The sequence below is a fragment of the Nannobrachium achirus genome, assembly GCF_963921795.1.
Source record: "Nannobrachium achirus genome assembly, chromosome: 5".
NCBI classification, from domain to species: Eukaryota; Metazoa; Chordata; class Actinopteri; order Myctophiformes; family Myctophidae; genus Nannobrachium; species Nannobrachium achirus.
This window is the reverse complement of record NC_137814.1, coordinates 68,852,549-68,916,343: the sequence shown is the minus strand read 5'-3', so window position 1 is coordinate 68,916,343 and position 63,795 is coordinate 68,852,549. Positions and strand designations below refer to the sequence as shown.

Here is a 63,795-nt window from a genome sequence, read left to right as displayed (position 1 = left end):
TGTACAGTGTAATTTTTGAATAATATTTTAGGTTTTTCAGAAACCTTACGTCAGGTGTAAATGGGTTAAAGGTTACAGTTGAAATGTTATATAGATCTGTGAGCTTGTAGATCTGTTATTTTCACTTTTACAAAGTATACTGTAAGGTTTAAGTGTGTATGGAACCCTGCTTTATGTGTTTTAGATTATTATTGTTGCTACTCGCTATTGTCATCTCTAGTGGATGACAATCGTACAGTGTCAGGTCCTCTAAAACAGTGGACCTACATATAGTACAGTATACAGTATAAGTGCATTGCACATTTCTAAAATGACAATATAATGACTTTTGTTATAGATCTTTAAATGTCAATTTGGTTTCAACAAATTGACATTTTAGTTGAGGACCCCAAGGAACCCTTTCAAGGACCCCACTCTACCCCACTCTTTCAAGGAACACCACTCTAAAAGCTAAAAAAAAAAAGAAAAGAAAAAAAGTCCTGGAGTAAAAGTATACTTAAAGTTATACCATGTAACTTTTTTTATAAAACAAATCTTAAAATGGTCCTAGCTGTTAAATCGCTAAAGTTTTAGAACCCCCACTCCGTTATTTTCAGCTTCTAAAGCCTTCTCTTTATATGTTTTCTATGATCCCTGCCCGGGACCGGTTTTCGCGGAAAAATTGCGTCATCACACTACCGGCCAATCACAGCGAGGGTTATACACTGCCGGCCAATCACAGCGCAGAACATACACTGCCGGGCTCTCTGGTGGGTTTAGGAAACACGCCTTCAGGAAGTACACTGCAGTGTTTACACTGGAGGAGTCTAGCATGTAACTCCCCAACCGCTGCTCGTAGAAGGACACGGGAGACCTCATTGAAAGCGTCTCGGCGAGGCGAGGCGGACGCTTTGGTCTGACGGCCCGATCCGCGAGCGAAAAACGGACGAAAAAAGCAAACGCGACCGCGGTTTGCTATACAGACCACCAGTTGAGCAACTTACACAGTATAGCTTTAATACTTGCAGCATCCTGGGCTGTTAGAGGATGGAGTAGATTTACTTTTTCCATATACTGTATATAACTGTTTTTATTTTTTACTTTTATTTTACACATCTAACCATTAAAGGAGCAAACTCACACTCTAACACTCTAACTCACTCACTCACTCACGCTCTAACGCTCACGCTTATCTACGTTTATCTATTCACCCCAAAGTTCACATGGTATTGGCCATTAGCATTATACCAACGGTGACGGAGCCCGAATTTCATTTCTCCCAAATTAAAGCTGTTTATTAGCGTTTTCTTAGCCTGTTGTCAGGGTTACGGTCCGCTCCTCCAGGCCATGGGATCTGTAGCCCCACACACACACCCCTCTCTCTCACAGTTAGGAATGTGCATCTCTCTCTCTCTCTCTCTCTCTCTCTCTCTCTCTCTCTCTCTCTCTCTCTCTCTCTCTCTCTCACCAGGTGAGTTTGATGTGTGTCTCATCTTCCAACGGGTATGAAAAAACGACGTGGAGCAAGCACATTCATCCCCATATACTTCTATTCACCTAAATTTGCTGTTAAATTATTTGTATCCATCATAAATATTAGGGGTGTAACGATATAGTAAATGTATCGAAATATCGTTTTTAACTTAAAAAATCGAAGTAGATCGAAATGAAAACAGCTAAAATCGAATCGTATCGTTTTATTTTGTATCGTATCGAATCGGCAGTGCAAAGAATCGATTGTATCGATACTGCCTACTTGTGCATTGTATTTAGCATTTTTAAGAAGAGAAAATGAAAAGGAGGGGTTTAATTACTTTTCCATTCCATATAGCTACACTGGTCTATCGATAAATGTGTGTAATCTCTGGGTTCATGTCAAGGTGCAGGTTTGTCAATATACAATGTCCATGTATTTGGCAGATAATCACTGTGTTTACTTATTTATATCCATAATAATACATGTTTCCCGTAAAAACCTGCACTATCCACACCTTTCACACAGATTTAATTTATTTGCTAAATAGTTACTATATCGATTTTAAATAATTAAATCGAATCGTATCGTATCACCATGAATGAACTAATATCGTCCATGTATCGTATCGTCAGCCATGTATCGTGATATGTATCGAATCGCTATTAAAATGTATCGTTACACCCCTAATAAATATACACTCCTCCATAAGCTGCTCCTTACATTATGATGCTCCCACATATTCTCACGCACGTACCAGTTACAGTAACTTTCCCCACAGCCCACACTCTGCACATATTTTGGAGCACATATCTTCGAACGGGTAAGGTCTAGTTTGATTATATTTTTATGTACTCTCATTGTGTTAATGCCCTCTGCAACCCTTGATGTTGTACACACACGCGCACGCACGCACGCACGCACGCACGCACGCACGCACGCACGCACGCACGCACGCACGCACACACACACACACACACACACACACACACACACACACACACACACACACACACACACACACACCGATTGCATTTTGAGGATTAATGTGTATCATTTATCTATTCATTTATACTTATGAGTTTGTATTCATTGTAACCCATGTATTGTAGGGGTTCTGACTTGGTGTGAATGTGTGTTCATTTTTGGGGGCCAAAATAAATGTGATTTCTTCTAAAGTGGTTGTCATGGTGATTCTTTGAATCATGAACAGATCATTACAATATATGAACTGACAGCTACAATAACACATGGCATTACTAGAGGAGTCATGGTTAACCCTCCAAGACCCGAATTAATTTCTACTGGCCAAAAAAAATTAAAATCAGAAGGTGTTGTAGCAGTCCTAATCACAGGAAAATGTAATGTTAAAAAAGTAATGTTTTTGTAAGGTTTTATAGCCATAAATCATAAATCATGCTCTAATTTGAATTCTGGGGATATTTTTCACAATAGTAACATATGCACGTGTTCTAGACATTCTAATGATCACAAAAAAATATTACAGGCATTTTACTTAAGTTTTAGTGAGGAATAGCTTCAGTAAAAAAGTGAGTTAAAAAATGTTGCCAAAAAGCAACGCTGGGCCTTGCAGGGTTAAGTTATGTCACAGTGAGGTGTAATTAATGATGTCATTAATAGAGGAGTCATTGTTAAGTGATGTCACTATGAAGTCGACCTGTGGACGTGGATCTACAACAAACTGCTAAACAACAACCACTGTTCACTGGTCTGTAATGAACTCACACTACTACTATAGATCTACTAACACTGTTCACTGGTCTGTAATGAACTACCACGACTACTATATATCTAAACACTGTTCACTGGTCTGTAATGAACTACCACTACTACTATAGATCTACTAAAAACTGTTCACTGGTCTGTAATGAACTACCACTACTACTATATATCTAAACACTGTTCACTGGTCTGTAATGAACTACCACTACTATATAGATCTACTAACACTGTTCACTGGTCTGTAATGAACTACCACTACTACTATAGATCTACTAAACACTGTTCACTGGTCTGTAATGAACTCACACTACTACTATAGATCTACTAAACACTGTTCACTGGTCTGTAATGAACTACCACTACTACTATAGATCTACTAAACACTGTTCACTGGTCTGTAATGAACTACCACTACTACTATAGATCTACTAAACACTGTTCACTGGTCTGTAATGAACTACCACTACTACTATAGATCTACTAAACACTGTTCACTGGTCTGTAATGAACTACCACTACTACTATAGATCTACTAAACACTGTTCACTGGTCTGTAATGAACTACCACTACTACTATAGATCTACTAAACACTGTTCACTGATCTGTAATGAACTACCACTACTACTATAGATCTACTAAACACTGTTCACTGGTCTGTAATGAACTATACCACTACTACTATAGATCTACTAAACACTGTTCACTGGTCTGTAATGAACTCACACTACTATAGATCTACTAAACACTGTTCACTGGTCTGTAATGAACTACCACTACTACTATAGATCTACTAAACACTGTTCACTGGTCTGTAATGAACTATACCACTACTACTATAGATCTACTAAACACTGTTCACTGGTCTGTAATGAACTCACACTACTACTATAGATCTACTAAACACTGTTCACTGGTCTGTAATGAACTACACTACTATAGATCTACTAAACACTGTTCACTGGTCTGTAATGAACTACCACTACTACTATAGATCTACTAACCACTGTTCACTGGTCTGTAATGAACTACCACTACTACTATAGATCTACTAAACACTGTTCACTGGTCTGTAATGAACTCACACTACTACTATAGATCTAAACACTGTTCACTGGTCTGTAATGAACTACCACTAATACTATATATCTAAACACTGTTCACTGGTCTGTAATGAACTACCACTACTACTATAGATCTACTAAACACTGTTCACTGGTCTGTAATGAACTACCACTACTACTATAGATCTACTAAACACTGTTCTCTGGTCTGTAATGAACTACCACTACTACTATAGATCTACTAACACTGTTCACTGGTCTGTAATGAACTACCACTACTACTATATATCTACTAAACACTGTTCACTGGTCTGTAATGAACTACCACTACTACTATAGATCTACTAAACACTGTTCACTGGTCTGTAATGAACTCACACTACTACTAGCCTATATACTGTATCTGCTAAACAACACTATTCACTGGTGGGTAATGAATGGTCACATTATGTATCATCAGTGTCTAAAACTTCAAATGGTCATAACTGGCCCAGAATTTCATCATTTTAGGGGCGTCGCCACTTGACCTTTGAGGTTGTCCATTTTTTTTTAGGGCACAAAGGCCAAATGCCAGGGCAGGAAGGCCATCAAATAAAACATGATTTTAGTCCATTGAAATAATTAATTTAATGTATGGGTTAAAATGTAGAATAGCTGCTGTGGAATAAATACATGGGTATTTACAATCTGATGCTCAGCCTTTCACAAATCAAAGATACTGGATTGGGTTAAAAATGGGGACTCAACAAAAGACACTGGTGTCTACATGACAAGAAAGACACGTGTCTACATGACAAGACAAGAAAGACACTGGTGTCTACATATTGACAAGACAGCAGAAAGTGGTACAGTCAGCTGGGCTTGGGCATTAAGGCCACTGTGGCCTCAGGGATTGCCATTTATTGGAGGGGCACAAGGCCAAACTGAGGGGCAACGACGGCCATGGCCTTCATGGCCTCCCTGAAATTCCTGCCCTGTCGGACCATTGCTTTGAACAGTGAAATATAGATGTTCAGGTCACTGTTGCCTGAAATTAGTTAACCCTAAAATCCATGTGATCAGTGCTGTGCAGCTAACCCAAGGTTCAAGCTATCTTCATTGTATGTATGTATAGTATGCATGTATTGTTTGCATTAACAGACTGTATTAAATGTGACGTATGATTCTTTTCAAACTAGAACAAATCAAACAACATGTAACAAAAATGCGTAAAACTTTATTTGGCCAATAATGACACATCTCAAAGTAAAGCAAAATGTTAGCTTGTACCACATTAAACATTTATGTATCAAAGAGTAAAAAGCACAGATGTTTTTTAAAATAAAATTCCAAACGCTTATTTAAAAAAAAAATATATCTTCTCCCGTATTAAAGTACCATTGATCAAATAAATGTCCAGTGGTCTGACGTCAAACATTAAAACAAGAAAACAAAGTGACATTTGATTACTGGTGCCATCGGTTTCAAACTAGCAACCTCCACTCACTCGTTAGCATCATAATGACCTGAGACTTGTGTCAATAAAACTAAATATCAATTAATACCATGCTGTCACATACATACAGTAATTAGAGAAATGAAAAGATGAGTGTTAAAATGTTTTCAATTGCTGTCTACCGTTTTAGCGATTTTAATGTTTTTGGTTTCAGTGGTTGGGGGCAAGCGGCTATATGTCTTTTTAGACACAATAAGCCCATTCCCAAGATGCACCGCAATCTTTCATGGGCAGAAGTGACTTATGGGGGCTGGTAGTCCCATATTGTGTCTAAACATACATATTGAGCCACTTGTACGCATGCCCATGCAGACATCTTTGTCAATATTTAAGAAACGTATGAAACAATATCTTATTTCTTTACTGTAATTCCATATGATTTCATCTACTGATGTGTTGTATTACCAAATGTGTGTTTTGTTTTTGTCTTTTTCTGTTTTTTGTGGAGTTTCTGTGTTTTTACTTCTTTATTGCACAGCTGCTCTGACATAACTTGTATATTCAATTGTATTTGTTCCTAGTGAACTTGTATTTGTTAAATGAATGACCTTTTTCATTAAGGAAAGGATTCTAAATAAGCCTTTTGGCTTCTTCCTCTCCTTGCGCAGTATTTTGTATACTCAATATGTATTGTTCTATTTTTTTATAATGTGCTAATAAACTAAACTAAACTAAACTAAAATCTAAATCTAATCTAAATCTAACTAAAGTCTCCCGGAACTTCCGGGAGTCTCCCGGAAATCAGCGTATCCTCCCGGGCTCCCGCGAGTGGCTGACGCAAAACCCCGACTTCTTTTTACGCACGGGCACACACATGGGTACTGACCTCCTGGAAATGAAAATCTCCAGATTGGGATGTCTGCATGCCCCCAACCACTGAAATCAAAATCGTTAAAATTGCTAAAACGATAGAAAGCAGTAAATACAAATATTTGAACACCCATCTTTTATTTTCTTTAATTACATAAAATATGAACCCTTGTTGTAAAAAAGTCCATTTATTGTCCTTTATTAGCAGGTGTAAATGTGATGTGGATTCATATTAAAGAAGCTCTTCACAGAAACTACTCTCTTGCTGGAAGGGTTAGCATGCTGAACTGGAAGCCATCATGTAGTAATAAATAGTTTGGAAATGTTGTTTGCAATGACTAAACCTGCCTAGCGATGACATCACAGGTTTCTGAACTGCCCACAGCCCTCCAATGAGAGACAGAGTAGACAGAAATGTTGAGGACAGATTATACGAAGCAGGGACGTGCAGAGAATGTTAGAGAGGCAGGGGCTGGTATTTCTAAAAGGGCCTTTTGGTGAAAATATCGAAAATAGCCGACCTCCAAGCTCACATTGTGAGCTTGGAGGTCTGCTACTTTTGGTGCTTGATACCACACTGAACTAAACATAATCAAGTGAATACTGTAGAATTGTGGGATTTCTACACAGAGAGGGCAATTCTTTCAACATAAGACGCTGCATTCAAGTTCAGGAGAGTTTGGACAAGGAAATTCTCTTGAATGCTGCCTTCAGGTATGGCATGGAAAGAGGGCATTTGCATTTCTTTCACCATAGTGAAAGAATGATGATGTGTGCACATGCCTGATACGAAGATAAGATATAATATAATAGTATAATGAACATGAGTGAGTATCAGTTTATGAACATAAGGTGCTCCTGCTACATTATAATGTCAGGAATAAAGACAGTGTCAGAAAAACTTTTATGACGATGAGAAACTGCTTTGAAGACAGAGATCTGTTCATGTTATCACCAGTGTTGGACAACAACAATATAAGTAATATATTACTCATTACTCCTTTCAAAAGTATTGTTATTACTTTACTACTTATTATTAGTTTTTTACTCCCTGAAAACATTACTCGTTATACTGATTTTACATTAAACCCCATGACATTTGTAATTACATTTTTGGTAATTGTTACTTTTGGAGGAAGGCTAACTGTAACTGAGGAGACTAACAGCTGAATGTGTGGAGAGGCAGTCTGGGAAACAGAAGGTCACAGTTTTGATTCCCAGCCCTGGAAATGTCCCTGAGCAAGTTTTTGTAAGAATTATGTTTGTATGTTCTCCCTGTGCCTCCCCCTGGCCAGCCGGAGCTCCTGATGGAGGGGAAAGGAACTGGTTGGAATAACGTGTTCCTTCCACGCGCTACGTCCAACCAGGGAAACTCCCCCCCTGTCAGGTGATAAGAAGCGAATAGACCATATTCACCTGGCAGCCAGGTTTGAAATTTGTATTGAAACCGGGTGGCAACTGGGGTGGCAACTGGGGTGGCAACTGGGGTGGCATTGCATTAACATTAATGGTAAGATGGCTGCTGTGTGAATATGGTCAATTGGATTATAGCAAGGAAGATAAGGCCTTGAAGATAAGACCACCAGGCATGCGCCATGTCTGGCTATGAGTGCAACGGTGGGGGCCGATGGGCAATAGGCTTCCCACACTCCCGCGCCCCCACCGTTGCGCTCAGGGTCGTTGGGAAAACCGCGGTCGCGTCAGTGAATGGAGCTGGCTTGATCAGCTCATGAACAAACCTGGAACAAAAACTATTTATGAACGACTGAGACCTTTGTCATATAATCTGTTCAGGAATATAAAAGACATATCAAAGGTATTTTTACACTCACTTGCTTTTCGATGTGCACAGTACATAATGAAATAATAATAATAACAGTAAATAATAATCGTTTCTGTCTCTGAAGTATCGCGAGATTTGGTTCCCAGACAGGAAACGGATACTTGGCAGGTTTAGAAACATACTTTTTGCTCTTTAGATACTGCTATAAAATTACACAGTGAACACATCGAAAATCAACACAGCAGAAGAAAGGGTGTGACATGCCTTCTTTTATTTTCCTGAGCTGAGTATGTTATAAAGGTCTCACTTTTTCATAAATAGTGTTTGTTCATGAACTTCATGAGCTGCTGAGAGGCTGCTCCACAGTCTTCCACCGAACTTCCGGCTGCAGTTTGGCACCCATGGTGCGACCAATCTGACTGTTGGAATTGCGAGATAGCGAAAGGGGCGTGGATGTCTTTACCTCCTATTTACCTTGGATTATAGAAGGAAGCATGAGGTCAGTCTGTTGCTCTCCCCAGGTTGGCAGAGGGTGTGTAGCCCCCGGGATTAAATTAGACAAATGACACTGGGTGAAAATTGGGTTGCAAAATCGTGGGATAAAAATATACTGTGTATACAGTATTTTTGGGGGGCTTTTAAGCCATTATTGATAGGACAGTAGACTGACAGGAAACGGGGGGAGAGATGGGGAGAGTGACACGCAGTAAAGGTTGTCGGGATCTGGATTCGAACCCGCGACACTTGAACCCTATAAGCTCCTCCCACGTCCTCAGCTGGATGAAGCTAGAAAACCCATGGGACCAAAATAGGTCTGATTATTATCAACTGTAACATCATTACTGTTACAGTAATTAGTTATGCTGCTCATTACTGGGAATTAAGTAATGTCATTATAGTAATGCCTTTCTAGCAATGCTACCAACTAGCAAGGCCTCACTGCCCAACACTGCTGGTTATCACAAACAAAAAACGGACAAAAAAAAAATCACATCCAAGTTTATGTTTCGCTGTTGTTGCAAAATTCATACCAAAATATTAAAGCCCCTCCCCTCCCTTCCCCCGCAGACGAACACATGTACATAATATAGTACCAGTTACACTGCTACACTCATACATACTGGGTGTACAGTATTGATGTATTACCTGCTTATTGTAAGTCGCTTTGGATTAAAAGCGTCTGCTAAATGCCTAAATTGTAAATTGTACAGTAATACCAGTTACACAGCTCCAGTGGTTCGTTAATTCAACAACAGGTTCTTGATCTGTTTGGAGGTAGACTCGTCGTTTAGATGTTTGGTCGTGTACCTGAGGAGAAAACACACGTTGTTCATACAATCTACATTCGATTTGTATATCATTTGAAATGTTTTTTCTAGAATAGCCAATTCTTTTTTAGCTCATTTAGCCGTTATATGCCAATGAATTCCTCCCCACACACGTTTCTGTGTTGTCACTGGACGTAGAGCCTTTGTCCTACTGCTCCCGCCCAACACTCCCTGCTGACAGGTGCCCCCTCAGCCCGTAGGAATACATGCAATGACAAATATCACCTTCCTCCCCGCCTGGCTCCCCTCCCCCGAACACAGGCCAGTTGTGTTCGCATAGACGCCCGACAAAACCACGGTGGATTTGAACCCACAACCTTTACCTTTTTTTACTGACTATATCTACTGCATAGTACTGTGTTCTATTCGTCTGTCATTCAATGTTATATGAGATACTTCCAATTTCTGTGGAAATAAGCGTAGTCTTTTCTAGGATCTCCTTTTAGTAGACCTTGTACCAGTGAACTGTACCGTCATGAAACTGTACCTTTTCCTATGCAAACTGACAATAAAGACTTCAATCAATCAATCAAACCTACCATTGTGCTCGAAATTATTTAAAAAATAATAATAAATAAATAAAATGGTTTATTAGTGTAGTGTAGCCACTGTTTCTTTAACTTAGAACTTGTGAACTATGCTCAAAACCGTACTTTTGGGAACATCCATTGCCTTTGCAATTGTTTTCCTTTTTTGTACAAAGCAATAATATCTGAACTTTTCTGACCATTCCTTAGACTTAGCCATGTTTCTAACTGCTCTAATCACAGTCAACAAACTTCTAGTCAGGTCAGGTTGCACATCTGATGCAACTATTTAAGCCCTTGATTAGTCAATTGCAGTTGATTACAAATTATTTCAGGTGTGCTTAAGAGTTGAATAATTGGAAGTGAAAATGGCAGTGAAAGCATTTAGCATTGAATTTGAAGGGGAGAAAACACTACAAATATTACTTTTGTTGAGCTGTTTACATTGTTCTTGTAGGATTTCTTCATGTCATTCAGTTGACAGTTTGAATTTAGCACCCTGAGGTGTCTTACTAGTAATAATTACTCTCTATTCCACCATAATCATAACAAGACTTTGCATATTGAGCCTTGAAATGTCTAATGTTAATGAAGATTAATTCAAGAATCTTCATGAAGGGAAAATAAATGTTTTCAAATGAAAATATGATTGATTATCAATCAATAACTGATCCCACTGACGTTATATTAGAGTTAACTCAATATTAGTAATATATTAAGTTAAGATACTGAATGTAAAACTTGATGTTTGAAGACCTTTCTGTAGTGATTTGATGAGGATACAGTGTACTGAGTCATCATTATCATTATAACAGCCTATAATAATAATAATATAGATGTGTGTTTGAACCTGAGAGCGTTGAGCAGTCCTTCCACACTGTTTGGAGGTTGTTCCTTCAGGACCTTGATGCACCCTTTCATCTGAAACAAACACATCACATGTCACATCACAACACACATCATCACAACACACATCACATCTCACATCACAACACACATCACAACACACATCACATCACATCACACATCACATCTCACATCACAACACACATCACATCACATCTCACATCACAACACACATCACAACACACATCACATCACATCACACATCACATCTCACATCACAACACACATCACATCACATCTCACATCACAACACACATCACATCTCTCATCAAAATACACATCACATCTCACATCACAACACACATCACATCTCACATCAAAATACACATCACACCAGGTGGACGCACCTGGCACAATCTAATGAACTATTTTCTTCACCCTAAGCAATGAGATCGTTTTAAAATCAATGAAATACTTGTTGTTGTTTCATTTTTGGGCCTAATGTCTTATTTATTTATTAAGTAGAGGTGTAATAAGCAGGATAATAAACAGTGATAAAGGCCTGTCAAGGTTTATTTCTCAACAACAATGATCTGATCACTGTTCATTACCTTGCATATTCACTGAACAGTTACTCATCTCTGGTTTTCATACATACAAAAAAAAGACAATTTCTAGACTTCATCCAGGATTGTGTTGTAACTGTAATTCTGTCAACCTCCACAGGGGAACTTTGGCAAAGTTCAGACTGGAGGTTGGTAACTGGCACCCCCTAGTGTTCACATTCAACCTGATATTCAGTTATTTTATTGTCCCCAACTATGACTGGTTTTAGCAGATTAAACTGATGTATGTCTATCAGCATAGATAATCCTTTTATTGTTTAATGCAACACTAATTTATTAACCACTTTTAACGTGCCATCCCTGTTTTGGGAATGTTATTATAGGAGAACACTTTCCAACATTCTATCTCTTCAACCCGAAACAAAAATATGAAAACCTCAGTTTTTCATACTTGGAAACAGGGCAGGAAACCGCCATTGCCCCTCAGTTTGACCTTGTGCCCCTCAAACCAATGGCATGACCTGAGGCCACAGTGGCCTTAAAGCCCCAGATGACTGTGCTCTGTCTCTTTCTGGTCAATATGTAGACAGTAGAAACCAGTGTCTCTTTCTGGTCATGTAGACACCAGTGTCTTTTGTTGAGATTCTGAAATCTTCCCCAGAGTCCCCATCTTTAAACCAATCCAGTGACTTTGATTGGTGCAGGGCTGAGCATGGATCAGATTGTAAATACCATAATTTATCTATTTCACTGCAGATTAGGTTATCATCCCTAACCCTTAAATTCAACACATTCTTTCAATGGACTAAAATTTTGTTTTATTTGATGTCATTCCTGCCCTGCCCTCAAGAAATGGACACCCCCAAAGGCCAAGTGGCCTTGCCCCTAAAATTATGATATTCCAGGCCTAGACAATTTGCCCTCCTGGCCCCCAAACTATAGAATAAACTCCCTGTCGCACTTAGAACTACAGAATCACTCCCTGGCTTCCACTGTGGACTGAAGACTCACCTCTTCAGACTCCACCTAAACCCATAGCACTACTGTAACACTCCCCTTCCCTCAATGACCATACATGAAGCTAGATAGCATTTTTAGATTTTAGAAGTTTTTTACTGATTAGGCGTGTGGTCTACCCATGTTATTGTTTTTTTCTAGATTGATATTCCTTTGCATTTGTTATATTGTTATATTGTACCACTGACATATTATCTTGCTTGTTATAGTGATGTGCATTACCTGCTTATTGTAAGTCACTTTGGATTAAAAGCATCTGCTAAATGCATAAATTGTAAACTGTAGAATTATGAAAAAACTGAGGTGAAGTTCATGGTGGTCCATACAGTAAGGTCAAGGTCAGAGGTGAAAGGTTATACTGTAAGGTCAGAGGTCATACGTACATCTATGTTGGAGGTCTTGACGAAGGCTCCAGCAGGATGGACATAGTCATAGAGGATGATGACCCCCACCATCACCCTGAGACACAACAACACTGTCTCTTCACTGGTGAAACGACTCTTATACTCCCTGTAAAAACATCATCATCATCATCATCACCATCATCATCATCATCATCATCATCATCATCATCACCACCATCATTAACACTTAGGGCCGACTGCACAGAGAGATATTAAATAAATCTTAGTTTAGGGTTAATCAAGGGTTTGTTGATCTAGGATTTATTTTAAATCGAGGTGCGCTGCACCACTTAAATTTAAGCATTGCAACAAATCTGTGATTAAAGCCTTAACCTGTGATTAAAACTATAACCTGGGATTAATTCATGGATTAAATGTCCTCCATCTTGGATTTGCGATGTAAACATGCACTGGAATAAACTATTCTCTTGAGCCTAATATAATTAGCTTTACTTTTATAAGAGCGCCTGCAGCCAAAACATATTTAATTTTAGGCTTATAAGCGCTCCGTCATACGACGGTGATGCTCCATATTGGTTGGGAAGTCCACTTCCATGACAACTGACTGTATAATATCCCTGTAAATATTTAAATGTTTGCTATTTTAAAATAGCCGATGTACAAGGATGTATTGAAGACAACAATATGATGAGATGTTTGCTTTCAGCTGTGAAACGCTGTCCGCAGCTTACAGTTGCAAGCCTGCAGGGCTTGCTGTGAGGGTTCCCTCACAGGAGGGGGACCCCCATTCATGTCAATGGCATGTTTGCATTTAAACCACCTCTACAGCAGGTTTAAAATTAATCCCTTACTGATGTTTAGATCAAAGTTTAAAGTAGTGGTGCAACAGGATTAACAGTAATCCAGGTTTAGAATGAAAAGTAAAACCAAGATTAAAAGGATGGTTTAAAACTAAACCTGATTAATGAAAACTAGGTTTAAAGTTTGGTGCAACTGGATTAAAAGATAAACCTTGATTTAAACCAGGTTAAGGCTTAATCCGTGTTGGTGCAAGCCGCCCTTTAGACTGCCATAGTTTTGCCATAACTAATATAGGTTAACTGCCAAGGCTTTTTACTATTGTATTTAACAGAATTTTGGGGGCTCCGTGCACTCGACGTGTGTCCATCGTGCGTGCGGGGGTTCCGGTTCACGGACGGCGAACGTCTATTCTTTCACGCGGAGAAGAAAACATACATCCAGGAAACAAAATAGTTTGAGAATTTGTGTTTTTTGGGGAAAACAGTTATTTTTTTTATTAGCGTTTGAGTTGGAATTGGAATCATTCAAACTTGTGTGACAACACAAACAATGCCTCTTCCCTGTCATAAGAATGTAACACAATATGACCGGACCAGCCTACCACGTGCCTCAAGTCTACAGCCCTGATTGGCCCATTCAAAGCGCCCGCTCCTCAGGCGCGCTTATAATAAAATAAAATATCTCCGGGTTCAGTCCACACTACACACCACCCACCAGCAGGGGGTGGTGATGTGCGGACTGAAGTATCAGGCTAGTTTTGACATGCCATCGCATGTCCAAAAATGAGAACACATTTGAAATGCACATACACTACTCCTGTTGCGTGCAACCTGTACATGTATGAAAGGACAACACCACTCTGGGGGGGCGGCTCCGAGCCGTACGGTGCAAGCTGCAAAGGACTAAGACATCTTTTGTGCCCCATGCCATCACCCTCCTAAATAAGCAGGGGGTAGATAGGCAGAATGAACTTTTAGAATTTTAGAATTGGAAAAAATCCAGGTGGACTTGTTTTATTGCTGGTCTTCCTTAGTGTTTATCGTGGGCTGGCACTTGTTGCACATTACAACACATTTCTGTGTAAAATGCAGACAATAAACTGACTTGAACTCTCTTGCGTGTGTGTGTGTGTGTGTGTGTGTGTGTGTGTGTGTGTGTGTGTGTGTGTGTGTGTGTGTGTGTGTGTGTGTGTGTGTGTGTGTGTGTGTGTGTGTGTGTGTGAGAGTGCGTGTGAGTGTGTGTGTACATGCAGGAAGTGAGACAGCAGCAGAAGGTATTGAACTCACGGTGTCTCCAGCATCACCTTACACACACAGGCCATGGTGCTCAAACAGTCTGTGGTGTTTTCTACCGGGACGTCTGGGTTCTGGAACACACAGGTAGTGGTACAACCACAGGGTGTTACTGATGCACTGACCAGTACATCCACAGTGTGTTACTGTTTTACTGACCAGTACATCCACAGTGTGTTACTGTTGTACTGACCAGTACATCCACAGTGTGTTACTGTTTTACTGACCAGTACATCCACAGTGTGTTACTGTTGTACTGACCAGTACATCCACAGGGTGTTACTGGTGTAGGCTACTGGGAGCTGACCAGTACAACCAGTCCGATACTGTTGTACTGGGAGCTGACCAGTACAACCACAGGCATTCAGTTAGTCAGTCAAACGCACGCACGCACGCACGCACGCACGCACGCACGCACGCACCAATACGGAGAGAAGTAGGGGTGCTGGGGGGGGCGGTCGCACCCTCTCCCCCAGGTTAATTTCTCTTGGTTCACGGGCTAAAACATTTGGGAACCATCATGCTTGGTGTAGCAGACAGTGGTGTAAAGTAACTAAGTAGATTAACTGAAAAGCTTTGGGAACTGCATGAATACTGTATATGAAACTGGCACGTGTTGTCTGTCTGTTGGTACCAAGAAATCCATCAACTATAGACTATATCTTGCTGGCTGGTGCATGTGGAGAGGCAAAGGGTAAGTGTAGTGTGCCATTCCCGATTGTGTTACATTTAGCTAAAAAATAAACTGCGGAAACCCGAATAAAACACGATCAAAACCGAATTAAAACCGATAATTTTCGGTGCGCGCTGTGTGCGCGTGCATGAGGAGGGCGTGACAGCCCCTCCTACTCTAAATTAATTCCCACGGCTATGGCGCACGCGCACATGCACGGGCGCACACGCACACGCACACGCACACGCACACACACACACAAACATCTTACTTCAGAAACAAACTTGGTGGTGGCGTCGCTCAGTGTCTTCAACATGGGCATGGCACTGGCGTAGAATAGAGACATCCGATTGGCCAGCTTGTTGTTGACGTCAAAATCATCCTCTGACTGAAAAACAACAACAACAACAACAACATGGCTGTCATGAAACCTTTAATGACAATGTGTGTGTGTGTGTGTGTGTGTGTGTGTGTGTGTGTGTGTGTGTGTGTGTGTGTGTGTGTGTGTGTGTGCGCGCGTGCGTGCGTGTGTGTAAACCTCTGCCACCAAACCGGAGTCCAGTTAAAAAAGGCCAACAAAAACATTATCTCTATCATCCTGGTGTGGCTGTAGATGCTACTTTCCCCCAGCAGGGGGTGGTGTTAGACCACAGAAAGACACAGCTAGAAGGTTCCTGCACAGTATGACACAGAATGAGGACAAACAACACCGGTGCTTTTGCTGAAAGACAGAATGCCTGCTTCTGAATGAAGACTCTGATCATTCAACCATCCGCGCCATTGACGGCAGTGACATCAAAGAAACGGAGGAATTCAAATACCTTGGATCATACGTAGTCAGTAGCAAAAAGGACTTCCTGACTAGGAAAGGACAGGCCTGAAACATCAAAGAAACAGAGGATTTCAAATACCTTGGATCATACGTAGTCAGTAGCAAAAAGGACTTCCTGACAAGGAAAGGACAGGCCTGGAGTGCTTGCAATAAGCTACATCTCATATGGCAGTCAGACATCTGAAGAGCTACCAAGATCAACCTGTTCAAAGCCTGTGTGGAAAGCATCCTGCTGTATAGTGCTGAAACATGGACAATGAATAAGGAGTTCCGGCATGGTCTTGACGGAACAGACACAAGACTCCTCATGCGTGTCCAGAACCTTTCATGGAGGAACCATCCAACTAAAGCTCAGATTTATGGAGGCATCATCCCTCCCATCTCAGTTGTGGTGGCACAAAGAAGACTCCGCTTTGCAGGACACTGTCACAGAGCAAAGGACCAGGTCATCTCGGATATTCTTCTGTGGAGACTCCCCTGCCCATCAAGGGGAACTAGACCACTCACATTCCCAGATGTTCTAAGTAGGGACACAGGACTGACTGTGAATGAACTTGGTGAGCAACAGAGACCAGTGGAAGCAGCTTGTGTCGCAGATCTCGAGGGCACTCCAATGATGATGAACACTGGTGCAGTGTTCTGTTCATTTCATCCACTAAAACCATGATGACAAATGTTCGTCGACTACTGTTTTTCACTGATGGAAACAAAATAAAATGTAAATAACAACTAAGCTATGCTGACCAGAACTAAGACTAAATGTATTGACAAATTAAAACTAGACTAAAATGTCAGGGAGGGACTAGTAGAGAAGAGATCCAGTAGAACTAAAGTCGTTTCATGTTTGGTTGAGCTGGGGTGTTGTGCCAAACAGAGTCCAGCGGCCAAACAACACTGCTTGGTGTGGACTTCAATTACAGGGAAACGTGGCCTGTGTTGACTGGCTTTAGATCATACATGGACAACTGGCGGCCCGGGGGCCACACGTAGCCCCCACCTTTACTTAATGCAGCCTGCAGGTTAATATTGGAATACTGATATATTATTGATTTCAGCTGTTACCATTCCAAACATACAAACATGACCCGCTTTAATTACTTTTTTATGTCCAATGTATTTGTATTTAAGTTCATAAAGTTAACAAAAGTACAACTAAACGCATTTGATATTAAACAAAATATGTTACATTTCAATATCCCAATTCAAAAAATAACAAAAGATAATTCGGGATTCCAATTAAAAAGTAGCAAAAATAGCAGATCTACAAGCTCAAAACCCGTCACGCTGCGATGGGTTTTGAGCTTGTAGATCGGCTAATTTTAGCTACTCTTACTGGAGAGGTATTCGCTCAACAGTAGCAACATGCATTGTCGCCCTCTGGAGTGAAGGTGGAAATATAGTGGCCCTCTCTGGAGTGAGTGTGGAAATATAGTGGCCCTCTGGAGTGAGTGTGGAAATATAGTGGCCCTCTCTGGAGTGAGTGTGGAAATATAGTGGCCCTCTGGAGTGAGTGTGGAAATATAGTGGCCCTCTGGAGTGAGTGTGGAAATATAGTGGCCCTCTGGAGTGAGTGTGGAAATATAGTGGCCCTCTGGAGTGAGTGTGGAAATATAGTGGCCCTCTGGAGTGAGTGTGGAAATATAGTGGCCCTCTGGAGTGAGTGTGGAAATATAGTGGCCCTCTGGAGTGAAGGTGGAAATATAGTGGCCCTCTGGAGTGAAGGTGGAAATATAGTGGCCCTCTGCATCATCGAAGTTGCCCACCCCTGCTTTAGAGGGTATGTGCATGCATAGTGAATGGCAAACTGCGTGGCAAAGTGAGTTTAATGTTGTTTAATGCAGTCAGATAGGACTTCTCTGTTTGGATGTATGGGCTGTCAAGGCCAGAAATTATTTTTCTGCCACTCAGTAGGCGTTCCCGTATAACTTCCTGGTATGCTGATGATGATGTAGTCGACTATGTTAAAACCACTATGAGACACATCTACAGTCCATGGAACACATTACAAATGGATGTAGTGCGTATAAAAACGTGTACCACAATGGTTTAATTATACTTGAAGTATGTTGTGTGTGTGTGTGTGTGTGTGTGTGTGTGTGTGTGTGTGTGTGTGTGTGTGTGTGTGTGTGTGTGTGTGTGTGTGTGTGTGTGTGTGTGTGTGTGTTTGTGTGTGTGTGTGTGTGTTCATCCTTACATTGATATTATTGATCCTCATTCGGCTGATGGTTCGTCTGTAGTAACTGAAGTCATTCTGGATGGCTGGGTTGGTCATCTGACACACAAACAAACACGCACACACACGCACACACACAAAACAAAAGTATAAAATCTGTTTTAATGACAAATATATCACTGCAGAAACATATCTCCATATTTCAAGGTATGCTTTTTTGCAGTGGCTCAGGGGTAGAGTTGCCATCTTAGAATACGAAGGGTTCCCAGTTCGATCCCGGGCTCCCCCAGAGTTAATGTGGAAGAGTCCTTGAGCAAGACTCTGAACCCCTAACTGCTCCTGATGAGCAGGTTGGTGTATGAATGTGTGTGTGAATGGGTGAATGTAATGAATGTGTGTGTGAATGGGTGAATGTAATGAATGTGTGTGTGAATGGGTGAATGTAATGCACAGACGATTAAAGCGCCTTGGATAAAGACGCTGTAGAAATGCATTGTGATGCGCTATTCTTGCTATTTATGAAACATTTAGAAAGTGAAACTGAAAACTCCATGGAATATAAATAAAAGTTGGAAGTTTGGTTATCACTCATTGGGGACTCGGGGAGGAGGAGAGCAGTACCTTGAGCTCGTCGAACCTCAGGGTGAAATGGAGGATCTCAGCAAACTGTCTGGCCAGAGCCTGCTCCTGCTCCAGATGCTGAGTGGGAGAACTGGGAGAACTGGTGAGAGCGGTCAGCAGGGCTCGAAGAGTGCACTCTGGAGGAAGATAATTATAATACATTAATTTACATCATAAAATAGTCATTTAACATCGTTATACACCAGGGACGTGCACAGAATGTTAGAGAGGCAGGGGCTGAAATCTCTAAAAGGGCCTTTTGGTTGAGAAAAATAGCCGACCTCCAAGCTCACAACGAGTCGGAGCTTGGCTATTTGGGGGCTGCCCATACGTCCTACATCTCATTAGTCCTAGATCTCATTAGTCCTAATTTGGTTAGGTTAGGTTTTAGGATTAGGTTTAGGCATAGTTTTACTGAGGTTAGGGTTAGGGTTTGGGTTAGATTCTGACTAATGGGATGAAGGAACAATGAGATGTCGGACCAATGCCATGGCACCGGCTATTTCCGGTGCTTGATACCACACTGAACTAAGCATAATCAAGTCAATACTAAAGATGTGGCGTAACGGCATGGATTTCTACACAGAGAGGGCAATTCTTTCAACATAAGTTTGGACAAGGCAATTCTCTTGAATGCTGCTTTCAGGTATGGCATTTGCATTGGAGTTTAGAATTGCTAGTTGCAAATCACTCAACAGTCCTGCATACCATTTGTTTCTAAATGTCACATAATGCAGGAGGCAGCAGGATGTTGTGTTGTTGAAAACGAGTGCTTCCAAACTCTGACACTTGGAAAAATAAATACCTGCACAGAATGTCTTGACAGAAAGTATCTCATGGTGGATTTTTATGAAACAAAAAACTTTGCAGATAGAAAGAGGACAATTCAAGCTTTCAGTACAGCCACAATGTTGGTGAGCTTAATGCAGATAGGACTTTTCTGTGTGGATGTTTGGGCTGTCGATGGCAGAAATGTGTTTTTTGCCACTCAGTAGGCGAGTCCCACATTTGCCTGACTGCTAGCGTCCGACTCAATCACACACTTCGTTCACCCACCAACAGGGGGTGGTGATGTGCGGACTGAAGTGTCAGGCTAGTCCCACATAACTTCCAGAAACAGTGATGGCACACGCATACCCTCTATAAATGCAGTAAATTTGCCTTTTAGGAATATTGAGCAGAAGCTTCTAATAGTTTGTGTAGAAAAGAGTGGTCCTAGTGAGAAACCGCAACACTCCCCCTGGCCTCCTACTGCCATGGATGGGACCGCCCCCTCTCTCAGCTGCTCTCACTCACTCTCAATCCTTAGCACACCTGACCAGTGCCACCACTAGGCCTACGCACAGCACGCAGTGTGTGTATGGCACCAGGGTGCCGAAGGGCACCAAATGAGTCCCAACAAATAAAATAATAATAATAAGTTGAGGACACATGCGTGATCAACTTGCGTGCCCTGCTCAGAGCTGAAGCCTGGCAAAGTGGAGTCCCCGACGGCCTTTGTGGCGTTTCGTTCCCTAACCCCATTAGGGTTGTAACGATATAGTAACTGGATCGAAAAATCGGTTTTCATTTTCAATGATCTACTATATCGTTTGCAAAAGCAAAATATCGTACCGTTTTGGCTTTGTATCGTATCGTTCGGGGAAAAGAAAAAGAGGGGTGTACCTTTCCATTCCATATAGATACTCTTGGTCTATCGAAAAATAACCAGTGGGGAAAAACACTGTTAAAAAAAGGAAGGAGATCCGAGCGCTCATAAGTCAGGAGGAGAGGAGCTTAAAGTTAAAACAACGTTTATTTTATAAAACTGACATATTTCAACCTTACGGTCTTCATCAGGGCAAGAACTGTGAACCAAACTTAGAACTCTACAGCTTGTTTTAGTGTTAGGTTGTTTCAGTGTGTTCTCACCCAGGTTCTGCTGAACTCTAAGTTACAGTTAGTATTATGTTGTTTCAGTGTAAGGCAGGGCTCCAGACTAACTTTTTTCACCTACGTCCCGGGACCGTCCCAAAATACAAATTGAACCGTCCCCAAATGAATGTAATCCGTAATAAATATAATAATAATCATAGTCGTGTACACTGTAGGGAGCTACAATGGAAAAAACTATGGCTCGTGGACCAACCGGTGACTTTGTACACGACTTCGTACATTTCCCATAGATTCTATGGGACTTGACCACTTGCTCCTGCCCTTCGTGTACACGGTCTGTGCCGTCTATAGTTTCTTAATGGGGGGCAGCAGAGAGCCATATGTACACAGGCCCTAGGTGGTGTCCACGACCAGTAGTTTTACATGAACCCTCAGAGGGACACTGTGGGCTTATCAAGTGGTCCGTGGTGGTTCTCAAAGTGAGGTCGGGGGACCCTCAGAGGGACACTGTGGGCTTATCCATACCTTGGCTACAGGGGGGAAATAATTAAATGTACTTTTCATCGTGCCTGTTGCTAAGGTATGGCAACATGATTGGTGTCTTGCAAGACACCAGTCATGTTGCCATACCTTAGCCTTTCCTGAACTGACGCCGCTGTGAACATGTGTACACAGCCAGCATATTACTCAATGCCAAACTTTGCACACACACTCCTTGCCTGCCAATCCACAACCTCCACCCCTCCAGGGACCCCCAGGGCTTATCTCCCGATTAGGACACTTTCCAGCATAGTGACATGCAGAACAAACTGTCCATATAGTATGGTTTACATAAAAGTCAGTTGTCTTTCACACACACACACACACACACACACACACGGACAGTCAAGTTCACTGGGAGAGAATGTTTCAGATCAGTGCAAGTGTATTTGTTTTCCATTTGGACTTACTGTGTTTTGTTGGTACAGTATGCGTGCGACTAACTAATATTTCTGATAATTCCAATTTGTTTGTTGTTTAATTAGCCGGATTGTGAATGCCCTGCATTTTTCTTTCATCTTTAGAACCACACGTGTGTAACAAAACAGAGTGGTGATCATTTGGTGTGGGTGAAGAGAAGAAAAACATTTCATTAAAGGAGTAGTTCACCCCCAAAGTGACTTTTTTTCTATTGAACTCAAGTCTCCATGGCGTGAGTAATACATTGAAAAAATAAGTCATTTTGGGGGTGAACTACTCCTTGAATGTCAGTTTTGTGGTGTTTTGACTGGACACCCTGAGGATATTGCCAGATAGACAGACAGACAGACAGACAGACAGACAGACAGACAGACAGACAGACAGAGAATTGTAGGCCTTGCATTTATTTGACTTGGTTCCAACAGATGGTGAAAATAGCTAATCTTCAAGCTCACAATGCCTCACTGTTTGGACAAAGAGTTGAGGCGTTACATTTTGTAAAACACGGCCTTGTGAAAATAGCAGATCTACATGCTCACAACACCTCACAACGCAGGGCGGCGTGAGCATGTAGATCTGATATTTTCACAATTTCTGCCCCTAATATTTAATTTATCATTTTAAAAGTATTAAAAAGTCCTTAAATTGTCTCTTTAGAAATGTGCAGATAGCCTCTGTATACTGTTGAGTGGAAAAACAATGTTTCACATTAAGCTAAACATTTGGGACCACCCAAGATCATTTGGAGACCCCTCTAGGGGTCCCATAGTTGAACCACTGACTTATAAGGGGAGTATGGAGACCCCTCTAGGGGTCCCATAGTTGAACCACTGACTTATAAGGGGAGTATATGAGGCTGGATCCGTCTGGAACACTGCACTAGGCTCTCGCCAGCTCTGTAGCTCTCCACACTTGAACAGTTGTGTCCTTAAATTCAATTATAATAATTAACCCCTGTATATACGGGCAATAGTTTTACATGACTTTGTGTACACAGCCAATAGTTTTACATGAACATGTTCAGGCTTTAGTACTGTAATGTCTCGTGTAGCCCAACAGAGCCCATCACAGCACAACACGGCCCACCAGAGCCCAATACAGCCTACCAGAGCCCAATAGACTCCAGCAAACCTAAGTCCAGCCCAGTCCTGCCCAATAGGAGTATAGACCAGGGAAGGGGGGTAGTTAGATGACTGCACCAGACTCCACCAGGCTGCTCCATGCTCCAGCCAGCTTGTAGATCCTGTGTACACGGCACTCCTAACTCGAAAGGTCAAGGAAAAGGGTAGTTTTAGGCGTCAAAACAGGCCCTTTGTCCTTAAAATGAATAAAAAAATCAAAAAAATATGTTTTGTTTCAGGCAGGACACACGTTTCATATTTGAAGCATGCCCGATCTGATGGAATGGGTTTCGTGTCTCTCCGACACTTTGAACCCTTTACGATTGCGAAAAAGACACCGAAACCCGGATTTTTGTCCTTAAAATCAATAAAAAAATCTAAAAAAATCTGTTTGTTTTACGCAGGAAACACTTTTCATATTTGAAGGATGCCTGATCCGATGGAATGGGTTTCGTGTCTCTCCGACACTTTGAACCCTTTATGATTGCGAAAAAGACACGAAATTTGCACGCCACCAACACGATTACACATTCTTTCGGATAAAAGACACTTATTCTGACTTACTTTTTGACGCTGAATCCAACAAACCCGGTCTCGTGTCTCTACGACACTCCTAACTCGAAAGGTCAAGGAAAAAGCCACTGTGTACACAGGCAATAGTTTTACATGACTTTGTGTACACGGCCAATAGTTTTACATGAACATGTCTAGGCTTTAGTACTGTACTGCCTCGTATAGCCCAACAGAGCCCAGCACAGAACAGCACAGCCCACCAGAGCCCAATACAGCCCCCCAGAGCCCAACAGAGTCCAGCAAACCTAAGTCCAGCCCAGTCCTGCCGAGTAGGAGTATAGACCGGGGAAAGGGGGTAGTTAGATGACTCCACCAGGCCATTACTGTCCAGATCTGGCTTGAATAGGCCAGACCAGGGTAGACAGGACTGCACCAGACTCCACCAGGCTGCTCCAGCCAGCTCTGTAGATCCTTGCACATGCGATTAACCACTGTGTACACGGGCATTAGTTTTAAGTTTTACATGAACCCTCAGAGGGACACTGTGGGCTTATCAAGTGGTCCATGGCCGGTTCTCAAAGTGAGGTCGGGGGGCCCACAGTGTCCCTCTGAGGGGACACGGCACAGACCGTGTACACGAAGGGCAGGAGCAAGTGTTCAAGTCCCATAGAATCTATGGGAAATGTACACAGGCGTGTACAAAGTCACCAGTAGTTTTACATGAACCCTCAGAGGGACACTGTGGGCTTATCAAGTGGTCCATGGTCGGTTCTCAAAGTGAGGTCGGGGACCCTCAGAGGGACACTGTGGGCTTATCAAGTGGTCCATGGTCGGTCCTCAAAGTGAGGTCGGGGGACCCTCAGAGGGACACTGTGGGCTTATCAAGTGGTCCATGGTCGGTTCTCAAAGTGAGGTCGGGGGCCCACAGTGTCCCTCTGAGGGGACACGGCACAGACCGTGTACACGAAGGGCAGGAGCAAGTGTTCAAGTCCCATAGAATCTATGGGAAATGTACACAGGCGTGTACAAAGTCACCAGTAGTTTTACATGAACCCTCAGAGGGACACTGTGGGCTTATCAAGTGGTCCATGGTCGGTTCTCAAAGTGAGGTCGGGGACCCTCAGAGGGACACTGTGGGCTTATCAAGTGGTCCATGGTCGGTCCTCAAAGTGAGGTCGGGGGACCCTCAGAGGGACACTGTGGGCTTATCAAGTGGTCCATGGTCGGTTCTCAAAGTGAGGTCGGGGGCCCACAGTGTCCCTCTGAGGGGACACGGCACAGACCGTGTACACGAAGGGCAGGAGCAAGTGTTCAAGTCCCATAGAATCTATGGGAAATGTACACAGGCGTGTACAAAGTCACCAGTAGTTTTACATGAACCCTCAGAGGGACACTGTGGGCTTATCAAGTGGTCCATGGTCGGTTCTCAAAGTGAGGTCGGGGGACCCTCAGAGGGACACTGTGGGCTTATCAAGTGGTCCATGGCCGGTTCTCAAAGTGAGGTCGGGGGGCCCACAATGTCCCTCTGAGGGGACACGGCACAGATTGTGTACACGAAGGGCAGGAGCAAGTGTTCAAGTCCCATAGAATCTATGGGAAATGTACACAGGCGTTTACAAAGTCTCTGAGTGTCCCACCAGGCTGGAGCAGCCTGGTGTTGTCTGGTGCAGTCCTGTCTACCCTAGTCTGGCCTATTCAAGCCAGATCTGGACAGTAATGGCCTGGTGGAGTCATCTAACTACCCCCTTTCCCCGGTCTATACTCCTACTCGGCTGGGCTGGACTTAGGTTTGCTGGACTCTGTTGGGCTCTGGGGGGCTGTATTGGGCTCTGGTGGGCTGTGCTGTTCTGTGCTGGGCTCTGTTGGGCTATACGAGGCAGTACAGTACTAAAGCCTAGACATGTTCATGTAAAACTATTGGCTGTGTACACAAAGTCATGTAAAACTATTGCCCGTATATACAGGGGTTAATTATTATAATTGAATTTAAGGACACAACTGTTCAAGTGTGGAGAGCTACAGAGCTGGCGAGAGCCTAGTGCAGTGTTCCAGACGGATCCAGCCTCATATACTCCCCTTATAAGTCAGTGGTTCAACTATGGGACCCCTAGAGGGGTCTCCATACTCCCCTTATAAGTCAGTGGTTCAACTATGGGACCCCTAGAGGGGTCTCCAAATGATCTTGGGTGGTCCCAAATGTTTAGCTTAATGTGAAACATTATACTCAACAGTATACAGAGGCTATCTGCACATTTCTAAAGAGACAATTTAAGGACTTTTTAATACTTTTAAAATGATAAATTAAATATTAGGGGCAGAAATTGTGAAAATATCAGATCTACATGCTCACGCCGCCCTGCGTTGTGAGGTGTTGTGAGCATGTAGATCTGCTATTTTCACAAGGCCGTGTTTTACAAAATGTAACGCCTCAACTCTTTGTCCAAACAGTGAGGCATTGTGAGCTTGAAGATTAGCTATTTTCGCCATCTGTTGGAACCAAGTCAAATAAATGCAAGGCCTACAATTCTCTGTCTGTCTGTCTGTCTGTCTGTCTGTCTGTCTGTCTGTCTATCTATCTGGCAATATGTTCAGGGTGTCCAGTCAAAACACCACAAAACTGACATTCAAGGAGTAGTTCACCCCCAAAATGACTTATTTTTTCAATGTATTACTCACGCCATGGAGACTTGAGTTCAATAGAAAAAAAGTCACTTTGGGGGTGAACTACTCCTTTAATGAAATGTTTTTCTTCTCTTCACCCACACCAAATGATCACCACTCTGTTTTGTTACACACGTGTGGTTCTAAAGATGAAAGAAAAATGCAGGGTATTCACAATCCGGCTAATTAAACAACAAACAAATTGGAATTATCAGAAATATTAGTTAGTCGCACGCATACTGTACCAACAAAACACAGTAAGTCCAAATGGAAAACAAATACACTTGCACTGATCTGAAACATTCTCTCCCAGTGAACTTGACTGACCAGGGAACAAAGACAGACTGGTGCCACTCATCAAGCAGAAGCCACTGATCAAAAGAAGGCACTAATTGACCACACCTGGCTTGGTGGCCTGAGTGGTGTAGTATAGTGTGTTGACAGCAAGGCTTATGCAGGCCAACCTACTCTGTCCCTGGCATGTGCGAGGTGCTTGTAGATCTGTGAGGTGCTTGTAGATCTGCTGTATTGGGTTTTTTAACTAGTTTGAAGTGTTGGTGCCGTGCTGTGACAGCTTGAAGCAGGGATGGCTCCCCACAAACCCAATTGTGATGAAAAATATTTATGAAATAAATAAATGAAATATATATATATATATATATATATATATATATATATATATATGTGTATATATATATATATGTGTGTGTGTGTGTGTGTGTGTGTGTGTGTGTGTGTGTGTGTGTGTGTGTGTGTGTGTGTGTGTGTGTGTGTGTGTGTGAAAGACAACTGACTTTTATGTAAACCATACTATATGGACAGTTTGTTCTGCATGTCACTATGCTGGAAAGTGTCCTAATCGGGAGATAAGCCCTGGGGGTCCCTGGAGGGGTGGAGGTTGTGGATTGGCAGGCAAGGAGTGTGTGTGCAAAGTTTGGCATTGAGTAATATGCTGGCTGTGTACACATGTTCACAGCGGCGTCAGTTCAGGAAAGGCTAAGGTATGGCAACATGACTGGTGTCTTGCAAGACACCAATCATGTTGCCATACCTTAGCAACAGGCACGATGAAAAGTACATTTAATTATTTCCCCCCTGTAGCCAAGGTATGGCAGCTGCCATAGCTTGCCATACCCAATTGACGCCCCTGCATGTTCACCTCCAGTAGGTTGGGAAAGTAGCCTGCCACCCTGTGGAAATAGGCTTGAACTGCAAGATAGGACCCTAAAACAAATAAAATGGAATAAAAAAGCATCCGTAAGACGGATGGGCGAACAAGTGGTGTCCATACGTAGATGGGGTCCCAGAGGACATGTAGAGCCCACCCCCTTATTTTTCACGCCCCCAGGGAACACACAGCGGGGTTTGGAAATTTGTCGTGTACACCAGCCCTAGGACCTCGGCTTCGTGGACCGATTTAACGATAGGGGTAATAATAATAAAAATAATAATAAATTATTGCAGGCCTATTAGTATTACCCTTATAATAATATTTATTATTATTGTTATTGTTGTTATATTGTTGTTGTTGTGGTTTTTGTTGTTGTTGCTGCTGGTGAAATTGGCTTGACAATCCTTTCTATTTTTATACTGTCATTTGTGGCTTCTCAAAATCTTACCTCAGCCAGTTTGCTGGTGTGATTGTCATACGGTAAACTAAAGAACCAATCATGCACGACTGTTGGAGGAATTACGGTAAAACTGGGTTTGTACTTTGTCCGTACGAACGTGTTGCGCGCTAATCTACAACCCTACAACTACGCGCATCCTCAGGGCTTTGAGGGCTTTTAGATCGTCTATATGCTCACCGCACCGCACAACACCGTCGTACTGAAAGAAGTATAACCAGTGCCATCCACGCTTCATCGAGTGGAGACGCGTGCAGCTGCTGCCGAAATGGAGTTATTTATTATGAGTGGACCGGTTGTTTTTGAGAGTTTTAGAGACACTACTGGACTGGAGAAAATAAGCTGTCACACGGCACGGGAACTTTGTAAAATGAATGCCAGCTTGCACGGCTCACGGCTGGTTGTGATGATGAAGTTGATTAGACGATTAGACGAACATATTCACATAACGTCTTGTAATTGGGAATATAGGCTATAGGTTTATAGAGATGACAAAAGTTAAACAAACCGTTGATTTAATTACAATGTGTCCTACTCCAATATCCAAACAACTGCGCGTGCTGCTCACTAAACGTAGGCTATGTGTCTGTGCTTGGTGCGTTGACAGTGTTCCGTTTTACATTTTCATTAATAATCACAATCCAAATCATATAACGTTACTCTTTATGAGGCGAAGCAGGGGGCGGGGATGCTAAGATTTATCTCTCAGCCACAGCTTGTAGATCGGCTATTTTCCACTAGTTGTAACCCAGACAGTCTGTTCTCTGCCTCATTCTGCTAGTTAATCTCTTCAAATTGCGCAGCATTTTAGCAACTAAGTACCTGAAAAGGATGATCAGCACTGCCTGTGGTAACTTCTTAAACATTCTGTTTACATCATAGCCTATTCATTTTCTGTGAGTCTCATGCTGCGAGTTTGCACACCATGGTTTGAGCAGTGACATTGATATGCGCCGTTGGCTCAAAAAAATCCTCTACGTCCCAGGGGAGATTCATTTGCGTCCCGAACACATATATTTAAGTCCCTGGGACGTAGGGATGCCGTTAGTCTCGAGCCCTGGTATAAGGTACTGTTATTTTCTCACCCAGGTTCTGGCTGTCTTATTGTTTCAGTGTATAAGGTACTGTAATACTATGTTCTCACCCAGGTTCTGGCTGAACTCTACCTTATGTACAGTATGTATTAAAGGTGTTTCAGTGTATAAGGTGTGTTCTCACCCAGGTTCTGGCTGAACTGGTAGAATCTCTTGAGTTTCCCCACCAGAGGAACCACAGCGGCCCAGGCTCTGTCCTGAACTCCCTGCTGACTGGGGTTCTGGAAACACACACACACACACCACACACACCACACACACACACACACACACACACAACATTAATCATTTATTTATGTCCACACAAAGGAGAGCACACAAGGACACAAATATTACAGGCGCAGTAAGGTTATGTAACGGCCGGGATTCGAACCCGGGCCTCCCGCATGAAAGCCTAACATCTTAACCACCAGACCAAAGGGATATACCTATGGACCAGGGGAGATACTAGACTTTATACAGCCATCTAGCGGAGGCATTGAGTTTGGGCTCTATTTTGATTGTCTTAAGTACCAGCTCGTATGCCATAACTTAAAGGCCTGTCCATACTGTCTCCTGCCACAGAACTTTTCGTCGTAAAGGTCCGGTTCAGCTACAAAATGACATCACTCGCATCATCTTCTGAAAAGTATTACCCTGAATTAAGAGTTTTGAAAGCTGCACATCGGAAAGAGACAGTATGGACAGGTCTTTAAGTTAAGGCATAAGAGCTGGTACTTAAGATAACCAAAATACAGCCCTGGCTGACTCCCTGTGCTACAGTTACATTCACTAAATCATGGAATACTATATGTCTTCATAATACAGTAGAATAAGCATGTCACTCATTACTCCATGAGTATATAATTATATAAGTAACAGCGTCTACTCTACCATAATGTAACGGCTGCCCATTATAGCAGACACAGAACAATACTTTCCCAGCCCTTTTGCCTCCTTTTTGGGCATCCAACGTTGTTGAAACCCTCTAATGACCAGTCTTTGAGTATAATGTTCTCCAAGGCTGTCAAATAGAAAAACAAATAGTCTGCACCTGTTAGCACCACTCTGAGATTAAGCCGTAGTACTCGGTTTAAGCGTTTAATACATTTTAACATGGCCAGCAGTCTCATTACATGGTTGAGATGACAGCTGTTAAATATGCAACCAGAGACTGCTATTACAGTTTATCGCCACAAGATGTCTCATTTCCCCCAATACACCCTCTCTAGAGTCTAAAATGAATGCAGTATAATCGAGAATGAACAGTACTTTATTGACTGGGCATACTATGTTCCCACACTTAATTCTATCTTAACTGAATGATTTTAAGTCTGGAAATTAAAACTTGTGTCGATTGTTTATGTCACAAGCAGGGCAGGAATTTCATGAAGGCCATGGCCGTCGTTGCCCCTCAGTTTGGCTTTGTGCCCCTCAAACCAATGGCATGACCTGAGGCCACAGTGGCCTTAATGCCCCAGCTGACTGTACCACTTTCTGCTCTGTCTCTGTCTGGTCAATATGTAGACAGTAGACACCAGTGTCTCTGTCTTGTCATGTAGACACCAGTGTCTCTTTCTTGTCATGTAGACACCAGTGTTCTTTTTGTTGATATTCTGAAATCTTAACTTCCCAGAGTCCCCATCTTTAAACTGGGTCTGTCATGACGTTTCCTCCTCCTTAAGAGGTGTTTTATCGTTACCACTGTCGCAAATTGCTTGCTCCAGGTGGGGGCCATGACTGTATCTGTTCTCTCACACACTCCCCCCCCCCCCCCCCCCCCCCCTCGCTTTCTCTCTTCTCTGTAGCCTACAGTATGTAAAGTGTCTTCAGATAACTTGCTATGATTTGACACTTTAATAAAATTGAATTGAATTGAAATTGAATAACCTAGCCCAGCCTACCTGTCATATCTTCTCTCCTGCACCTGTTTGTGAATGAGGTGGTGATACTGTGACCTCATAATAATAACCCAGCCCAGCCTACCTGTCGTATCTCCTCTCCTGCACCTGTTTGTGAATGAGGTGGCGATACTGTGACCTCATAACCAGCTGTTAGTGAATGAGATGATGATATTGTGAACTCATAATAACCAGCTGTTTGTGAATGAGGTGGTGATACTGTGACCTCATAATAACCAGCCTACCTGTCGTATCTCCTCCCCTGCTCCAGTGTAGGACTGCAGTTCTTCCAGGATCACCATGGCCTCCGTCAGGACCTTGTTCACCATCTCCCACACCTCCCTCTCTGCATCTGTAGGCTGGGCATCTGAGGAGAGAACCACCATTAAAACTACATCTCCCACAACTCCCTCTCTGCAGCCGTAGGCTGGCATCTGAGGAGAGAACCACCATTAAAACTACATCTCCCACACCTCCCTCTCTGCATCTGTAGGCTGGGCATCTGAGGAGAGAACCACCATTAAAACTACATCTCCCACACCTCCCTCTCTGCATCTGTAGGCTGAGCATCTGAGGAGAGAACCATGAACATTAAAACTACATCTCCCACAACTCCCCTCTCTGCAGCCGTGGGCTGAGCATCTGAGGAGAGAAGCACCATTAAAACTACATCTCCCACAACTCCCTCTCTGCAGCCGTGGGCTGAGCATCTGAGGAGAGAACCATGAACATTAAAACTACATCTCCCACAACTCCCTCTCTGAGCATCTGAGGAGAGAACCATGAACATTAAAACTACATCTCCCACACCTCCCTCTGAGGAGAGAACCACCATTAAAACTACATCTCCCACACCTCCCTCTGCAGCCGTGGGCTGAGCATCTGAGGAGAGTAGGGCTGTCACAATTATTACATAATCGTCTAATCGTGATTATTTGACATAATCGTGATTATTTTTCATAATCGTCATAATAGTTTCCATGTTGAAAAATGTATATTTTTAAGAAAGTCAAAAATAGTGGAAATAGCCGATCTACAAGCTCACAACGCGCCACGATGCGACGCGTGAGCTTGTAGATCGGCTATTTCCACTATAAATGTTCTTTTAAAGTATGAAGTTGTCAAATATGTCAGTAATTTATTTGTATATTTAGGTTAAGTGTCATATCTGCCATGTGCAACTTCAAAGCCTAAAAGCCAAACAGAAATGTAATTGTCAACAACAAAAACACAATCAATCACAATTATTTGAGTGACAATTAATCGTCATGTAAAATGTCATAATCGTGACAGCCCTACATCTGAGGAGGATCCATGAAACATTTAGGATGAAGAAACAATTAAAAACCATCTCCCACACCTCCACACCACAAAACATTTAGAATATAAAACTATTTGACATCCATTACCATCTGGGGAGGAACTATGAAACATTTAGAATAGAAGAATCAATAACAAAAACATATTTTAGGGGCGGCAGTCGCTCAGGGGTAGAGCAACCGCTATTAAAAGGGTTCCCAGTTCGATCCCTTGAGCAAGACTCTGAACCCCTAATTGCTCCCGGTGAGCAGGTTGGTGCCTTGCATGGTTTCCTCCGCCATCGGTGTATGAATGTGTGTGTGAATGGGTGAATGTAATACACAATCTCTGTAAAGCACCTTGGATAAAGGCGCTGTATAAATGCACCATTTACCATTTATTTTACATCCATTACCATAGTGTTTTCAGGAGTGCATCAACCACTTAAACCCTGTCTACTTACAGTAGTTCAAGTGGATGAACGGCAGCCGTTATTGTTTGTGAATTTCTCATTTCTACACCGAATCTCTTCTCCTGAAAACAGGCGATCTACAAGCTCACACTGCGTCAGTGTGGGGGTGCCAGGGTTCAAGTGGTTAATATCACAGCAATGAAAGGAGGAGAGGAAGCAGCAAGGAGAAGGCTTTGCATTTTAAACCGTGGAAAATAAGTAAGTTAACTTGACTTCGGTCCATTATATCTCCCCTTTAATAATACCAATTGGTATTGTGTTTTATATCATTTATATCGTTGATTAGTCACCTTTACAACGGGGTACAGCTTGTAAGCATCGGGCATTCGTGGAATGCCAAAATGGCCTAATACCGTTCTGCTGGTATTCACTCTCAAGTGCCGTAAGGTGTGTGCCAGTCACAGGTGTGTGTGTGCCAGTCACAGGTGTGTGTGCCAGTCACAGGTGTGTGCCAGTCACAGGTGTGTGTGTGCCAGTCACAGGTGTGTGTGTGCCAGTCACAGGTGTGTGCCAGTCACAGGTGTGTGCCAGTCACAGGTGTGTGTGCCAGTCACAGGTGTGTGCCAGTCACAGGTGTGTGCCAGGCACCTGAGCATGGGTTCTACCAGAATTTGGGACCTAACGCTATCCTCCAGGACGACAAAGCTCACCCCCACAGAGCCAGGATCATGAGAGAATGTGGGAGTGGAGAGGATGGAATGGCCTGCCGTGAGTCCAGACCTCAACCCAGTTGAACACTTGTGGGATCAGCTTGGGTGAGCTGTAAGTGCTAGAGTGACCAACAGAACCAAGTTGGCTGACAGGAGGAGGTGCCAAGCTGTTGTTTCTTCTTGTACTTATTACAGTGAGAGAGTGCAGTGCACTCTTCAATGCTCCAAGCAACAAAGGTGAATACCAACAGAACAGTATTACAGGCCATTTTGGCAAATTTTGGGTCGGCGCTACCCACACGTTTAGCTGTGTTACTCACTCCACGAATGCCCGATGCGTACAAGCTTGTTGTAAAGGAAGTCAAGTTAACTTACTTTTTTGCACAATTTTATATGGCAATATATATATATATATATATATATATATATATATATATATATATATTATATATATATTTTTTTTAATATATAAACAAGGTTTTGTTCTCAACCGTGGCTGACAAAGAGAAAACTAGATTAGAATTAAGAAAACCAAAAGCTATTCTATTTCTCCTCCACTCCCTTCGGTATGCAGGACTGTGCAACACGGCCCGTATGCAGGTAGTTTTTAGGCTACTACAAAAGTTATTTCCACTCCTGACCGGATCAGAAACCTGATGGTGGTATTGGTCCCAGGCTAGGCAGACCCCTACATCATCCAATAAAAATCGGTAACCGATGACTGGACTCATCCAATCGCTCACCTGTGTGTGTGTGTGTGTGTGTGTGTGTGTGTGTGTGTGTGTGTGTGTGTGTGTGTGTGTGCGTGTGTGTGTGTGTGCGTGCGTGTCTTACTCTCAAAGTCGAGGAAGAATTTTCCAGCTGTGTTGTTGTCAATGTCTTTGGTCAACACCTTGATCAGGTTCCCCATACTGTAAGAGAGAGAGAGAGAGAGAGAGAGAGAGAGATTACTTCAAAGTTTAAAGCATTAACATACAGCATTCGATATGTCTACAAATGAACTTCAATACATGGTGAATGTGGTTATTTTAATTTGATATATATCTGTTGCAAGATGTGCTCCCCGCAAACTAAACACACAGCTTTACCTCAGACTTCACTAAATAAATAATACTTAGCAGTCCAATTATTGTTGAAAACCTGGCAGTCGGCATCGACTTTTCTTTTTTTTTTAGCCACTTTAGCCATTTTTGAGGCAGGTCACAATGACTTGTGACCAGTCTGACCACCTGCTTGTTATTGAGACAACATCCAATGATCACACACACGTGCTGATGTACGCATTGCGTCCATATGTACGTGAATAAAAAACGTCAAAAATAAAAACAATGTAGCTTTAGTCCATGCATGAGGTAACGTTAGAAAATGTGTTTATTTTGAAATGTACCATTAACCCTACAAGGGCCGGTCAGAGTGAACCAAAGGGCCGTATATACAGTGACACATTGCCCAGGTCTGCTCTAAAGGTTTGATAAACATATGTATCATTTTGCCACATCTTTAAAGTTTCTATGATATACTACTACTATTTCTGTTCAAATAAGTGTTCAATATATTACTGATCATTGTTCTTATAGTGTTTGTTCTTTGTTCTTTAATGAACATAAACGTTTATGCATTTTCAGGTCGGGGAAACCAATTTCATCCAATCAAGAGATGGAAAAATGAGCAGACAATGTTGTATTGAACACAAGCTGATACACTGGTTCCCAAACAGTTTACAGTTTAAGCATTTAGCAGATGCTTTTAATCCAAAGCAACTTACAATAAGCAGGTAATACATCAATATAATAAGCAAGATAATATGTCAGTACACCATCAACAATAGAACAAATGCATAGGAATATCAATCTAGAAAAAATAATAATAACATAGGTAGACCACTCACCTAATCAGTTAAAAAAATGCTATCCAGCTTCATGTGTGGTCATTGAGGGAAGGGGAGTGCTACAGTAGTGCTATGGGTTTATGTGGAGTCTGAAGAGGTGAGTCTTCAGACCACGGTGGAAGCTAGGGAGTGATTCTGTAGTTCTAAGTGGACAGATCCACATGTGGGTTGTGGAAACATTTTTATGGGTTTCGAGCAAGAATCCCTTAATTTATTTGATTCCATTTTATTTTAATCCTGCAATTTTGTGACAGGTTTTTCACCCAGTGCCTGTGCCTAATCCTGTGCTCTGCTCTCCCTCTGCCAACCAAATGAGGAGTGAGCAGGCCGCTTCTTATCATTTGACAGGGGGGAGTTTCCCAGGTTGGACGTAGCGTGTGGAAGGAACACGTTATTCCACCCAGTTCCTTTCCCCTCCAGGGGGCGTGTTCTCTCCTCCATCAGTGCCGCGACCACAGTTCTCCCGGTGAACCTATTAGTGCAACGGTGGGGGCGTGGGAGTGTGGGGAACACACACCACTGATGGAGAGGTTATATAGCTTCATGTATTGAGAGACACTCTTGCTGATTTCGTAAGAGACTCGTAGCCAATTGCAAGATAGGCCTATTTAAAAGTTATTTGGGGCCATGATGATAACCTCTTCTTCCCACTACTAGACTAAGGATGTATATTGTCTGTGTTTTATTGTTTACAACCACAACTATTCACGTGTGGCAAGATCGCGGTTCCACTAGTTTTACTAGTAGGTTAGTGTAGGCTTAGAAGCCTTTTCGGTTAATGTAATGTTTTCCATTTCCTTTATCCTCATCTAATCTTTCGCTAATTCGCCAGGTTTTAAGAACTAGTAGGCTTTTCAGAAGTTAATTTAATGTTTTCCATTTAATGATTTCCTTTATCCTCATCTAATCTTGCTCTAATGCACACAACTGTTTTCGCCAGTCTTTAGGTCTTATTTTAGTTGTTTCTCATAAGCTCACGACCCTCCTTGCCCATCGCCCCCCACCGCTGCGCTCAGGTTCACCGGGAAAACTGCAGTCGCATCAGTGCCCATAGAGATCTCTCTCTATAGCTCTGTTGCTACTCAAAGATTTGCCATTTCAGATCATGGCCAATTACATGAGTTATATGTCGTCGTTGTCCAAATGTGTCCAAAACCGTTTGTTTTGTATTTATCATTTAAAAAATAATTTAAACTAGTGAAAACAGCAGATCTACAAGCACACAACGCCTCGCACCGCGAGGCGTTGTGTGCTTGTAGATCTGCTGTTTTCACTACTTTTGTAGTCTCACTCACTGACTGACTGGAGGAACAACGCTCACTCACTGACTCACTCACTGACTGACTGGAGGAACAACGCATGGTGAGTGTTGTTGCCATGTCTGATTATTAAAAGCCACGTTGAGCTTGTTTTTATGTAAAGTTGCTTGTAGGCTAAATAATGGTGGATGCGGTGGAGAGCTTGTAGATCGGCTCGGCCACTTTCAAATAGCCGACGTGTATAGGTTTAAAGACCTCACGTGGCCTATATTCACTTATTTAAGCATTGTTTTCATAGACCTGTTTTCTTATTCCTCTCGCAAAGTTTGGCAACACAGTGAACACACCGTCTATTTTGGTTATAGTAATGAAAACTTACAGAGGCTATTTGCTCAAGCTTGTAGCCTACTATAGTATCTCGTTGTGTGCAAAACAATTTGTTCATAAATAAAGCACTTTGAAACTGAAGACGATGGCCAATATTGATGATAATGATAATAGAAAAGAAAATAATTTTCCCCCTTTTTATTTTAATTTTATATTATTATTTTTTTTTAACCCACCTTAATACTAAGAGGCACTGTCATAATTCAATTATCTTAGAAGCAAAATAAAAATGGATTTTTGGAAACTCATTTTTTTATTTTATTTTTTTTATTTTTATGCAAAACACGTACCGAACCGTACCGAAACCGTGACCCAAAAACCGAGGTACGAACCGAACCGTGGGCTAAACGAACCGTGGCACCCCTAATGTGCACACGCACCTGCACGCACGCACGCACGCACGGTCGCACGCACGGTCGCACGCACGCGCACACACACACACACACACACACACACACACACACACTGTTGCAAACGGCTCTATTATGCCTCTTGTGAGTGACAGCCTCCACGTGTTTGCAGTCCTTGACCCCCCCCCACACACACACACACACACACACACACACACACACACTTTCTACCAGCGGCCTAGTGCAGTGGTTCTCAACCTGCGGGTCGGGACCCCAAATTATTTTGGGGGGGTCCCCAGGTGATTGACTTAACGTGCAACATTTCCAAAGTGACAATTTAAGAGCTTTAATACCTCTAAAATGACCAATTAAACATTGGCCAAATTGTCAAATATTAGAGGCAGAAATTGTGAAAATAGACGATCTACATGCTCACAACGCCTTGTGTTGCGAGGTGTTGTGAGCATGTAGATCTGCTATTTTCACAATAGGACTGTGTTGTACAAAATGTAATGCCTCAGCTTTTAGTGCTCGTCAGGGTGGGGGGTCCCCAGTTAAAATATGATTATTTAGGGGGTCTGGGCCTGAAAAGGTTGAGAACCACTGGTCTAGTGTACATGCAGTCAGGGATGGTCCACGCAGCTGAAGAGAAGGATTAGAAGACGACCCCATTCCTATTCCTACTGCTATGAAGCATGTGAGGCTGTAACTCTGTTAACCATGCCAAGGCCATCACAGCTCAAATCCACGCTGCTCTGCAAGATCATGCTCAACATGTCCACATGCACAGCATGTGGTGTCTGTATTTGTGTATTTCCTGTGAACCACGTTAGGTTTCCTGTGCATTAAGCATGTGATACATTAAGAAAAGCATGTTTATTTTAACAACATGCTAAGTGTCAGGGTCAGGGAAGGGAAACAGCATGAGCCTCAACACCCACCAGGTTCAATAAAACACCCTTGGTGTGCTGAACTTTACTGTAAGTGCAGAGACTGTCAGCGGTCAAAGAACCTTTATATTTAGTCCAAAAACACACATGATGACTGTCTGGATTCAACAAAGACTATTTGTCCAACTGCTATGAAAGAGTATTTGCCACTATGTCCAAATTGGAAAAAGCGCACTCTTTCGAACGCCCATCATTTCGACCGGAGTGTTAGCGTCTCACTCCACGGAGGTTAGGGTTAGGGTGAGGGTTAGAGTCGGGTGTCGAAAAGATGACATGTAGTAACAGCGACACGCTCCTGTACAAATTGAGAACTACTTTTAAAATGACCACTAAGATCTACCCACCCCCAAAAATAGTTGTCCCACTACTGAAATATGTAATGTGGAAAAATCTTTCTCCCATTCTGTATGGAAGTCGTAGGTTTTCAGGTTCTTTGCCACTCACACATTTATATAACTTTGTAAATGCTACTGACATACTGTATGCTCGCAAGCAACACAGTTAAGCATTTCATTGCAGGTTTGCCTTCTTGATGTCAATCAATCAAGTCACCGGCTTAATGCATGTGGCAGATGCCAAAAAGAGGAGGAGTTTTGTGATTTTTTTTATAAATGTGAACTGTTGCGATAAAAGAAGGCTAGAGAATGGAATACAAGCACCCTAAGGTCTACTAAATGGAATGAATAGAATACAAGCACCCTAAGGTCTACTAAATGGTAAATGGTGCATTTATATGGCACCTTTATCCAAGGCGCTTTACATAGATTGTGCATTACATTCACCCATTCACACACATACATTACATTCACCCATTCACAAACACATTCATACACCGATGGCAGAGGAAACCATGCAAGGCACCAACCTGCTCACCAGGAGCAACTAGGGGTTCAGAGTCTTGCTCAAGGACGCACACACACACACACACACACACACACACACACACACACACACACACACACACACACACACACACACACACACACACACACACACACACTACATCAACCACTGAAGGAACAGGAAGCAATATTTACACGACCATATGAGGAAGTATGTCATCGCGTCAGGCAGAAACCTTGGATCTCCGTATTTAAGTTGTTTCACCATTTTTTGTTTTGAAATTGTTTACCTATTAAAAACTGGCCCAAAATAGCATGTCTGTGGGGTTTTAAATAAACACTGAACCAAAGAAAATATGAACAAGAGCTTGTAACTAAATAATAACTACATACTTGGTGAAAAGTAAGTAGGCCTAACACTTCTGGGCACACACACCCAACACTGACAAATACATAGTTATTAGTAGATATAAGTAGCCTATTACATTACAAAATAATTCTATTAACACTAATCTATTTTGGTATGTTTTGCAGACAGAGAAGGTGGCTGTCACACTGAAAGTGGTTTCCAGCACACCAGGGGCGTCAATTGGGTATGGCAGGGGTATGCAGCTGCCATACCCTGGGTCCAGGGGGGAAAATAAAAGTTACTTTTAATATAAATCCATGAATGTCTCTTTGTCTTCTGTGCTGGTTATTATGTTGTTAAATTACAGTAAAATTACAAAATAGTCACTTTAACATGGCTTTATAATTATTTTCTCCACACTTGTGTTCTCCCCATCTTGACAGAATGGTATATTCCCAGGTTCCGCAGGTCAGCTGCACAGGTGCAATTCATTATTGTTAATTGTGGCCTGTTTACTAACATGCCAAGTTTAGCTGCACTTGAATAATCGCTCCAGGTTGTCCAAGAAACCGTAGAAAAAATTAAATGTACTTCTTAAAATAAATGTATCTGTTGTTAAGGTATGGCAACATGCCTGGTGTCTTGCTTCGCGCGCGTGCAAGACACCAGTCATGTTGCCATACCTTAGCTTTTTCTGAACTGACGCCACTGCAGCGGACATGCACAGAGTGGCAAACTGTCACACTGAAAGTGGTTTCTAGCAGCAGACATGCACAGAGTGTGGCAAACTGTCACACTGAAAGTGGTTTCCAGCAGACATGCACAGAGTGGCACACTGTCACACTGAAAGTGGTTTCTAGCAGCAGACATGCACAGAGTGTGGCACACTGTCACACTGAAAGTGGTTTCCAGCAGACATGCACAGAGTGGCACACTGTCACACTGAAAGTGGTTTCTAGCAGCAGACATGCACAGAGTGTGGCACACTGTCACACTGAAAGTGGTTTCCAGCAGACATGCACAGAGTGGCAAACTGTCACACTGAAAGTGGTTTCCAGCAAGCAGCCAGACTGAAAAGCAGAAGTGCTTCTTACAGCTCTGCAGTCTGCACGTACCCACGCAACACGTCACATGACCGTGCGTGCACTGGAGCTCCCAGCTCCGTGCTGTGAACTTGTAGATCTGTTTTTAACCCATTTAGGGAACGCATTATGTATTACTCATTATTAACTTTAACCATCATTTCATGCTTTAAATCAGGGCTTAGGCACGGGTAACACGATTGGCACAGGGGAGGGTGATCACTGGCACACTGGCAGAAATGTGAGAGAGAGGATTTTTGTCTTAAAACTTACGTGTAAAATGACATCCTGCACATAATTCTACTTTCATTCTTCAACTCATGAACTCTGAGTGGGAAGGGAGTCTGTTGGGTTATTGCTCTAATGATCACTGTCCCCCATGTGAAAGAACACTATTCCAAAGGAGAACCTTCCAAATAAACTACTGCAAATTTTACATTTTGATTTCACAATTTCACAATTAAACTTAATGTTGATATGGCACACTGACTATCAAGAAAATGAAAACATGGCACTTATATAAAAAAAAGGTTGCCGACTATGCCGACCCCTGCTTTAAATAGTGAAAAATAGCAGATCTACAAGCTCACAGCGTGGCACTTTTTCACACTGTGAGCTTGTAGATCTGTTATTTGTCCATAGCTAAAGTATAAAATAAATGGATCAATCTACTCGTTGGTTGCATCACTGCCTGCTATGATGAGAAAAACTGCACTGCCATCAACCTGTGTTTGTTTTGTTTTCACTTCTATTACAACAGAATTAAAACATGATAGACAAAGAATCAGTACATTCTCATGTTGATTAAAGCGTATCACTTTGGAGTTTTTTTTTGTCCTGTGTATCATGGATGTACAACTGTTGTTTTGTTGTGTATTATAAGTACAGAGGAGATGTGACATTTTAATCTGCCTCTTGCCCTGTTCCCACTAGTAAAAGAGACTGCATACTGTACGCTGTTAGGGTGGTCCCTCCGGTGCTATTGGAAGCACTTTGTCTCTGTGGCACCCATAGGGTGGCGCCCCATCGCGATGCCCTGCTGCTGCTGCTGCTGCTCCCTGGAAGCCGCCGCTGATCCGGGAGGGTAAAATCAAAGTTGTCGGGAGGGTTAAACTTGGCCATCTTCACCGCTTGACTTCTGACACCATGTTCAGGTTATGACCATAGAGTTATAATAAGAAGGTTATGACCGATGGAATAAGTCACTCTTGACAACGTACTTTGACTACAGAGGTTGATGTTTATTAACGCTCCATCATCACATGTTGCATGCCTTGTTGTGTACGTGCAACCAACTAATGCTTCCGGTGCAGTCCCGTCTCTTAAAGAGACACACACTCTGCAACATATATTCATTCACATGACATAGCCCTGAATAGACCATATTCACACCGCGGCCATCTTGGATCACATGACTTCCTGGAGTAGCAGCCTGCATTACAACCCATTGAGAACAATGGAGCGATGGTCCCAAAATATGAGTTCTATTCAACCAATTTCTTTTTACCAAATTGACAAATGGGCAGATGACAACATCAACATCCCCAAAAGGATTAAATATAAGGGTACATCCACAATATTCATGGTAGTTAGGTTTCAACCTTACTGTGCACAAAGACTTTCTATCTGTGCAGTGATTGCTCCACTATCATATTAACTATTTGTTGTTAGATTGTTTCTGATTAATATGCAAAAATCACAATACAGTAATATTAACTATATGATGGCAGAGCAAGCACTAGTCTGCATACTGTAGCAAGTCTTTGTACAGTGTAACACTGCAACCTAACTATCATGCATATTGTGGATATACCCTTTTATTTAATCATGTTGAAGTTGTCATCTGCCCATTTGTCAATTTGGTAAAAAGAAATTGGTTGAATAGAACTCATATTTTGTGACCTTCGCTCCATTGTTCTCAATGGGTTGTAATGCAGGTTGCTACTCCAGGAAGTCATGTGATCCAAGATGGCCACGGTGCGCGGTCTGCCTTTTCTGCTCGCTTCCGGCGCTCTGCTGAAAAACAGCAGACCTACAAGCTCAAAACGCATAGCAAGCGCAACGCTTTGTGGGCTTGTAGATCGTCTGTTTTCGCCACCCAACACAGCCACCGGTGCCCAGTAGTTTTTAGAATACTACAGCTACATGGATTATTAATTCTTATTGAACACAGGAAAATAACACGTTTCTTTAAGAATATTTATAATTAGAAGAAACTATTTACTATATTAATAATATAGTAAAAGTGTATTTTAATATAGTAATAATAATAATATAGTAAATAGTTTCTATATTAATAATATAGTGAATAGTTTCTTTTAATAATAAATATCAGCGGTGAGAGACACCCCGTGACCCCGGTGGTCAGCGGCGAGACCTCCGCCGCTGACCACGGAGCCGCTGAGGCGAGGTGACCATCGGGTCTCCCGGTGGAGGGTCGACGGACTAGCCGTGAGTCAGCAGCGCTGCGGGGGTCTCTCGCCGCCGACCACGAACGGGAGCGGCCCCGGTGGTCAGCGGCGAGACCCCCGCCGCTGACCACAGAGCCACTGACCCCCGCACCACTCACGGACCTCCGCTGGAGGTCCGTGAGAGGTGCGGGGGTCAGCGGCTCCGTGGTCGGCAGCGAGAGGTGACCATCGGGTCTCCCGGTGGAGGGTCGACGCATCCCCGCACGGTAGCCGTGAGTCAGCCGCCCTGCGAGACCCCCACTGCTGACCACAGAGCCACTGACCCCCGCACCTCCGCTGGAGGTCCGTGAGAGGTGCGGGGGTCGGCGGCGAGAGACCCCCGCAGGGCGGCTACTCACGGCCACCGGGAGACCACCACTCACGGTCAGTCACGGACCTCGCCCCGTGGTCTGCGGTGAGAAACCCCCGCAGGACGGCTGACTCACACTGAGGTTTCTCGCAGACCACCGGTCCTCAGGGGGGTACCTCAGTACTGTTATTTATTATTAAAAGTTACTTGGAATTTTCCGCAATAAGAATTAATGCTGTTATTTATTATTAAAGGCAATAAGAATGAATGCAGTAGCCTACTGTTAATTATTATTAAAAGTTACTTTGGGGGATGTTGTTAGTCCTTGTTCAATAAAGGTTTGAAGAGGAAAAGCCAATCACAACATCATATTGTGTGCCGTAAGTTGCAACCGCCGGATGTAGAGTAGATATGGCAGACGTGCACATCTTGTCCTGACACCGCCTCAACTTGAGGAGTAGTGGGCAATCGAGCCCTCAACGGTTTGAGCTAGGAACGTCAGATTTCAAAAATAAAGTGCTTACCTAAGCCAACTTTGATAACAATTTGACGCCACACAACGTTCATTACACGCCGCTACCGGATTGTTGAATAAAACGCATTTTTGTCCGAAATTATTTTGCTTAACATAGGACTTCCGCCTCTAGTGGACAGTCGCGTCATCGCATCATCTCCGTTCACTACAATGATCAACCGGAGATGACGCGATGTTGTTCCAGGGACCCCCAGAAGCAAATATTTGCATTAAAAATGTTCACTGAATTTGGGTCTTGCCTTAAGCTAGATGCAGAATAGATACACGCAGCTCAGACCCGTTGGCTAACGGCAGGAGGAGTGTATAAGAAAGACTGTGATTTGGTTTTGACCGGGGGTGAAGATCAGGACCGTTCAGGGACGTCTTACAGGTCAGCTGATCCAGTGGCAGACGAAGGGGTTGCAGTGGACACAGCCTGTACCCTCATCTTTTGGGGTTTGGCACTTTTGCATTGTTTTCTTTTTCTCACAAAGGTTAAAATGACCCCCAAACTCCAGATTGTTCAGCTCTAGCATAATGTGTGTGTTTAAAAGACTAGCTAGATGCAGAATAGATAAATGGTGCATTTATATAGCACTTTTATCCAAAGCACTTTACAGAGATTGTGCATTACATTCACCCATTCACACACACATTCATACACCGGTGGTGGAGGAAACCATGCAAGGCACCAACCTACTCACCGGGAGCAATTAGGGGTTCAGAGTCTTGCCCAAGGACCCTTCGACATTAACTCAGGGGGAGCCCGGATTCGAATTGGGAACCCTTTGGGAACCCTTCGTGCTCAAATAACGGTTTCTCTACCCCTGAGCAATGCCGCCCTCAGATATTCTGACTGCATCTAGCTTAGGGCTTAGCTTCTGGGGGTCCCTTGTCCGCGGACCCCCATCTCACAGGGACCCCCAGAAGCAAAGATTTGAGTTAGAAATGTTCTTGCCTCATGCTAGATGCAGAATAGATACACGCAGCTCAGACCCGTTGGCAAAGGAAAGGTCACAGCATAACGTGTTCGTCTCTGCAGTTTCACCATGAATTCATCCTCTGTTCTTCACTCAGACTCCTCCATCTGTAACACAATGACATACACAACACACAATGTTACACAATAACAACACACAACGTCAGAAAGAGTGTAAAGTTTAAAACACACACAAGGCATCAATAATAAGACCCTGGTCTAGACACAGAGCATTGATGTGATTGGCTGGAGGTTGTTTTCATAGAAGTGCTGTGGGTAATGGGGGGGGGGGGGGGGGGGGGGGGGATTGTGAAAAACTGGAGAGTGGAGATGCACCGAAACTGGATGCACACTGAGTGTGTGTGTGTGTGTGTGTGTGTGTGTGATGTGTGCGCGTGTGTGATGTACATCCTAACCGTACATCCTAACGAGTGCACAACAGTGAGCCGTGGCGGTACGTCAAGCGCGTTCCCCTCCCCACCACCAACAGCGGCAAAAGGAAGCAGCGCTGCATGCATGCTACTCTTCCCTGCACCAGTTCACATACTGTACTTCCCCTGCCTTCCCCATCTGTCACCATACAATAACATGACACTGTCACAATGCAAGATGTCATTGTAAACTAAATCACTGTGATTAACACATTAAATGTGTTTTTTCCTTTGAACATTAAACATTATGGATAAAAAAATGTACTTTTACAGAGTGAAAAGCATGAACCAAATGGACCCGTGAGGTGGTCTTTGGTTCATGTGTGAACCAAAGACCAAAGATGAGTCAGGCTGGCACCCAGGTCCTTCAGACTGCACGGCACTGGTGGGACTGTGCCTCTAGAGGGCAGTAATACGCCTTGAAATGAGAACAAAAGGGCCTGTCCTTCCTTAGCCTGGCATTGCTCATAACAATTCTATTCTCACCACCAGGGGGTGGGGATGAGTCAGGCTGGCACCCAGGTCCTTCAGACTGCACGGCACTGGTGGGACTGTGCCTCTAGAGGGCAGTAATACGCCTTGAAATGAGAACTACTCAGTGTGTACAGTATCATCGATCATATTTGCTGAACACTGGGGGCAGGGGCGTCACTAGCAATTCTGGGCCTCTAGGCCAGAAATCTGTATGGGCCCCCCCATGCAAGCGGAGAACCGGCCAACCGGGAACACTTTGTTACTGTTTGAATGACATGTCTCACAATGATACGGTAGCCGTGATCGCCTCAGCAATCATGTTCACCTTATTTGTCAAATTGTAACACCATTTACCATTTTTTCACACTCTTTTAGTTTTACTATTGTAGCCTAAGCAGGCTATAAACAAACATGTGGTATCTGGTGTAACAATTTGACAATGCTAGCTCTTGAAACAAAGTCCAGGAATTCTAGCTTGATCTAACCATGATCACTACACATAATCATCCATTACATGCACACTCAGATACAGCTACTGTATTATTAATGCAGTATAATCCACCCATGAAATAAAAAGTGCAGACCACCATCATCACCAGCAAGTGAATGAGACACCAGAACTCTGACTTGAGCCCAGCCTCCCATGCAAGCCAATATAAAACAGTATAACAATAAAACACTACATTGTATTTTTAGTAGCAGCTTAAATATGTGCAGGTGTTGTGCAGAATATACAATCACTAATCAATAGCAGCAGTGCTCAAGCAAATGCACATGAGGAGTGAAGCATATAGGCTATACATAGGAAATAGAATAGGAGGAAAAATAAGCAGTATAGGACTATTCAGATTGGGTGAAGTATGAAAATGATTAGCCTACATGCAAAAATGAGTCTGCATGCAATCAGAACTTTGGCTAGTTAGCTAAGCTATGGAAAACAAGGGTTGGCTATAATGATCTGAGAATACATCTACTGTATAACAGGCTAGATCATATAAGGCTATATGAGAATGGCATAACATGACATTCTTGTGTGTACTGTGTGTATGCACATTGTTTTAACAGCAAAGTCAGTCAGTGCGTTTAATCTACAGCAAGATCCTGTGAACATTTTGGGAGTTCACAAAACAATAATACTGTGACTGACTGAAACAAAAATATTGTGATGCCTAGATTGTTAATTTAGTATGACATAATCATATGACTACTAGATAGATGATGGGATATTATACAATTATTGTTATTACTAGGGACATCCAGCAGTTTAGTTTCTAGTATCTCCATCTATCTCTCTGGAAGAGGTCACTGCAGCGGCCAAACTGAGGCGCTCAAACACAAACACTCTAACATTAATCCTCACACTACTTGACACTATTACCATACTTTAGATAACTAGTCATTGTTGCAACAAACCAAACCATTTTTCACTTTTCACAATTTGGGAACCTACATACATTCATAACGTGATGTGATTGTGATCAACTGATCATGTCACTAGTTTGGGAGTGCTTCCTTCCAGAACTTAGCAAACGGGTGTTTCGTTCGAAACACTTGCGTTTACGTTATCCATGCTTATTGCTTAATGGTGTTGGATAAAGAAGGAAGAAGGAAGAGGGGAGAAGATTTTCTGTTGCATGCTTACCCACAGACATCAGCTGCTTCCTTGAGTGTAAACATTCAAGCTCTCCTCTCAGTTTACAGTAATGAAACATGCTGCTCTATGTTACATTACGTCTTTTTCTCTCTCTCTCCCTGTCTGTTCAATGCATGTTGTGTGTGGAAGAAGCCGGGGGAGGGTGGAGCGAACAGAACCTGAAAGTTGATCTTATGGTTTGCAGTCTTTTTTTTTCTCTTTCCCCTGGCTCTGTTCAATGCATGCTGTTGTGTGCTGAAGAAGCTGCTTTACAGTCAGGACCGGGGGAGGGTGGGGCGAACAGAACCTGAGAGTTGATATTGTTTGCAGGACCAATGAAAAGACTTTTCCATTTACTTCAGATGATCATAATTATCCTTTATAGCACACCTAAGTTTCACAACCATAACATGATGCAAGCGGACACACAAACCGCAAAGCTACTATAGGTCTCAAAACAACGTGAAAGCAGGAGAAACCATTTTAGCTTTATAAGGGTGAGTATATAATATAGGGACCCTCAATTATTTAAATTGTATCGCTCATTGGTTTTATTCCAGCAGTAATTTTAAGTTTTTAGACACAATAAACATAATAATAATTATTATTATTATTGGGGGAAAAGGAGTTTTAATCCAGACTTTTTGACTGGGGGGGATATCCCCTCCACCCAAAAAAGTGGAGGTGTTAATCCCCCCGTCCCCTCCTATCTATTGCGCCGATGCAAAGGACTTTACATTGCCAGGCATGACAGAATTGTTGACATTATAAAAAGATGTACAGTATCACCCACGTTTGATTCCTCTGTTGTATTTTACAAAGATTCCTGTATGAAACCAGAAATGTTTCAAAGCAACGACCCCCATGTATTTGCTAATATAACAGCAAATACACCGGACGTCATTGTGATTGATGAGAACAGCAGAGAGGTTTTCCTATTGGAAGTTGGCTGTGCTTTTGATTCAAGTTCAGAGGAAGTTTCCTAAACAAGTAAAATACCAACCATCAGTACAAGCCACCAGTAAGACTCCCTAATCGGGAGATAAGCGACCGTCAGGTCGCAGCGTGATTTGAGAGCAAAATGTGGGCAAGGAGTGTGTGTGCAAAATTTGGCATGGATCGGGGCAACGGTTGCGGAGATATGAGCAGGGAAAAAGTGTGACGTGTGACAGACTGACGGACAGCTGGTCGAGGTTTGATGGTAGGTCGCAATTATACACCTAGGGTATAAGTGTCATCTCATTAGTGGCCAAGGCCACGAAGTGGCAAAAGGCCACTCATTGATATTGGACTTCATCATTACTATTATTATTATTATTAGTGGCCAAGGCCACGAAGTGGCAAATGGCCACTCATTGATATTGGACTTCATCTTCCGCCACTTTTTCTCTAGCGGCTAGACCGTGCAGTCGCCTTTTTACGAAACTCGGCAGTATGGCAGAGGACTATGCCAAACGGCTAAAACGCGAAGCTCGCAACAATCGGCCAAAGGGTGGCGCTGTAGGAAGCCTTCGAAAGTGCAAACTTTGAACTGGTGTAGCTCATGCCCTGTTTCAGGTACAGCAATGAAACCTGTATACGCTTATGCGTCTCCTCATGCCGAACAACTTTTACACTCTGACTTTTGACCTCTGACCTTTACCTCTCCCACAATTTTGAATTATATGAAAAACAGTCAAAATCTATCTCCTCCTGGGATTTTCGCGTAACGTGCGCAAAACTTTTTTTACATGAACTTTGGACCAACACGGTCATCGCACAGCGGCCGGATTTTCTTTAAAGCGAAACATTCTTTTTTAATAATTCACTGTATAATGCAGTTTCATGCAAATTATTCTTCTGCCTCTAAATCATACATGCAAAGTGACACGTTCATGGCAATATGGCAGAAGACTATGCCAAACGGCTAAAACGCGAAGCTCGCAACAATCGGCCAAAGGGTGGCGCTGTAGGAAGCCTTCGAAAGTGCAAACTTTGAATTGGTGTAGCTCATGCCCTGTTTCAGGTACAGCAATGAAACCTGTATACACGTATGCGTCTCCTCATGCCGAACAACTTTTACGCTCTGACTTTTGACCTCTGACCTTTACCTCTCCCACAATTTTGAATTATATGAAAAACAGTCAAAATCTATCTCCTCCTGGGATTTTCGCGTAACGTGCGCGAAACTTTTTTTACATGAACTTTGGACCAACACGGTCATCGCACAGCGGCCGGATTTTCTTTAAAGCGAAACATTATTTTTTAATAATTCACTCATTGTTGCAGTTTTATGCAAATTATTCTTCTGCCTCTAAATCATACATGCAAAGTGACACGTTCATAGCATTTGGCAAATATGTAGAGGGTTAGTCCAAATATGACTGAAAGCAATCTTACTCCAATTGGCCAAAGGGGGGCGCTATACGAAGCGTTTGAAAACTCAAACTTTAAAGGGGCATAAGTCATGCCTTGTTTCGTTTGAAGACATGCAACTTGCTTACACGTGTGCCTTGACTCAAGCGGAAGACATCTGTGTCTTTGTTAAGTAAGCTCCGCCCTTAGATTTTCCGCAATTTTGAGCAGTTTGTAAAACACTTAAACCCGCTTTTATTCCGGAACGTTCGCGTCACGTGCACGGAACTTTTTTTACATGAACTTTGGACCAATATCTAAAGATCTGTCAGATCGTTTTTTTTTTATTGAAACATGCTTTTTTAATAATTCAATGAACATTGCAAGTCTTATGCAAATTATTCTTCTGCCTCTAAAACATACATGCAAAGTAAAATTTCATGATGAACTACTATAGAGGGTTAGTCCAAATATCACTGAAACCAATCTTACCCCAATTGGCCAAAGGGGGGCGCTATATCATTTTAAAAGAAGGCGTCAAGTACATTACATGAAACTTTTTTTTTCTTTTTTCTTTTTTTTTAAATGACAGGTCCATTATGTGTGACTGCCGTAGTGTAGTGGTCAGTGCCTGTGCCTGATATTCGGATGGTTGTGAGTTTGAACCCCACATTGGGTAGAGTTGATGTTAACATCCTGGATGCCCATGGCATGTGCGTATGTCAAACTCTTTAATGTTGACATGTCTGATCTAACTCCAGATCACGTTCATGTTTAAAATGAGCCCTTCTCTACCGGCCGTTTTTTTTTTCTGTTCTGAGTAAAAGAAAATATGATCACTCGAAAATGTCAGAAATACTCAGATTACATTGATTTCACCCCAAGCCTCCAAAATATAAAAAAGAAATCAATAAAATCAAGGCACTCAGCCTACATAGAACTTTTTTTTTAAAAACAAACATGGTTAACAGATCCTGTGGCTGCCTAGTGTAGTGGTCAGGGCATATCCCTTTCATGCAGAAGGTCGTTGGATCGAATCCCGCTTGGGGTTTATATAAGCATAATACCATGACATTTGGTAGACTTTACAGTTTGGTTCCTTGAACAATGTCTGAAATGGAGCCTTCCTATAAATGTCCCCCAACCCCCCTTGATGCGTATTTTAATATCCGCCATTACTAAATAATGTATTTTGCATCATAAATCCTGAAACAAGCATTATAATACAAACTGTCATGTCTACACCTATGTTGTGATTTTCAAGGATTGCAATGATATCATGTACCAGTTCCAGTGGCCTAGTGGTTTGAGTGTCTGCCCTGAGACTAGGAGATCCGGGTTCAAACCCGGGTCGCGTCATACCAAAGATTCTAAAAAATGGGACCCAGTGCCTCCCTGCTTGAAACTCAGCATCAAGGGTTGGATTGGGGTTAACTCCCTGCGACATACTAGCGTCATGTCCAGGGGGTGTACTTGTACATCAAGCTGCCTTACGCTACAGAAACAGGTGATAGGCTCATGCCCTATGAGATTCATAGCCTGGCCGATTCATATGGTCTTCATAGCTCAGCAAGGCTTACTATGTACATCATCAAACTGTCCAGGTGCATAGTATCACAGTTTTTTTTTTATGTCTGTTGCATATAGGCCTACAGTCTTTTGCATACATGTTGTGTAGAGGCCAATTTGTGCTTTTACCTGAGATTTTGCACACACATTCCCACTAGGCCAAGGAACAGATGCCACCCTTCTCACATTGGCCTGTTATAGCGCCACCAGCGGGTCAATTTTTGCAAAACACATTTTTGGAACAAAATGCTTCAAATCCCGCATGCAGCGTCCGATTGCCGTGAAAGGCCCAAGAACACGTGGCACCCTATTCACTTTGGCCTATTATAGAGTCACCACTAGGCCAAAAAAAAACCTACCTGACCTGCCGGAGTCCTGTTCGGAAGAACACTGCTTCTATTTTTCTTTGATGTCTTCTTTGCTTTCCCTTGATGCCTTTTTGCTTTCCTGCTTTTTATGCCTTGGCCACTTTATCGCTGCTTGCAGCTATATTTATTATTATTCTTCCGCCACTTTTGCTCTAGCGGCTAGACCGTGCAGTCGCTTTTTACGAAACTCGGCAGTATGGCAGAGGACTATGCCAAACGGCTAAAACGCGAAGCTCGCAACAATCGGCCAAAGGGTGGCGCTGTAGGAAGCCTTCGAAAGTGCAAACTTTGAACTGGTGTAGCTCATGCCCTGTTTCAGGTACAGCAATGAAACCTGTATACACTTATGCGTCTCCTCATGCCGAACAACTTTTACGCTCTGACTTTTGACCTCTGACCTTTACCTCTCCCACAATTTTGAATTATATGAAAAACAGTCAAAATCTATCTCCTCCTGGGATTTTCGCGTAACGTGCGCGAAACTTTTTTTACATGAACTTTGGACCAACACGGTCATCGCACAGCGGCCGGATTTTCTTTAAAGCGAAACATTATTTTTTAATAATTAACCGTATAATGCAGTTTCATGCAAATTATTCTTCTGCCTCTAAATCATACATGCAAAGTGACACGTTCATGGCAGTATGGCAGAGGACTATACCAAACGGCTAAAACGCGAAGCTCGCAACAATCGGCCAAAGGGTGGCGCTGTAGGAAGCCTTCGAAAGTGCAAACTTTGAACTGGTGTAGCTCATGCCCTGTTTCAGGTACAGCAATGACACCTGTATACACGTATGCGTCTCCTCATGCCGAACAACTTTTACGCTCTGACTTTTGACCTCTGACCTTTACCTCTCCCACAATTTTGAATTATATTAAAAACAGTCAAAATCTATCTCCTCCTGGGATTTTCGCGTAACGTGCGCGAAACTTTTTTTACATGAACTTTGGACCAACACGGTCATCGCACAGCGGCCGGATTTTCTTTAAAGCGAAACATTATTTTTTAATAATTCACTCAATGTTGCAGTTTTATGCAAATTATTCTTCTGCCTCTAAATCATACATGCAAAGTGACACGTTCATGGCATTTGGCAAATATGTAGAGAGTTAGTCCAAATATCACTGAAAGCAATCTTACTCCAATTGGCCAAAGGGGGGCGCTATACGAAGCGTTTGAAAACTCAAACTTTAAAGGGGCATAAGTCATGCCTCGTTTCGTTTAAAGACATGCAACTTGGTTACACACGTGCCTTGACTCAAGCGGAAGCCATCCGTGTCTTTGTTAAGTAAGCTTCGTCCATAGATTTTCCGCCATTTTGAGCAGTTTGTAAAACACTTAAACCCGCTTTTATTCCGGAACTTTCGCGTCACGTGCACAGAACTTTTTTTACATGAACTTTGGACCAACATCTAAAGATCTGTCAGATCGGATTTTTTAAAAATTGAAACATGCATTTTTAATAATTTAATCAATATTGCAAGTTGTATGCAAATTATTATTCTGCCTCTAAAACAAACATTTAAAGTAATATTTTCTCACTGTGCAGAGCTGTGCATAGCTCACCTGGTAAGGCCTTTGTCTATCATTCCAGAAGTCCCCTGTTCAAGCCTTACCTCATGCATTTAAAATACATTTTACAACATTTTGCCGTGAAAACCCTGGTACTGCAACTGAACATGGCAACCCGACCAAACATGGCAACCTTCTTAAGCAAGGGTATAAATAGTGGTTGAGTTGAGGCCACTCCCCCCCTCTCAGATTGTTTGGAAGCCGCATGGTGCTGGTGGTTGCTGCTACTCACTGCTACATTATGCAGCAGCTGCAGGTCTGTACACTGTTCATTATTCCAACAACTATTCCAATTTCATTCATTATACTTACCCATACTATAATTTGGCTTTTAGATTTACCTCACCTGACCATACCTACCTGATCCACTCGATACACTGGCTGTGTGTGATGGAGGAACAATGTGACTTGGTAAGCTAACCATGTGCTCTGAAATGTTATGTTGTTTTTGGTTTTGGGATCTAAATGTTAAACGATTTCTTTTGGAATGTAATGCTTGTATGTTAGCTGCAACGTTGATTATTGAATTGATGTATTTTGAGTTTAATGCCAATGCCTAGTTGGGCAGATTAATGGAATTATTTTGTTTCAAGCCTGTAGTGCAGCAGATTATTTGAATTTGTTGTTTTTCTATTCATTTGGCCTTTTTCTTTGATCCAGGCCAGGTTTATTGCCTAGAACTGAATCTGAAAGATGGCGAACCTGCAGAAAGACTGACACAATCCTGTCTGACCTATGGTTATGGGTAGGAAAAAGCAGCCGCAGTGACACTCATTCCTAGTTTGATTTGATTTTGAAGTAATGACTTTGAGTTTCTTTATAAAGTAATGATGTTTGAGTGCATTCATTTATTCATTTATTGTTTCAAACCATGCAGGGGAAGCTCAGCCTCACACCTGAAGCCCATCTGACAATCAGCTGACAATCAGTACCAGCTCCCAGATTGCTTCATTGAAGCCAAAGAAAGGCAGTTTAAGTGGGTTCATTATTCTGAACTGTGTGGAACGGGCAGATTGAACACCTCTTCTCTACCTTGTGGCTCAACTGTAATTATTCTGAAGCTCACCTCATTTCTCTCTCCCTCCCCCACCTAGGCTGGCTGGGTTCCAACACCCCCCAATTGGAATCCATAGTCTGCTCTGCCCACAGGACAGCAGCCCCATGTGAGCCCCTAAAGTTCCAAGTTTTGACCCCCAGCCGCCTTCCCCTCAACGTTTTTCAATAAAAACAATTTAAGTTTAGTTAAGTCTGACTCTGCTAGCCACTTACAGAAAATAATGCTGCTACAATATTTTGCAATTGCAAATCCTTTGTGTAAATAAACTGAAATTCATACTATTGCATGACTATTTCTTTATCATGTTTCACAAGCATCTGGGTCTACAATGCCAGTGGTGAAAAAGTAACTGAGTACATTTACTCAAATACTATCCTTAGTATAATTTTGAGGTATTTTATACTTCACTTGTATACTCTTACTTCTAGGCTACTCCAATAAATGCTCATGCGTTGCATTGCATTGTGAGCTTGTAGATCTGCTATTTTAAAAAAATGTCAAGTTGATGCCAATACCTTTGTACTTTCATTCAGTATTATCTCTATATATTCATGTTATTCCTGGCACCGCCCCTGTTATCCTGTTCATATCCTGAAAGAGGCGGAGGCTGAAAAAGACGTACTGAAAAACATAATTTGGTTTCCTGTTGTCCTTGCATTAAAGTGTCAGTAGTTGGCGCTCTGGGCTCTGAATGTACCTGGGTTGCCATGTATGCTTATAAGCAATTTGTGTCTATAAAAATACTATAGTTGCTTATTGGGCATTCTAATATTTTTAAACCAGTGTGTGAAGTTGGCTGATGGCCTAGGCTCTAAAGAACGGCTTAAGAGAGGTGTTTTAAGATTTTCATGTATCCAGCCGCCTCCATGCAATTTTGTAGCCTACAATGAAACCCAAAATTCAAAAATAGCAAAAATAAACTTTGACAAAAATAGAACTCAGGAACAAAAGGCAAAACTCAAGATAAAGGAAAAATAATAAACACAGCCCATGGATAGGGCCTTGCAGCTCTCTCGCTGTGTGGCGTGCGTGCATGCGTGTGCGTGCAATATCTTTAAGCAGAGTGCATATGTCTATAGGGCACAGGCGGCTAGACCGAGCCTCCAATATGGCCTCCAATATGGGGTCACGTGCACAAGAAAATATGATCACTCGAAAATTTCAGAAATACTCAGATTACATTTACTCAGATTGATTTCACCCCAAGCCTCCAAAATATGAAGAAAAAGAAAATCAATAAAATCAAGGCACTCAGCCTACATAGAACTTTTTTTTTTCTTTTTTTTAAAACAAACATGGTTAACAGATGCTGTGGCTGTCTAGTGTAGTGGTCAGGGCATGTGCCTTTCATGCAGAAGGACGTTGGATAGAATCCCGCTTGGGGTTGATATAAGCTTAAAATCATGACATTTGGTAGACTTTACAGTTATGGTCTTCATGGCTTGGCAAGGCTTACTATGTACATTAGCAAACTGGGTGAATAGTATCACAGTATTTTATGTCTGTTGCATATAGTATTTTGCATACATGTTGTGTAAAGGTCAATTTGTGCTTTTACCTATAACTCCCCCGATTAGTGTAAAACTTTGTATGCACACTTCCCAGAGGCCAAGGAAAAACCTGTGCCCTGCATTTTTCACATCTGCCACCAGAAGGCCGAAAACACATTCTTCGATATTACTCCTTCAGATTTTATCAGAAAATCCCACAAATCAGTACACACAGTATCTCTACAGTGATGTAATCATGACGGATTTGTCCGATATCATCTAATTGGCTAACATTGAATTCCAAGGTTTGCAGGATTGCTCCTTTTTGAACAAAATGTCTCAAATCATGAACGTAGCCTGCTATGCGTGTGAGATTTTGCACACACATTCCCACTAGGCCAAGGAACAGATGCCACCCTTCTCACATTGGCCTGTTATAGCGCCACCAGCGGGTCAACTTTAGCAAAACACATTTTTGGAACAAAATGCCTCCTGCATGCAACGTACGATTGCCGTGAAAGGCCCAAGAACGCATGGCACCCTTTTCACTTTGGCCTATTATAGAGTCACCACTAGGCCAAAAAAACCTACCTGACCTGCCGAAGTCCTGTTCGGAAGAACACTGCTTCTAGTTTTTCTTTGATGTCTTCTTTGCTTTCCCTTGATGCCTTTTTGCTTTCCTGCTATTTATGCCTTGGCCACTTTATCGCTGCTTGCAGCTATATTTGTTTTTATATTTGGCAGCTGTGTTGGTATGGCAGACAGACTGAAGTGTAAGACCAAGTGTGTGCATTTTGTGATAATAAAGGCTTAAAGCTATACTGTGTAAGATGCCCAACTAGTGGTCATTAGCCCTATAGCAAACCGCGGTCGCGTCCGCGTCTTTCGGACGTTTTTCGTACCTTCAGACCCCCGCGTCTGCCTCCACCTCGCTGAGATCTATCTTTTAAGGGGTCCCTTGTTCCTGTGCGTTCAGTAATTCCAGAGATACGGACTCCTTCACCCTGCCTGGTAGGCGAAATTACCTAGAGAAGGGATGGTACAAACGGGCGACAACAAATATGGCTGCCATAGCGACCCCACTTCAAGATGCGCTGTGATTGGCCGGCAGTTGTATAACCCTCGCTGTGATTGGCCGGTAGTATGATGACGCAATTTTCGCGCGAAAGACCGCCCCGGTCACTGCCAGTAGAAAACATATAAAGAAAAGGCTTTCAGAGCTGAAATTCACGGAGTGGGGGTTCTAAAACTTTAGCGATTTAACAGTTAGGACAATTTTAAGATTTGTTTTATAAAAAAAGTTACATAGTATAGGTTTAACAACATTACATCTGTAATAAAGAGGACATTCCCTGATTCCTGCTACAGCTGGGCCCATCCCATGCAGGGCAGGACTTTCATGGAGGCCATGGCTGCCGTCAGCCTCAGTTTCAAAAGATGATCTGCCTTGATGCCACAATACCTTGATGCCCCCCCCCCCCCCCCACCCTGCGGCTGTGCAGCGTTTCTCAGCGCTTCCTCCTCTGTCTCTTTCCTGTTCTCTTCACCCTCAAATGATGATGTCCTGTTCCTCTGTCGTACTCGTCTGGAGAAATGAATGCTTTGATCAAACTATTTGACTGTGTTTAGGGCGGTACGTTAACAGACTAAACAGGCGGTACTGTCGTCTCATGTGTAACATAACGGTCGTTACCCATGGCGACACACACACACACACACACACACACACACACACACACACACACACACACACACACACACACACACACACACACACACACACACACACACAGGAGCTAGAGCAGTGTTCGGCAACCATTTTGACATGAAGTGCCATGTTTTCATTGTCTTGACTCTTGATAGTCAGTGTGTCATATCAACAATAGGTAGGGCTGTCACGATTAGGACATCTTACATGATGATTAACTGTCACTCAAATAATTGCGATTAACAATTTAATTGTGTTTTTGTCCTTGACAATTACATTTCTGTTTGGCTTTTAGGCTTTGAAGTTGCACATGGCAAATATGACACATAACCGAAATATACAAAGAAATAACTGACATATTTGAAAACGTTATACTTTGAAAAGATAGATAGATAGATAGATAGATAGATAGATAGATAGATAGATAGATAGATAGATACCTTTATTATCCCAAGGGGGGAATTCAGTTGTCCAGTTGTAGCATAGCGGTATACAGTATTTACAAAGTTACAGAGAAGTAATAGTGAAAATAGCCAAGCTCACAACGCCAACGCGTTGTGAGCTTGTAGATCTGCTATTTCCACTATTTTTGAAAATATGTCATTTTTCAACATGGAAGCAATTATGTCAAAATAATTGCGATTAGACGATTATGTAATAATTGTGACAGGCCTAACAATAGGTTTTATTATGACATCACATCAACATATGGATAGTCCATAGACCAGCGGTTAAGTTAGCTTAGATCAGGGATACTCACACAGCTGAAACCTGTGGACCACATTACAAACATGTCCAGGTTCCAGTGGATAAAATGACAACATTAATGATACTTGATAACTTATGTCTGTCTTTTGAACCTTATATTGTCCATCTTAACAACTGACACTGTTTACTGGCAAATTAAACATAGTTGAATTTACATTAGATGGTAAAATTAAAGTGCTGTTCTCTGCATCAACTGTTCAGTGCTTGCTGAGGCTCATCTTTTCTGCTGCTCTGAATGAGAGCACACAGTTTACCTTCCTGGATGATTAGTCATGGAATAGTAATGTAATTTCTTTTTTTTTTTTGGGAAACCCTGGTCTATGCCATAGACTATACATGATCACCCTCCCCTGTGCCAATGTTGGCACCGTGCAGGCACGTGCACACAGTCATCAAAGGGGACTTGAACCCCTTCATCTGTCTGTAAAAAGTGCCCTCTCCAGACCATGAATGCAGTTTTTACTATGGTGAAAGAAATGCAAATGCCCCCTCTTTCCATGCCATACCTGAAGGCAGCATTCAAGACAATTGCCTTGTCCAAACTATGTTGAAAGAATTGCCCTCTCTGTGTAGAAATCCATGCTGTTACGCCACATCTCCAGTATTGACTTGATTATGCTTAGTTCAGTGTGGTATCAAGCACCGAAAATAGCCGACCTCCAAGCTCACAACACGTCGCAGCGCGACACATTGTGAGCTTGGAGGTCTGCTATTTTTGATATTTTTACCAAAAGGCCCTTTTAGAAATGTCAGCCCCTGCCTCTCTTGGAGAAAAAAGCTGACAAACAGCCAAAAGATCATGCACATCCAAGCCATAGAGGCTGCCTCCCTAACATTCTCTGCACGTCCCTGGCACCGTGCCTAAGGTTGCCTAGCCCTGAGCTAGACTGACTGATGTTATTAAGCATGTTAACTTCTGTGATCTATTCTGACCCTCTGCACTGACTGCCTGTTCATTATTAGGCTTGTATTATTAGTGTTTAAACATTAGCTGAATACAATTGCTCTGCTTTATGTTAACCAGGCTGATGAGGGAACCCTTAGGACTCTATTTTGATTATCTTAAGTACAAGCTATTATGCCTTAACTTAAAGGTCTGTCCATACTGTCTCCGACCACCACACTTTTCGTCAGAGAGTTCCGACGTGCAGCTTTCCAGATGCGCTGTGATTGGCCGGCAGTTGTATAACCCTCGCTGTGATTGGCCGGTAGTATGATGACGCAATTTTCGCGCGAAAGACCGCCCCGGTCACTGCCAGTAGAAAACATATAAAGAAAAGGCTTTCAGAGCTGAAATTCACGGAGTGGGGGTTCTAAAACTTTAGCGATTTAACAGTTAGGACAATTTTAAGATTTGTTTTATAAAAAAAGTTACATAGTATAGGTTTAACAACATTACATCTGTAATAAAGAGGACATTCCCTGATTCCTGCTACAGCTGGGCCCATCCCATGCAGGGCAGGACTTTCATGGAGGCCATGGCTGCCGTCAGCCTCAGTTTCAAAAGATGATCTGCCTTGATGCCACAATACCTTGATGCCCCCCCCCCCCCCCCCCCCCCCCCACCCTGCGGCTGTGCAGCGTTTCTCAGCGCTTCCTCCTCTGTCTCTTTCCTGTTCTCTTCACCCTCAAATGATGATGTCCTGTTCCTCTGTCGTACTCGTCTGGAGAAATGAATGCTTTGATCAAACTATTTGACTGTGTTTAGGGCGGTACGTTAACAGACTAAACAGGCGGTACTGTCGTCTCATGTGTAACATAACGGTCGTTACCCATGGCGACACACACACACACACACACACACACACACACACACACACACACACACACACACACACACACACACACACACACACACACACACACACACAGGAGCTAGAGCAGTGTTCGGCAACCATTTTGACATGAAGTGCCATGTTTTCATTGTCTTGACTCTTGATAGTCAGTGTGTCATATCAACAATAGGTAGGGCTGTCACGATTAGGACATCTTACATGATGATTAACTGTCACTCAAATAATTGCGATTAACAATTTAATTGTGTTTTTGTCCTTGACAATTACATTTCTGTTTGGCTTTTAGGCTTTGAAGTTGCACATGGCAAATATGACACATAACCGAAATATACAAAGAAATAACTGACATATTTGAAAACGTTATACTTTGAAAAGATAGATAGATAGATAGATAGATAGATAGATAGATAGATAGATAGATAGATAGATACCTTTATTATCCCAAGGGGGGAATTCAGTTGTCCAGTTGTAGCATAGCGGTATACAGTATTTACAAAGTTACAGAGAAGTAATAGTGAAAATAGCCAAGCTCACAACGCCAACGCGTTGTGAGCTTGTAGATCTGCTATTTCCACTATTTTTGAAAATATGTCATTTTTCAACATGGAAGCAATTATGTCAAAATAATTGCGATTAGACGATTATGTAATAATTGTGACAGGCCTAACAATAGGTTTTATTATGACATCACATCAACATATGGATAGTCCATAGACCAGCGGTTAAGTTAGCTTAGATCAGGGATACTCACACAGCTGAAACCTGTGGACCACATTACAAACATGTCCAGGTTCCAGTGGATAAAATGACAACATTAATGATACTTGATAACTTATGTCTGTCTTTTGAACCTTATATTGTCCATCTTAACAACTGACACTGTTTACTGGCAAATTAAACATAGTTGAATTTACATTAGATGGTAAAATTAAAGTGCTGTTCTCTGCATCAACTGTTCAGTGCTTGCTGAGGCTCATCTTTTCTGCTGCTCTGAATGAGAGCACACAGTTTACCTTCCTGGATGATTAGTCATGGAATAGTAATGTAATTTCTTTTTTTTTTTTTTTTTTTTTTTTTTTTTATATCGATTGATTGATTGCTGGGCCAGTCATAATTGTGCCATGGGCCAGAACTGGCCCGCGGGCCTGAATTTGAGTATCACTGCCTTAGATGGCACAGGGGAGGGTGAGGGTGATCACTGGCACACTGGCACAAGTGTGAGAGAGAATATTTATAGGAGTCTAATGATCGTTACAATGTCCTGCCAATCAAAATGTGTCAGAATTTTGTCATTAAAATGGAAAAAATAAAAACATGGCACTTAATTGCAACCTTTTTGTAATTAAATGCCATGTTTTTATTTTCTAAATGTATAGTCTATGCCAAGGTTCCCCAATAGGCGGCCCACGGGCCATTTGCGGCCCGCGGGGGGCTACTGTCTGGCCCCCACCAACCCCAGTAATAATGGTGGTATAAGAGCAGCAACAACACTTGTACATCGTCGTTGTCGGGTGGAAATCTCGTATCTCCAAATGTGTAAGTTCTTTCGCAAATCATACAAGGCCGTCACACAAAAGTAGTGAAAACAGCAGATCTACAAGCACACAACGCCTCGCTGTGCGAGGCGTTGTGTGCTTGTAGATCGGCTGTTTTCACTAGTTTAAATCATTTTTAATATGATAAATTCAAAACGAACGGTTCACCTGACAACGACGAAAACTGTCGCTGGAGTAGCGGGAACGCCACCGTCGCCCCCTGCAATGCTGTGGCCCTCGGCTTGGTACCCTAGACATGATTCAATGTTGTGGCCCTCGGCTTGGTACCCTAGACATGATTCAATGTTGTGGCCCTCGGCTTGGTACCCTAGACATAATTCAATGCTGTGGCCCTCGGCTTGGTACCCTAGCTAGACATGATTCAATGTTGTGGCCCTCGGCTTGGTACCCTAGACATAATTCAATGTTGTGGCCCTCGGCTTGATACCCTAGACATAATTCAATGTTGTGGCCCTCGGCTTGATACCCTAGACATAATTCAATGTTGTGGCCCTCGGCTTGGTACCCTAGACATAATTCGGCCCTTGGGGAAAACTAATTGGGAAACCCTGGTCTATGCCATAGACTATACATGATCACCCTCCCCTGTGCCAATGTTGGCACCGTGCAGGCACGTGCACACAGTCATCAAAGGGGACTTGAACCCCTTCATCTGTCTGTAAAAAGTGCCCTCTCCAGACCATGAATGCAGTTTTTACTATGGTGAAAGAAATGCAAATGCCCCCTCTTTCCATGCCATACCTGAAGGCAGCATTCAAGACAATTGCCTTGTCCAAACTATGTTGAAAGAATTGCCCTCTCTGTGTAGAAATCCATGCTGTTACGCCACATCTCCAGTATTGACTTGATTATGCTTAGTTCAGTGTGGTATCAAGCACCGAAAATAGCCGACCTCCAAGCTCACAACACGTCGCAGCGCGACACATTGTGAGCTTGGAGGTCTGCTATTTTTGATATTTTTACCAAAAGGCCCTTTTAGAAATGTCAGCCCCTGCCTCTCTTGGAGAAAAAAGCTGACAAACAGCCAAAAGATCATGCACATCCAAGCCATAGAGGCTGCCTCCCTAACATTCTCTGCACGTCCCTGGCACCGTGCCTAAGGTTGCCTAGCCCTGAGCTAGACTGACTGATGTTATTAAGCATGTTAACTTCTGTGATCTATTCTGACCCTCTGCACTGACTGCCTGTTCATTATTAGGCTTGTATTATTAGTGTTTAAACATTAGCTGAATACAATTGCTCTGCTTTATGTTAACCAGGCTGATGAGGGAACCCTTAGGACTCTATTTTGATTATCTTAAGTACAAGCTATTATGCCTTAACTTAAAGGTCTGTCCATACTGTCTCCGACCACCACACTTTTCGTCAGAGAGTTCCGACGTGCAGCTTTCCAAACTCTAATTCAGTTGTAATGCTTTTCAGAAGATGTGAGTGACGTCATAGTTGAACCGGACCTTTCAGACGAAAGGTTTGGTGGTCAGAGACAGTTAATACAGTATCTGGCCTATACTCCTGTTCGCAATTTGGTGTGAGGGGAGTTTCTCACCTGAACTGAGTCAGTGGGTCTAGCCTGGCTCCAGCCAATAGACCCGCCCACTCTCTGAGTGAACTGCATCTCTTGGTCTGGATATGTCATATGACGAGTCTCTTGATTCGGTTCAAAGCCGTATCTTGGCGAACCGACCAATGAATTCAAAGCAAGACGGAAAAAAATCTACAGAAACAGTGGAGGGAGGGGTGGCTGCGTGGCTCACCAGAGTTCTTAATTGCTCCCTTTGAACTTCAAAAGGACTCCGAACTGCAGGCATTGATTGAGCCATACAAGTGTCGAGTAGCTCGTTAGTGATACTCTCTAATCAGTGAAACATCAAAGACACTGACCTGTTGGGTGCATGTCATTGAAGGGAGGGGGAGGAGGGATTGTTTTGTGTGCAAAAGTCAAACACAACCCTCCCACCAGATCGCTTGTGATTGGGAATTTCAAATTTTAAATCCCCTCCCCTTTGAAATCTCAACACAATGGCTCAGGCTCAGACTCTTAAGCTCCAGCGCAGAGTCTGAAATCAGGCTACAGTGGGTCCCTAGACATGAAAAATCACAGAGGTGCTCGTCCGCCATAGTGCCACACTTTTGTGTAT

The 63,795-nt window shown here is 42.6% G+C and overlaps 1 protein-coding gene across 1 annotated transcript; it reads right to left on the bottom strand.

Annotated features, from left to right (window-relative positions):
- Nucleotides 1–9,563: 9,563 nt before the first annotated feature.
- Nucleotides 9,564–41,867, bottom strand: LOC308284504 (CYFIP-related Rac1 interactor B-like). Its single transcript, XM_080725139.1, has 11 exons — nt 41,598–41,867; nt 34,375–34,451; nt 31,365–31,486; nt 29,364–29,460; nt 19,388–19,524; nt 18,788–18,865; nt 16,033–16,149; nt 15,083–15,162; nt 13,014–13,140; nt 11,052–11,122; nt 9,564–9,654 (listed from the first exon to the last, which is right to left on the bottom strand). The coding sequence occupies exons 2-11, from the start codon at nt 34,448–34,450 to the stop codon at nt 9,588–9,590; spliced, it is 972 nt and encodes a 323-aa protein (XP_080581265.1). The 5' UTR covers nt 34,451; nt 41,598–41,867; the 3' UTR covers nt 9,564–9,587.
- Nucleotides 41,868–63,795: the final 21,928 nt, after the last annotated feature.

Excerpts from the sequence above, each read along its gene's own strand:
- LOC308284504 (XM_080725139.1), bottom strand. The coding sequence starts at position 34,450 with ATGGGGAACCTGATCAAGGTGTTGACCAAAGACATTGACAACAACACA. Across the intron at positions 18,866-19,387 it reads TGAGGTTCGACGAGCTCAAG|ATGACCAACCCAGCCATCCA; the intron begins GTACTGCTCTCC and ends TTTGTGTGTCAG. Across the intron at positions 15,163-16,032 it reads CCACCAAGTTTGTTTCTGAA|AACCCAGACGTCCCGGTAGA; the intron begins GTAAGATGTTTG and ends TGTGTGTTCCAG.